General features: G+C 44.2%; 1 protein-coding gene across 2 annotated transcripts; it reads right to left on the bottom strand.

Moving 5' to 3' along the window:
• Positions 1-15,452: 15,452 nt before the first annotated feature.
• Positions 15,453-71,559, bottom strand: LOC118398203 (POU domain, class 2, transcription factor 2). Of its 2 annotated transcripts, none has more exons than XM_035793303.2 (15): positions 70,384-71,559; positions 36,389-36,454; positions 35,622-35,656; positions 34,772-34,828; positions 32,075-32,188; positions 29,074-29,307; positions 28,697-28,823; positions 28,406-28,503; positions 27,810-28,004; positions 27,229-27,519; positions 26,764-26,955; positions 26,273-26,321; positions 25,756-25,903; positions 23,342-23,415; positions 15,453-21,753 (listed from the first exon to the last, which is right to left on the bottom strand). In XM_035793303.2, exons 1-15 carry the CDS (start codon positions 70,481-70,483, stop codon positions 21,455-21,457), a joined length of 2,079 nt encoding a protein of 692 aa, XP_035649196.1. In that variant the 5' UTR covers positions 70,484-71,559; the 3' UTR covers positions 15,453-21,454. The 2 variants fall into 2 exon arrangements, with proteins under 2 accessions (XP_035649196.1, XP_035649198.1); XM_035793305.2 differs by having other exon boundaries at positions 28,715-28,823.
• Positions 71,560-72,089: the final 530 nt, after the last annotated feature.

Raw genomic sequence — 72,089 nt, 5'->3', positions numbered from 1 at the left:
TGCTCAAAGGGGTATTCCATTTTTTTTTACCCATCTACCAATTGGTGCCCTTCTTTGTGAGGCATTGGAAAACCTCCCTGGTCTTTGTGGTTGAATCTGTGTTTGAAATTCACTGCTCGACTGATAATTGTGTGGGGGTACAGAGATGAGGTAGTCATTCAAAAATCAAAAGTGTTGAATACTTATTGACTCAAGACATTTCAGCATTTCAGGTTTAATGTATTTGTAAATATTTTTGAAAAACATAATTCCACTTTGACATTATGGGGTATCGTGTGTAGGCCAGTGACAAAACAAATCTCAATTGAATCCATTTTAAATTCAGGCTGTAACATAACAAAATGTGGAAAAAGTCAAGTGGTGTGAATACTATACACTTTTCATCTTCTGTCTTAGTTGAATTAAAACACTGTTGCTTTGTCTGTGCTTACCAGTATTACAACTAGCCTAAATTCAGCCTTGGAATTGAACTATAGGCCTATATACAAAGTACAACTAATTATGACTAGTTCATTTATGGTACAGGGAAACTAGTTTCCACAACAGGGTCTTGAGATCAGGGTGTCAGGTGCATACCGTTGTGGGTGAAGCTTATTGCTTTTCAAAAGACATTTAACAAAAGCTAGATGGGGAACCTTGTTCTGTAGCCGTGAACTGTTTGTGATGGAGGTAATTGATGATAATGAGGCTTATGCAGGAATCAATCAATCAATCATGATGAATAGTTAGGCTAACATTGATTAACCATTATTATCTATATTGTGAGATCTGAAAGATAGGGTAAGCAACCTGATGATTGGCTAAGGTTTTATAATCTGACCAGAGGTTACATAAAATGTATTTGACTTGTCTCCCCTCTCCTCTCCTATTTTAAACCGCAGGATTGTAATGAGGAAATCTATTTTTCTTTCCTAAGTGGTGCTGAATGGCATAGGGAACCACACTGAACAACAGAACACACGAGCCGACACTGATATGGGGAGAGTCCAATTCACACCAACACATCTGCAATTATTTAAAAAAAACACATAGGCACACACTAAAGAGCTATTGAGTAGGGGATGAAGGAGGATGGCATTTGTCACTTACTACCATTGCGTGTCAATGATGTTATGATGAAGATATTTTCAAATTGACAGTCTTCTCAACACTCTATAGCTTTCTTCCCCCACAAGATGATAGGGGGCCCCATATCTTCAAGGCCTTTTAAAAGCCCAAAGACAATATCAACTGAGGCCCTCAAGTCATACAAGTGACAGGCACACAGTTGAGGCACAGCTACTGAGGAAAAGAGAGGTGAAATGGAGGGAAGAGAGGGAGGAAGGGTTTTTAAAGGAGGAAAGGGGATTAATAAAGAGAAGGGTCAGAGGGAGAGTGGAGATTTAATGGCCAGAGTAGCAAGGGTAAGTGGAGGGCTCAGAACGGAGGGGGAGGGGGAGACGGAGAGAGAGAATGAGACGGAGTGAATGGGGCCTTTGTGATCAAAAGGCTTGTTTATTTTCTTGGTGCTTGAACTCTTCAGGAAACACATTGGGTCTGTCTCTGCTGTCTAGCGTCCTCACCTTACAAACCCTCCCCGAGCTAACTTCAAATGTGCCTGCTTGTGCCCTTTCGCCTCTCAACAGCACTGAGATAGTTCCAACATTAGATTACATACTTTAGACTGAGGAAAGTGGAGACGTATACTATATAGACACACACGCACACACTGTTCATTTTCTCCTCTCTCCCCACTCCTTCCCTCTCCCAGCTGGTATTCACACGTGTGTAATGGGATTACTACGCTCTTGCACTGGGGAAAGGGGGCCGAAATGGAGGGAAGAAGAGGGGATGATGAGGCCATGGAAGATAAGAGCCGGGGGAGGAAGAGGGTGGGGAGGTTATAAAGGGGATGGTTGAGGAAAAGACGAAGTTACAGGGGGCGGAGATCGGAGTGCCTTGTGAGGATTCATCGGGGAGTGGGTAATCGGCCTCTACCATCAGTCCTATTGGCCAATGTACAAGCATTGGATGAAAAAATGGATCTCCGATCAAGACAAACCTACCAACGGGACATTAAACACTGTCATACAGTGCCTTGCGAAAGTATTCGGCCCCCTTGAACTTTGCGACCTTTTGCCACATTTCAGGCTTCCAACATAAAGATATAAAACTGTATTTTTTTGTGAAGAATCAACAACAAGTGGGACACAATCATGAAGTGGAATGACATTTATTGGATATTTCAAACTTTTTTTTAACAAATCAAAAACTGAAAAATTGGGCGTGCAAAATGTTTCACCAAATTGTGGCTGAACGAAGACATACAGCTGGCTGGGTTTTCTATGCATCTGCAAGATAGAACAGCTGCCTCTGGTAAGACAAGGGGTGGCGGTCTGTGTCTATTTGTAAATAACAGCTGGTGCACAAAATCTAATATTAAGGACGTCTCAAGGTTTTGCTCACCTGAAGTAGAGTATCTCATGATAAGCTGTAGACCACACTATTTACCAAGACAGTTTGCATTAAAAAAATGTCGTACCTGTCTCTTTACCACCACAAACCGATGCTGGCACTAAGACCGCACTCATCGAGCTATTTAAGGCCATAAGCAAACAAGAAAATGCTCATCCAGCGGTGGCACTCCTAGTGGCCGGGGAATTTAATGCAGGGCAATTTAAATACGTTTTACCTCATTTTTACCAGCATGTGCGACCACAGCATGTGCGACCAACATGTGTGACCAGAGGAAAAAACCTCTAGATCACCTTTACCCCACACACAGAGACACGAACAAAGCTCTCCCTCGCCCTCCATTTGGAAAATCTGACCATAACTCTATCCTCCTGATTCCTGCTTACAAGCAAAATCTAAAGCAAGAAGTACCAGTGACTCACTCAATACGGAAGTGGTCAGATGACGCAGATGCTATGCTACCGGACTGTTTTGCTAGCACAGACTGGAATATGTTCCGGGATTCTTCCGATAGCATTGAGGAGTACACCACATTAGTCACTGGCTTCATCAATAAGTGCATCAATGACGTCGTCCCCATAGTGACCGTACGTACATCAACACGATTTTCCCAGAAACCCTAGATCCACTCCAATTTGCATACCTCCACAACAGATCCACAGATGACGCTCTCTCTATTGCACTCCACACTGCCCTTTCCCACCTGGACAAAAGGAACACCTACATGAGAATGCTATTCATTGATTACAGCTCAGCGTTCAACACCATAGTGCCTTGAAAGCTCATCACTAAGCTAAGTACACTGGGACTCAACACCTCCCTCTGCAACTAGATCCTGGACTTCCTGATGGGCCACCCCCAGGTGGTAAGGGTAGGTAATAAAACATATGCCACGCTGGTCCTTAACACGGAGGCCCCTCAGGGTTGCGTGCTCAGTCCCTTCCTGTACTCCCTGTTCACCCATGACTGCATGGCCAAGCATGACTCCAACACCATTAAGTTTGCCGACAACACGACAGTGGTAGGCCTGATCACCGATGACGCAGCCTATAGGGAGGAGGTCAGAGATCTGGCAGTGTGTTGCCAGGATAACAACCTCTCCTGCAACGTGATCAAGACAGATGATTGTGGACTACAGGAAAAGGAGGGCCGAGCATGCCCCCATTCTCATCGACGGGGCTGTAGTGGAGCAGGTTGAGAGCTTCAAGTTCCTTGGTGTCCACATCACCAACGAAATACCATCGAGGGCATCCTGACTGTTTGCATCACTGCCTGATATGGCAACTGCTCGACCTCCGACCTCAAGGCATTACAGAGGGTAGTGTGTACGGCCCAGTACATCACTGGGGCCAAGCTTCCTGCCAACCAGGACCTCTATACCAGGCAGTGTCAGAGGAAGGCCCTAAAAGTTGCCGAAGACTCCAGCCACCCTAGGCATAGACTGTTCTCTCTGCTACCGCACGGCAAGTGGTAACAGAGTGCCAAGTCAAGGTCCAAAAGGCTTCTTAACAGCTTCTATCCCCAAGCCATAAGACTCCTGAACAGCTAATCAAATGGCTACCCGGACCAGTCAAAAGTTTGGACACACCTAGTCATTCAATTTTGTTTTTTCATTTGTACTAGTTTCTACATTGTAAAATAATACTGAAGACAAAACTATGAAATAACACATATGAAATCATGTAGTAACCAAAATATATGTTTTATATTTGAGATTCTTTAAAGTAGCTACCCTTTTCCTTGATGATAGCTTTGCACACTCGAAAAAACCCTTGAACGAGTAGATGTGTCCAAACTTGGGCTCAACTTTGAGTCTCAGAGCAAAGGGTCTGAATACTTATGTACAGTGGCTTGCGAAAGTATTCACCCCCTTGGTATTTTTCCTATTTTGTTGCCTTACAACCTGGAGTTAAAATATATGTTTTTTTGTTGGGGGGGGGTGTTGTATCATTTGATTTACACATCATGCCTACCGCTTTCAAGATGCAAAATATTTCATCGCGAGCACCCTGACAGGTTGCATCACTGCCTGGTACGGCAATTGCTCGGCCTCCGACCGCAAGGCACTTCAGAGGGTAGTGCGTACGGCCAAGTACATCACTGGGGCAAAGCTGCCTGCCATCCAGGACCTCTACACCAGGCGGTGTCAGAGGAAGGCCCTAAAAATTGTCAAAGACCCCAGCCACCCCAGTCATAGACTGTTCTCTCTACTACCGCATGGCAAGCGGTACCGGAGTGCCAAGTCTAGGACAAAAAGGCTTCTCAACAGTTTTTACCCCCAAGCCATAAGACTCCTGAACAGGTACTTGGACTATTTTCACTGTATGCACCCCCAAACGCCTCATATATATATATATATATATATATATATACTCAGTTGCCATACCAGACGGTGATACAGCCCAACAGGATGTTCTCAATGGTGCATCTGTAAACGTTTTTGAGGGTCTTAGGGGCCAAGCTGAATTTCTTCAGCCTCTTTGAGGTTGAAAAGGTGCTTTTGCAATTTCAGATTGTCAGTGATGTGTACACCAAGGAACTTGAAGCTTTTCACCTTCTCCACTGCGGCCCCAGTTGATATGGATGGGGTGTACTTCCTCTACTGTCTCCTGAAGTCCACAATCAGCTCCTTAGTGTTGTTGACGTTGAGGGAGAGGTTATTCTCCTGGCAGCACTCCCCCAGGGGCCTCACCTCCTCCCTGTAGGTAAGGTAAGTTGGCAAATCATTTTACAAACTGATGGCAAAGATAACTGAATTTACAGTCAGCATGAATTTGGTATGGTTTGTGTTATGGGGTTGCGGGTGGTTAGAGGTAGCCTGAGGACCACAAAGTACCTTCCAGACCATGTAATCAATTTAGTCCACCCCCCCCCCCTTTTTTAACCTTTTTTCTTTTTGTAAAACTCAGGTTATCTAGAGTCATTCCACAGTGCCCTGCTGAAAAATATCCCAAAGGTGTGGCATTTTGGGTACACATGCATGTGGGAGCAGACACACCTTGGAGCACAACACGATTGTGAGACAGAAACCAGCAATGGACACTGAAAAGTGTCAAATCAAGACTACAGCATTAATGACACAACCACCTCATTCCTCTCTCTGCAGATTCTCCAAACACAACACAAAGACATGTCTGCAAAGGGCTACGATTGACAAGAATGATCTGTCAACGTTAATGGGCTGGGGGAGGTTTACTGACAGTACTTTAAGATAAGGAAGGGGGTTTTGGTTGTGCTTAGACAGTAAATGTATTGTTGTGTATGAGCGATTGAGGTGCAATTTCTCTTCAATCTCCCATACACAACAATTCATACTGTGTAAGAACTGTCCCCCCCCCCCCCAGCCAATTCACGTTGTTGACTGATCTTTCCTCTCAAACGCAGCTCCCAATGTCCCCTCATTGTCCCTAAACAATACGTTAGCCGGTCCCATTCGGTTGATACCTTCACCAACAAAGGCCTGTTGCCCTATGTCCCTTCCACAAAAAGTGTAAAATGCTAACACCACAACCATGTCTTTCCAGGAGAAGTGCAGTACCAGCAAATCTTCTGCAAAAGAACCCTAAACAGTTGGTGGTTAAGAATCCCTACACCACTTTTGGCAGAGCCTTATCCAGCTGGCTGTTCACCGCAGACAGGACAAGCCCATTGCCATAAGCACAAAGAGTCTCCGCTTCCCCAGCCCACCATGCTGAACACAATTGCCAGTGTACCGAAGCCGGATAAAGGATTATGGCTGCGTTTACACAGGCAGCCCAATTCTGATCTTTTTTTCACTAATTGATCTTTTAGTTCTGAAAAAGATCCGATGTGATTAAGACCAGTGGAATTAGTGGAAATAAATATCAGAATTGGGCTGCCTGTGTAAATACAGCCAGTGTGGCTCAACATAAAACCATGTAGAACAAGGGTCTCCAACCCTGTTCCCTTCTGTAGATTTTAGCTCCAACCACAGTTGTAACTAACCTGTTTCAGGTTATCAACCAGCTAATTATTAGAATTGGATGTGCTAGATTAGGGTTGGAGCGAAAAAACCTACAGGACTGTAGCTCTCCAGGAACAGGGTTGGTGAGCCCTGATATAGAATCACCATAAAATAAATATGGATATTTTCTATCGATCTTTGACATTTGACTGCTCTTATGGATTCACCTAAGGTGTGTATATTAGTTGTACAGGGCTCTTTAGCATCAAGCAGATGCCAGACATTCAGATATCAAAATAATGTTGTCAAATTCCAAAATACAGGGGAGTGTCCGCTATGTAATGCTAACTCAAGAGAGCTGGGTATTCAACAAGAATGTTACTTTTAGTATGTAACACATTTTTATATGAACAGTGTAATACAGTTCAATGTGTCTCAGGTGTAGAGACACAAGTTGTGACATTGTGAGGTTGGACCCAGGTGCAGAGAAGAGACCAGCTCAGGAGTCAGCGGTGAATGATACACAAACCTAATACTTCACTGAGAACGGAAACGGAAGGATCACAGTAACACTGGGACAACAACCAACACGAAGTCTCACCAACTCACCCAGGAGACAAACGCACACAATTCAAGCGTGAGCGAAGGACAATAGAAAACACACCTCTTTTAACAGGGAAATCATAGCGAGTAAAAGGGACACACCTGAGTGTCGTTAACGTCTCCAGGAGAGTCTCTGCCGCCCCCTTCAGACAGGTGGAACCATGACACGAGGGCAGAGAACTGTAGCTACAGATTGTTACACCAGGTGAGGTGATTTTTGCGGACATCTTTTCTACTTCAAGTCTTCTCTCATTGATTGAGACAGGTGGATGTCCACCAGGAAGTGCTGCATGTCACGATGACCGATACCGGTCTCGATCAATGAGTGAGAAGACTTGAAATAGGCACGATAGCGGCACACATGTTGTTGGATTATTTTATGGAGCAAAATAAGTATTTATTTTAATAACGGAGCATTTTCTCAATTCAAACGAACCCGCTGCAACTGGGCACAGACTTTTTATGAGACTCATGTTTCCCCGAAACAAGGGTGAAGAATGCATCGCTAAGGTCTCTGTGCTACACCAAACTGTACATATCCTGTAACTCCCAGTAATGGATGCCAAAAATATTTTGTTAAATCACATTATCTGGTGTAACAATCTGTAGCTAAGCGAACTGGTGATCAGCAGATGATGGGAGAGGTGGTTATGATGAAATTGCCATTCCAAAGAAACATACAGTAAGTTCAGGGAATACTTGTAAAGATGTGGGAGGAGTTTTGTCCATACCTTTTTTTTAAGGTATCTGTGACCAACAGATGCATATCTGTATTCCCAGTCAGGGGAAATCCATAGATTAGATCATTTATTTATTTATTTCAATTAACAGATTTCCTAATGAACTGTAACTCAGTAAAATCTTTGAAATTGTTGCACGTTGCATTTATATTTTTGTTCAGTATAAATGGAGTATTTTGGATTTACGTATAGAATAATAAGAAATGCTCTGAGACCAGGTTGGAGAGGGAAAGTTTACAGGAGTAATGAGGGGAAAGAAGTGATGGGAAAGTGTGTGTGTGTGTGACAGTGTGAGAGGGTTGGAGAAAGGGGGAGGGAGAGAGAGAGGGGCAGCAGTCTGAGGTATGTGTGGAACGATGTCAGTCTATATTGAGCAAAGTATGTATGTGAGGACAGGGTCTCCTGTGTCTCAGCAAGGAACTTTCCCTTCCTATTCCTATTGGCACTATGCACTCCACTTCCCAGTACTCTCTCTCTCTCTCTCTCACGCTCTCTCTCTATGCCCTTCCTTTCTGCAAACTATGTCAGAAATCAACACACCCACTACTTAAAAACTTGGACTGGGTAACAGAAACTCCTGCCTCAACATTAAATTACAACTCTGGGAATTTTTGTCACTCTTTGGCTAGGCTCCCTTTGGGCACGTAAGGAAAAGGATCATGGCGGTGGGCACAGGTTGCCAGCGGTCCAGAGGCGAGCGCCAACTTCAACCATGTGAGGCCGAAAACTGAGCAGACAGGCATTTGCTTCACCAGGACTATGCGTCTGCAAGAGCTGACACATTGAGAGGGTGCCTGTTGTCAAAAGCAACGTGGCCTCAGAACATTTTGTATTATTCTGTACGTAAATCTGAGACACTAAATTTAGTATATGCTACAAATTTCAATTCGTACGATATGTTACCAATTGCAATTCGTATATTATATTTCGAATTTGCAAAACGTACAATATATTCCAAATTTGCTAAACACATTATATTATAATCGTAGAGAGAATGATTTATTCAGCTTTTATTTATTTCATCACATTCCCAGTGGGTCAGAAGTTTACATACACTCAATTAGTATTTGGTAGCATTGCCTTTAACTTGTTTAACTTGGGTCAAACATTTTGGGTAGCTTTCCACAAGCTTCCCACATTAAGTTGGGTTCATTTTGGCCCATTCCTTCTGACAGAGCTAGTGTAACTGAGTCAGGTTTGTAGGCCTCTAGCTTGCAGAGGCTTTTTCAGTTCTGCCCACATATTTTCTATAGGATTGAGGTCAGGGCTTTGTGATGGCCACTCCAATACCTTGACTTTGTTGTACTTAGGCCATTGTGCCACAACTTTGGAAGTATGCTTGGGGTCATTGTCCATTTGGAAGACCCATTTGCAACCAAGCTTTAACTTCCTGACTGATGTCTTGATGTTGCTTCAATATATCCACATAATTTCCCTACACCATGATGCCATCTATTTTGTGAAGTGCACCAGTCCCTCCTGCAGGAAAGCACCCCCACAACATGATGCTGCCACCCCCATGCTTCACGGTTGGGATGGTGTTCTTCGGCTTGCAAGCCCCCCCTTTTTCCTCCAAACATAACGATGGACATTATGGCCAAACAGTTCTATTTTTTTTATCAGACCACAGGACATTTCTCCAAAAAGTATGATCTTTGACCCCATGTGCAGCAAACCGTAGTCTGTCTTTTTTTTAATGGCGGTTTTGGAGCAGTGGCTTCTTCCTTGCTGAGCGGCCTTTCAGGTTATTGCGATTTAGGACTTGTTTTTACTGTGGATATAGATACTTTTGTACCTGTTTCCTCCAGCATCTTTACAAGGTCCTTTGCTGTTCTGGGATTGAGTTGCACTTTTCGCACCAAAGTACGTTCATCTCTAGGAGACAGAATGCATCTCCTTCTTGAGTGGTATGACGGCTGCGTGGTCCCATGGTGTTTATACTTGCGTACTATTGATTGTACAGATGAACGTGGTACCTTCATGCATTTTAGAAATTGCTCCCAAGGATTTTAATTTTCCCATGATGTCAAGCAAAGAGGCACTGAGTTTGAAATGCATCCACAGGTACACCTCCAATTGACTCAAATTATGTCAATTAGCCTATCAGAAGCTTCTAAAGCCATGACATAATTTTCAAACTGTTTAAAGGCACAGTCAACTTAGTGAATTTAATCTTTTGACCCCCTGGAACTGTGATACAGTGAATTATAAGTGAAATAATCTGTCACGTTCTGACCTTAGTTCCTTTGTTTTGTCCTTGTTTTAGTATGGTCAGGGCGTGAGTTGGGGTGGGCAGTCTGTTTGTTTTTCTATGTTGGTTTTTGAGTTTTGCCTGGTATGGTTCTCAATCAGAGGCAGGTGTAGTTCTCTCTGATTGAGAATCATACTTAGGTAGCCTTTTTCCACCTGTGTTTCGTGGGTGTTTATTTCCTGTTTAGTGTTTTTTCATTCACCTTACGGGACTGTTCATTTGTCATTTGTTGTTTTGTTCAGTGTTCAATTATTTTATTAAAAAATATGAACACTTACCACGCTGCGCTTTGGTCCTCACCTTCTTCCACCAACAACGACGGCCGTTACAGAACCACACACCACCAAAGGACCAAGCAGCGTGGTAACGGGCAGCAGCAGCGATCGCAGGACTCTTGGACATGGGAGGAGATTCTGGACGGCAAGGGACCCTGGGCACAGGCTGGAGAATATCGCCGCCCCAAGGCTGAGCTGGAGGCAGCGAAAGCGGAGAGGCGGCGGTATCAGGAGGCAGCACGGCAACGCGGCTGGAAGCCCGAGATGCAGCCCCAAAAATGTATTGGGGGGAGGCACACGGGGAGTGTGGCTAAGTCGGGTAGGAGACCTGAGCCAACTCCCAGTGCTTACCGTGGAGAGAGAGGGACCGGGCAGGCACCGTGTTATGCCGTGAGGCGCACGGTGTCCCTGGTGCGCAGGCTTAGCCCGGTGCGATACATAGCAGCGCCTCGTATCGGCCCGGGCTAGAGTGAGCATCGAGCCAGGTGCCATGAAGCCGGCTCAGCGCATCTGGTCTCCAGTGTGTCTCCTCGGGCCGGGGTACATGGCACCAGCCCTACGCATGGTGTCCCCGGTTCGCCGGCACAGCCCAGTGCGGGCTATTCCACCTCGCCGCACTGGCCTGGCTACAGGGAGCATTCAGCCAGGTAGGGTTGGGCAGGCTCGGTGATTGAGACCTCCAGTGCGCCTTCACGGTCGGGTCTATCCAGTGCCACCTTCACGCACCAGCCCTCCGGTGTCACTCCTGTGCTGCCGGAAGCTCCCGTCCATCTGGTGCTGCCGAAATCTCCCGTCCATTCGGGACCCGTGGCTTGGGTCTCCAGTCCAAGGCCTGTGTGTAGTTGCTATTTAGCTAAAATTCTTAAATTGTCTGTGATGAGATTCGAACACGCAAAGTTTTTGCCTTAAGTAACCTTCTACATGCCTAACATATCATACTAATTTGAGTGTCTTGAGTTATACATTTCCTATGTTACGTCTAGTCTAAGGAAGATAGTTATAACCGTGTTTTCTACTCTGGTCCTGGCCAGGTCATGTTAGCTACAGAGAGACTCACTCCCTAACTGACTCAACTGTGTAAATAAGTACAGTGCCTTTTCTGTGATAGTTAATGTGACAGGTGGAAATGAATTGGGCTACAGGTTAATACATGTCCACGTCTGCATGTGATTCATTCATTTTCACAATGACACTTCCTACACATAGACTTGTGATTCATTCATTAGCACAATGGAAATCCTCTGTTTGTTCACATCGGAATACACTTATACCCGTATACGGCATTCATCAGTGAAAAGTAAAGGGTCCCTTTCTTATTCCGGTCAGAATCCAAATCAATCCGTACAAATTTGCACATGTTTCGGGCATAACATCAACAAAAAAAACAAAAAAAAACTGAAAACCACTCGAATTGTTCCTCCTCAGTACACGGTGTTACCTGCACAACTACTTGTGTTTACCTGAAATTCAAATAGGTATTCAAAATAACTTAAACCGGCATGACGCGTCTGTACGGGTTATGACACTGCCAGGACAGTTTAACAGTGATTTTGGGGAATAGCGTAGCATCCTGCCTGTCATTCTCAAGTCAGGAATGCAAGGTACTCAACTTCCAGGACATTTGTGTTCTTTGTCATTCTCATGGATTCTTTTTTTGTACTCAGTTCTATATTGGTCTGAATAAAATACTCAGTAAGGTTGTCTTTGAATTAGGTCCCCTTCCAAAATTATACATGAAAAACACTTCCACGTTCAAACGGCAACATGGGAGAGATGATTGGCTGTCTGACAATTCTAAAATGTTGCCTACACACAGGCCAGCCAGGCGTTTCTCAAATTATGCTTTCGCATTCTAGTGTATGTGTCCATCTAGTGGTGGCTGTGGTTAGCAGCACCAATGTATCAGATGCCAAGGCATTGGCCAATGACAACAGAATGCGTTGGGCCATGCCACACTCTATTATAAATAGTCCAGTGTGGGCATGGATGTGGCCTTTCGCTAAGCCCACACCAGTCTGTGTGGTGTCTGGTTGGGAATTTTATACATACCGGCAATAAACATTAGAAGAAAATTGCCAATAACCTCAGCACAGTAATAAAAATGAGTATGAGCCAGTCAAATTTGCCACAAAATTTGTTGTTCTTGTAATATCAAAATGTTGTTTACATTATATTTCGCCCCTCCTTGTATTCAGCTCTGTGTGTCAGAATATGTTAAAGCGTGAACAGGGAGTGTTATTCATGGTCACTGAACATGAGGATGAAGTTAGGGTGTGTGTGTGTGTGTGTGTGTGTGAGAGAGGGAGGGAGGGGCGTGTGGGTATTTTTCTCACCACACCAGGCAGTGGAACGTGTGTTAATGGCCGACACACACAGACACTCTGTGAAACAGCCCAGCAGGCTCTCCAATCATTACTAGGCCTTGATGGATTCCTTGGTTAACACATGTAGGATAAACAAGAGTTCCCAGAAGAGAGGAGGAAGGACTGGGCTGGGACTGACTGGAAAGATCCCTCGTCACCCCCCCCCGTCCCCGTCCTCCTCCTGCTAGGCCACCCAGATCTACCACACCAGACCAAAAGCATCAGCAGTGTGTTACCCGCGGTAACGCTCAGACAGACACTACGCTGTCTTGTGAAAGGATGATTTAAGATGAGCATTGTCACTCGATTAAGATGACGCAAGTGTCCGTTTGGTTTTGGGTACTTGGTATCCAAGTAACCAAAACACACACACACACACACACACACAATCTCCCAGAGTGGCCTCTAGTCCTATTATTTGAATGTACCGAAGAGGATGATATTTTCTCATTCACGTCATGAGGGAGGCTCCATCTCTTTATGAGTTTCTCATATGAACTGTTTGCTTATCAGAGACACTAAACATGGGCGTCTTTGACACTGACCCCGTTTCCTTTTGTGATGACGTTTCCATTGGTTGAATGTGTGGCTGACGTACTAAATACGCTTTGACAGTAGATGTTTTACCGTGAGGCTTCTTCCAAGCAGCAAGTCGATTCTCAATGAATGAATGCAGCAATCATGTAGGATGAGTATTGTAAATCACTTCAAGAGAAGGATCCGTGGAATATCCTTTGATTTAAATCTTAACACAGTGTGGCCCACATTTGCCACCAACTCATTTGCTAGAAAGTCTGCACAAAGTCTGACCAAACTCCAAACCACAGTGTGGTTATAGCATACTATAGCTGAGTTTGGGTTCATCATGACGATATTATAAAATGATACTATAATATCCTACACCCATTAAAGTAACAGTAGCGTTTATGAATGAACAGTGGGAAGCAGTTGAAAGTGTCTAGAGACAATGGACCTCTAACTTACTTTTCTTTGTGTACCTACTGTGCTGATCCCTCTTATCAAGGTCTCTATTTTGCATATGGACAGATAGTCTTGAGTTTACCAACGTAGGGCTCTCTTGATCAAAACCGGTAATAGGGTTTCAGGGATAAGACATTCATGCATTGATAAGACAAAATACAATGCATTCAGAAATGATTCAAGGCCCCTTTACTTTTTCCACATTTTGTTATGTTACATCCTTATTCGTAAATGGATTCAGTTGTTTTTTCCTCATTCATCTACACACAATCCCCCATAATGACAAAGCAAAAATAGTTTTTTAGAAATGTATAAAAAAAATAAAAAAACAGAAATACCTTATTTACATGATTTGGAAAGGCACACGCCTGTCTATATAAGGTCCCACTGTTGACAGTGCATGTCAGAACTAAAACCAAGCCATGAGGTTGAAGGAATTGTCCGTAGAGCTCCGAGACAGGATTGTATCAAGGCACAGATCTGGGGAAGGGTACCAAAATATGTATGCAGCATTGAAGGTCCACAAGAACACATTGGCCTCCATCATTCTTAAATGCAAGAAGTTTGGAACCACCAATACTGTTCCTAGAGCTGGCCAAACTGAGCAATCGGGGAAGAAAGGAAGAACCCGATGGTGACTCTGACAGAGCTCCAAAGTTCCTCTGTGGAGATGGGAGAACCTTCCAGAAGGACAACCATCTCTGCAGCACTCCACTAATCAGGCCTTTATGGTAGAGTGGCCGGATGTAAGCCACTTCTCAGTAAAAAGCATATGGCAGCAACTTGGAGTTTGTCAAAAGGAACCTAAAGGACTCTCAGACCATGAGAAACTAGATTCTCTGGACTGATGAAACCGCGATTGAACTATTTTGCCTGAATGCCAAGCTTCACATCTGGAGGAAACCTGGCACCATCCCTACGGTGAAGCATGGTGGCAATGTACACCGAGATCCTTGATGAAAACCTGCTCCAGAGTGCTCATGATCTCGGACTTGGGCGAAGGTTCAACTTCCAACAGGACAACGACCCTAAGCACACAGCCAAGACAATGCCAAGGGGCTTCGGGACAGGTCTCTGGATGTCCTTGAGTGGCCCAGCCAGAGCCCAGACTTGAACCCGATAGTACATCTCTGGAGAGACCTGAAAATAGCTGTGCAGCAATGCTCCCCATTCAACCTGACACCGCTTGAGAGGATCTGCAGAGAAGAATGGGAGAAACTTCCCAAATACAGGTGTGCCAAGCTTATAGCGTCATACCCCGGGACCACCCATACGTAGAATGTATGCACACATGACTGTAAGTCGCTTTGGATAAAAGCGTCTGCTAAAATGGCATATATATACCCAAGACGACTCAAGGCTGTAATCGCTGCCAAAGTTGCATGAACAAAGTACTGAGTAAAGGGTCTGAATACTTATGTAAATGTGTATTTTTCAGTTTTTAATTTTTTATAAATTAGCAAAAATGTCTAAACCTGTTTTTGCTTTGTCATTATCGTATATTGTGTGTAAATTGATGAGGAAAAAAACAATTGAATCCATTTTAGAATAAGGCTGTAACGTAACAAAATGTGGAAATAGCCAAGGAGTCTGAATACTTTCCGAAGGCACTGTACTACATTCTTCCCTTGATGCAGAAATACCCATTTGTATCCTTTTTGGTCAATAAAACAATGTTAACCGTGAATTATGATCAAACTCAGCTTAAAATGGAGTTCAAAATACGGCTTTAAAATCTACATACTGGCACTGTAAATGTATCTCTTTAGCCAAATGCTTGATATTCAATAATTGGTTTTGATAGAATGAATACCTATTTGAAAACACAAAGAGGACGAATAAATAGAAGACATAGAGAGATTGGTCTAAATTTGCACTTTATTCCTAACACTTACTGTTTCATTTGTCCCCCTCCCCCCAAACAACAGGCACACCGATAGCGATGAGTAAGGGGCAGTTTAACAGTTGGGAACAAAATCAAAAAACGGGTTACTAACTCAGAGAGAGCCTTGAGGTAAAAGCAGGTTACTCACAAACAGAAAGGAAATGGGTCGTAACAGATACAAAGTCACAGAGCAGTGTTTTAGTTATCATCAGCATCATAGTTATCATCATCATCAAACGTCGTTGTATTAAAGAGAACTTTTGCCATTTTTATCGTCAAAAAGAAAAATGCAAAGTTTTTACTTGTAAAAGAAAGAATGTGTGGTGGAGCTCTTTGGTTTTCACTATTGAGGTTTTCATTAGTAAAATCTTTCTTTGCCATCCTCCATTAAATGACCTTTGGATTTAAGCTGTATTGTAGAAAAAAATGTTTCAAAAAAATAAACAAAGCATATGGGGAAAATGGACTTTTGTTCTCTCTCTTACTATATCCACTTGATTTGGGCAAATTGAGTATGTTTGTTCTCTCTTTTATTATATCTTGTCTGATTTGATGTGACGTTCAGACATTTTTGTGTTCTCAAGGCCAAAGAAATATCTTAGTTGATGGAGACCTATAAGTTGAAGACATTCTTAATAAGCACATAAAACAAACATTCATAGCCACTTGTAACTACTGTATAAAATGGTCACAATTCAAGGCGCATAGCTTCATAGCATTAAGTGCTCTTGACGACAGTATTATGTCTTTTGATATCAATGAAGGGTAAATAAATACCATTATGTAGCATTTAGTCTTCATGAAGACTCCTGAATGTTTATATACACATGGATTAACTGCGTGTGTGTGTGTGTGTGTGTGTTCTCCGTGTGTGTGTTGTGTGTGTCGGGTCTCACTGTGGGGGTTTAACTTTGGTATCATTCTCAGTCCACCACAGGAGAGCCCTTCACAGGCATACATACTGTACAGCATCATCATCACACTTAATACCCCACACACACCTTCTCAGAAGAGACGTTGCCATAAACACCTCCCGTACCCTCACAGCATTGTCAACAGAAATCAAAGACCCACTTGAAGGAGAGACGAGTGGTGCATCTAGTTCTGAGGAGTGAGGTCATAGCACGTGTTACCTATAAAACCCGAGGAAACTGCTTACAAACTGTTCTTTTAAAAAGTTTTGGAAAGTCTTTGCTCATCAAACTCAATAGCCAGGCTATTATATTATTGTATATTGTATCCCTCTGCTGAGCCAAGACGACCATGGTCACATTAAAGCTTCTGTCTATTTGGTTTTTCATCAAAGTACATGAGGTATATATGACGTCGCTCTCTTGAAATAAAAGACGGGATCAAGCAAGAGAGAGCTGGAGATCGTATGAACATATAGAGGCATTTAGACGTGTTTGAACTCCTATTGGCACACACAGGTGTAAGTAGAAAAGTGAAAGGAGAAATTTCAGGGGCCACTATTACTCTAAAATGGACCCATTTCATGAATCAGTTTGAATCTCTCTCTCTCTCTCGCTCCCTCTGTCAGGTTAGGGCTTTTATCAGTTGAGACGGGCTCTGAGATGACACCCATTACAAGAACAGTCTTTACATTTGGTTTCAGTTTTTGTTTTAAAGCTTGGCCTTTTGTCTTTGTGTTTTAAAGCATTTTGTCTTCTTGTCTTAATCCCAAGAACGCCTCTTTTCAAAATACAACCTCGCAATCCCCAAATATTACAAAGGTCTGAATCCAGAAATAGAAAAAAAAGAATTACATCATTGAATAAATCAATAAACAAACAAGTGAGAGTTCGTAACATACACATCTTTTGCAAAGAAACTCATCTTCCACCTCACATGAATAGATATACACCTTCAAAACAAAGATCCCAAGAGAGATAGTTTAAAGCTTTTGGTCTAAAATCAAGTCATCGTTATCATCAACATTTTTTTTGTTATCAAGGATCATTTCACAGCCTTTTATACATTAGCAGTAGAAGATATAGCTTTTTTTCCTACAAAATCTATTGAAGCACTAACAGATACATTCCCTATAAAGGGTAGGTCAACTGGTTTTCAGTTGATTTCCGCCCGCCCCTCCCCACAATATTATCATTGGTTGCCTTTAATATCTGCCTATATGTGCCTCATGTCTCATTTCACGTGTGAAGTTTCATGTGTATATCGATCAGTATTCTGTGGCACACTGGACAGAAGAGTGTGTACTGAATCTTTATGGTTTGGTTCATATGCGAGAGAATAGCTCTTTCTACACACTCATTCGGTCTCTCTTTTGCTCTCCTGTCACATACACGCCATCCATATCTCACACACAGGTATGTGCGCAATCATGTATGGTAGCATGCCTGAATGCGCACACACACACACACACACACACACACACACACACACACACACACACACACACACACACACACACACACACACACACACACACACACACACACACACACACACATACCTTTCTCTCGCAACCAGTCTCTCTACATATCTGTCCAGAAAACCCTAGCACAAACACAGTTATCCAACTATTCCTCTCCGACAATTGTGCATTGATTTGGTTGTTATTTGGTATGTCTGTGTGTCAAACAGTTTTGCTTTTGGTATTCAGTTTTGGCTTTTTCACAACATTCTTGCTCAAAGAAAAAATTTGGAAGCTACATTTTCACAGTATTATTTCCAACCACCGAATGGGGAAAAAAAAGCCAGAGCACGCCAATAATAGCCCAGACCAGATATGAAAATAGGCAATAAATGACCCCATCATCTCCATTACAAGTAGAAAGCAATGAGACAAAGTCATACAGCAATCGACAGACCGACCATAAAAAGCAAAAAAAGGAAAAATATATATTCTTAAATTCAGTTCCGTGAGGTCATTAGCTGTTCCTCCATCCAGGAAAAGGGTGAACAAAGTGAGGTCACAAATGGAGGAGGGAGGAAAGAGTGAGAGAGGGAGCCTCTCAGGCTGTGACAGACTCTAAAGCCTCCTCCTCTTCCTTATCTTCCTCCTCCACTTCTTTGTCCACAACGTGTTGTATTTGGTTTTTGGTTTCTCATCTGTTCAGTTAAGTCGCTCATACGTAGGTTTTGGTAAGGTTCTTTTTTGGTTTTGGTCCTTCGTTCCAGCTTTCTCCTCCGTTTTCCCCTGCAGTTTCCAACAGGTCCTCTTTTTGCCTTTTTGACTCCTCTGGGCAGTCTTTTTGTTTTCTTCTCATCTTCTTTTTTTTGGCTCTTTGACCCAATCTTTCGAGGCTAAGGAGAGGGGCAGAAGGGGTGGAGGGCAGGGGGTTGGGGGCTCGGAGGGATGCTGTCCTTTTTTTTGTTGGTGTGGAGTCGTCCTCTGTTATGGGGTGTTTGGTTTTTGACACGGCTGAGGTCTCTGTCTGAACACTTGTTTTCCCGGCTCTTCCGGCCGGGCGAAACAATGCTTTGGTATCCAAGAGTGACTGACTAGAAGTGACTGATATGATGTCAGTGGAATGATATGAAAATGAATTATATTGAGAGAGAAAAAAAAAACAGGCAAACAAATATAATGAAAGGCATTAAAGATTATTTAGCTTCAACATCTCGATACATTCTAGTGTAGTGTGTGTGTGTGTGTGTGTGTGTGTGTGTGTGTGTGTGTGTGTGTGTGTGTGTGTGTGTGTGTGTGTGTGTGTGTGTGTGTGTGTGTGTGTGTGTGTGTATGCATGCATGCTTGAAGCAACAGAACAGCCATTAGAGTACATTTTGGTGTTCATATATACATTGATAAATATTAGCAAAAAATACAGTATAAAATAAATTATACAAATACTTTTTGTTTGCAAAATAAGTGGGGAAATTATATTATTTTATACTAATACAATTTCTCAGAGAAAAAGAAAGAAAGAAAAGATAAGGATCAGAATGATTCACACCCCGGGTTTTTAATACTCTAGCACCCTCCCCTTGCAAGGATAACTACACTGAGCCTTCAAACAACAGGTAGCCATGGCAAAATTGAGATTTTGTGGTCAATTACCCATTTCTTTGTGGATTTTGATTTGTGTTTGGGGTTATTGTCTTGCTGGGAGATCCACTTGTGGCCAACTGTCAGCCTCCTGGCAGAGGCCACCAGGTTTTTGGTTAAAATGCCCGGTTGGGACTTGGTCAAGTTAATGACGCCGCTGACCTTAAGAAGGGCCCCGGGATCAGTGGAAGCAAAATAGCCCCATAATATCAAAGGTCCACCACCATATTTTAACATTGGCATGAGGTACTTTTATACATATTCTTCTGTTTTTCAAAACCAAACCCACCACTGGTGTGTGTGGCCAAAGAGCTCTATTTCCATGTCCTTTGACCATAGCACCCGGTTCCAATCCAAGTGCCAGTGCTGTTTATAAAACTCCAGACAGTGCTATGATCAGATGACATGAAAAAAAAAGATCTCTTTGACCATGCACACGAGTGGTGGGTTTGGCGTTGAAATACAGAAGAATATGCAGAAATGTACCTCATTACGGTAAAATATGGTGGTGGATCTTTGACATTATGGGGCTATTTTGCCACAAGTGGATCTTCCAACAAGACAATAACTCCCAAGCACTAATCCAAATCCACAAAGAAAAGTTTCATTGGCCACAGAAATCAACATTTTTCAGTCTCCGGACTTGAACCCTAATTGTCGTTTGAATTGAAGAGGGAAGTCCATAAGGGCAGACAAAGGATCTGGAAATATTCTGCGTGGAGGTACGGTCTAACATCCCTCCCAAGTGGGTTCTCCAATCTCATCGAACCTTTGAGAAAAAGGCCCAGTACCCTTATCTTCGCATTGGGGAGGGTGCTGTGCCCTTATCTTCACATTGGGGAGGATGCTAAGAGAATTGTACATAAGAAGTTATGAAACAAAGGAGGCAACAATATCTCATCATATTAAACAAATGTTGAAGTTAATAGCCCTAATGACGAGGGTGATTATTATGATGATCATGACAATGAGGATTCAATCAGCAAAATGTGAAATAAACAAAAGGAATTGAAAAATTGAAAATTGAATAGGAAAATATACCACAAAATAAGTTGTAAAGTTAATCATTCGAGGTGACTGCTAAATCCACAACACGGCTTTGTGCTGTAAATAAGTTGAAACTGTACAGCCACTAGAGGTAGGCAAAGATATGTGGGAGGACTGACACTACTAAGATATCTATATCAAATCATGCTCATTTGGTATGACATAACCCAATGCTCAAATCATATAAAATACAAAAATAAGTGTTGAAAACTTAATTTAAAAAAAATAATAATAATAATAATATTACGATGAAATCATACATGCTTTTGAGTGTGGGTGATGTGCTGATCCTGAACAGATCAGAATCAGAAGTCTTTTAAGTAAAGCTTTTCTCTCCGTTTTGTTTTTTTGGTTTCAGTTTTTGGTATTTCGGTTTTGGAGATTTTGGCATGTTTGTCATGGTTTATCTTTGTGTGTTTTTCCCTTCTAGGTTTTTTCAAATGTGAATTTCTTTCCATCCATCCACTGAAGCTTGTAGTCTTTCCTTCCTTTCCTGTCCTTGCCACCCATCTCTCACACAAAGTCTTAGTTCAGTTGTCATCCCTGCCCTCTTTTCAGCTGTTTGTTTTTAGCTCATTTGTTCTTTTCCATAGAAAGGAGTAAATGTACATCAGCATTCACTGCCGACAAAACGTTCCACAATGCCACCTCTCCAACTGTATAGATAGATCTTTTTTTTTGGTTTAAATCTCCACCGTTCTCCTGTTCTCTCCTCCTCTCCATTCTTCCTCGCTCTCGTCTTCCTCTTTCAATCTGTGTATTTTTTGGCTTTGAAAGACTCCGGGAGAGAGAGCGAAGGCGACAAATGGAGGGAGAGAGAGATGGCTTTGGTTGAAAGGCGAGGTGTTTCTGTAAAGCTCCTCTAAAACTCCTCCTCCTCCTCCTCCACCTTCCGACAGGAACCTTTGGGTTGTGTCGTCGTCACTCGGCCATGGCCCCGCCAAGAGGCGGCGGTGAGGCTTCGCTGAACGAGCAGAAGGAGGCAGGGCTGGAGCAGGGAGAGGCGGAGCAGGAGTCGACGTCCATGCCGCTGGCGCGGGGGGGCGGAGAGTCGCCTCTGGGACCGCCGACCAATCCCACACAGGCTTGTTGGGACGCCATAGGCAGGAGGGTGTGGCGGTTGAGGAATAGGGAGGGGCGAACCCCAGCCCCGCCCAGGATCATCTGACCTCCGGCCTCAAGACTGGAAATGGGCAGCTGCCCACCACTGGCAGCCAGAGCTGAACCATGATAGAGTTACAGGAGACGGGGTGAGAGAGGCAGGTGGAAGGGACGGGGTGAGAGAGACAGGGGGAAGGGACGGGGTGAGAGAGACAGGGGGAAGAGACGGGGTGAGAGAGGCAGGGGGAAGGGACGGGGTGAGAGAGGCAGTGGGAAGGGACGGGGTGAGAGAGGCAGGTGGAGGGGACGGGGTGAGAGAGGCAGGTGGAAGGGACGGGGTGAGAGAGGCAGGTGGAAGGGGCGGGGTGAGAGAGGCAGGTGGAAGGGACGGGGTGAGAGAGGCAGGTGGAAGGGGTGAGAGAGGCAGGTGGAAGGGACGGGGTGAGAGAGGCAGGTGGAAGGGACGGGGTGAGAGAGCCAGGTGGAGGGGACGGGGTGAGAGAGGCAGGTGGAAGGGGCGGGGTGAGAGAGGCATGTGGAAGGGACGCGGTGAGAGAGGCAGGTGGAAGGGGTGAGAGAGGCAGGTGGAAGGGACGGGGTGAGAGAGGCAGGGGGAAGGGACGGGGTGAGAGAGGCAGGTGGAAGGGACGGGGTGAGAGAGGCAGGTGGAAGGGGTGAGAGAGGCAGGTGGAAGGGGTGAGAGAGGCAGGTGGAAGGGACGGGGTGAGAGGCAGGTGGAAGGGACGGGGTGAGAGGCAGGTGGAAGGGACGGGGTGAGAGGCAGGTGGAAGGGGCGGGGGGAGAGAGGCAGGTGGAAGGGACGGGGTGAGAGGCAGGTGGAAGGGACGGGTGAGAGGCAGGTGGAAGGGGCGGGTTGAGAGAGGCAGGTGGAAGGGACGGGGTGAGAGAGGCAGGTGGAAGGGACGGGGTGAGAGAGGCAGGTGGAAGGGACGGGGTGAGAGAGGCAGGTGGAAGGGACGGCGTGAGAGAGGCAGGTGGAAGGGGTGAGAGAGGCAGGTGGAAGGGGTGAGAGAGGCAGGTGGAAGGGGTGAGAGAGGCAGGTGGAAGGGGTGAGAGAGGCAGGTGGACGGGGTGAGAGAGGCAGGTGGAAGGGACGAGGTGAGAGAGGCAGGTGGAAGGGACGGGGTGAGAGAGGCAGGGGGAAGGATTGGAAGGGGAAAATAAAGGTAGAGGAGAAAGAATATAAGTTAATACACCTACCAGAGATACGTGGGCATCGATTTGGGTGACACTGTAACTGATTACACGGTGAGATGAAGGATGGCGATGACGAAGGTGAGATGACGGATGGCGATGACGATGGTGAGATATTGCAACAGATGAGAGAAAGTAGTGTGACTAAAGCAGGGAGAGCTTAGTCAGCCAGAGCTTGCAGGAAAGCTAACTCGTACTTGGCACATACGCACAGACACACACACGACACTCACAGTATCTACTTGGCGGCGATACGGATGGGATGGTGTGAAGACATGCAATTTCAATTAATTTGAAATCCCATGTTGAAATGATAGCAAACTGAGGCACATATTCCTTTCTGCCTTGAGATTTGCACGGTTAACTCAACATTTTCTCCTCTTGGCATCAGAGCTTGATGTAGGTGAGAGTCAGAGTTGCGCGCGCTTATTACAAATCAGAATACTTATCCATCATCTGGATAGACACTGATTTTGTCAGACTAACACACACCTTGCATTGTGGCCAGGGGATTGCTGCTGATGAGAGCCTGGTTCAGCCCTGTGCTTACTCCCATCATTGTGTTCCTGGAATATGTATGGATCCATATTCATCCATGTGCACATACACACACATTAAAATACACACACATTCAAACAGACACACACATGCAGAGATGGAGAAAGGACCGAGAGGGTTAATCGAGAAAGCACCAAGAAGGTTCAGTGAAAGCTCATTAATCAAACGCCCTCATTTATGTCTGATATGGAAGCACAACATGATTTGATTGTATGCATTGGCCTGTTTCTGAGCCTGGGTTGACGAGCACGTCTATGCCTGCAGACAAACACTGCCGTTCAAAAGTTTGGGGTCACTTAGAAATGTCCTTGTTTTTCAAAGAAATGCACATTTTTTTGTCCATTAAAACAACATCAAATTGATCAAAAATACAGTGGAGACATTGTTAATGTTGTAAATTAATATTGTAGCTGGAAACGGCAGATTTTTTTATGGAATATCTACATAGGCGTACAGAGGCCCATTATCAGCAACCATCACGCCTGTGTTCCAATGGCACGTTGTGTTAGCTACTCCAAGTTTATCATTTTAAAAGGCTAATTGATCATTAGAAAACCCTTTTGCAATTATGTTAGCACAGCTGAAAAACTGTTGTCCTGATTAAAGAAGCAATAAAACTGGGCTTCTTTAGACTAGTTGAGTATCTGTGGCATCAGCATTGTTACCGGCTCAAAATGGCCAGAAACTTTCTTCTGAAACTCATCAGTCTATTCTTGTTCTGAGAAATGAAGGCTATTCCATGCAAGAAATTGCCAAGAAACTGAAGATCTCGTACAACACTGTGTACTACTCCCTTCACAGGACAGCGCAAACTGTCTCTAACCAGAATAGAAAGAGGAGTGGGAGGCCCCGGTGCACAACTGAGCAAGAGGACAAGTACATTACAGTGTCTAGTTTGAGAAACAGATGCCTCACAAGTCCTCAACTGACAGCTTCATTAAATAGTACCTGCAAAACACCCGTCTCAACGTCAACAGTGAAGAAGTGACTCCGGGATGCTGGCCTTCTAGGCAGAGTTGCAAAGAAAAAGCCATATCTCAGACTGGCCAATAAAAAGAAAATATGATGGCCAAAAGAACACAGACACTGGACAGAGGAACTCAGACAGTTTGTGCTGTTCTGTGAAGGGAGTAGTACATAGCGCTGTACAAGATGTTCAGTTTCTTGGCAATTTCTCACATGGAATAGCCTTCATTTCTCAGAACAAGAATAGACTGACAAGTTTCAGAAGAAAAGTCTTCGTTTCTGGCCATTTTGAGTCGGAAATCAAACCCACAAATGCAGACGCTCAGATACTCAACTAGTCTAAAGAAGGCCAGTTTTATTGCTTCTTTAATCAGGACAACAGCTTTCAGCTGTGCTGACATAATTGCAAAAGGGTTTTCTAATGATCAATTAGCCTTTTAAAATGATAAACTTGGATTAGCTAACACAACATACCATTGGAACACAGGAGTGATGGTTGCTGATAATGGGCCTCTGTACGCCAATGTAGATATTACATAACAAACCTGCCGTCCCCACACTGTATCTCTGATCAATTTGATGTTATTTTAATTGACAAAAAAATGTGGTTTTCTTTGAATAACAAGGACATTTCTAAGTGACCCCAAACTTTTGAACAGTCTTGTATGTGCATGTTTCTTCATATGTGTGAGAACTTGCAGATTTGCTGCAAAACGGGTGGGGTAGCTTGACATACCACATGTCGTCGTATACCATGAATTCCCAGCAAGTCAGTAAATATCACCAATTCCAGTTTATTGTTTGCGTTCACAGTTTAGCAGATAGCAGTTATAGCAGATGTTATAGCAGATGTTATAGCAGATGTTATAGCAGATGCAGCGAAATGCTTGTAAGTCTCAGAATGTCAGTTCCGCTAGGTACTGTAGCTTGTCATTGCGTGCATTCTGCTGTTTATTTAATCAATCTATTCAACCTGAATCTAACTAGGTACGTCCATTGGGAAATTATTCTAATTTGAAATGACAACCTGACAAAGTGGTGAAACACAGAAAAGTGTGTTGAGGATTCAGTGTTTAGGAGTCAGTGTTAGATTGAGCACATGTGCAGTAGTCGGTGACTGTGCAAAGGGTAGAGAGAGGATAGAGGAGATCACAGGTTTTGAGTTATATAATCAGGGGACACTAACTCAGCATCTACTATCAAAGTGTATTTGTTTGAGTATGTGCAATTGTTCAGTGTTAGATGCACTATTGTAAAGTGGCTGTTCCACTGGATGTCATAAGGTGAATGCACCAATTTGTAAGTCGCTCTGGATAAGAGCGTCTGCTAAATGACTTAAATGTAAATGTAAATGTAGAGTAGTAGGAGGGAGAGAGACTCACCCAGCGTTCAGGCTGTGGGCACTGAGGGTGGGAGGGGCGTTGCTGGCTGTGCTGTGTGGAGGCGGAGTCACAGAGGAGGCGGCGGAGCTCATAGTTGCAGAGCCACTGGGGGTCAGAGGGCAAGTTGCCAAGGGCGATGGGCTGGTCACTGAGAAAGAGAGAGAGAGAGAGAGAGAAACATCAGTAATATGAATGGTATACAGTACATTTGGTTACATTGATTACAGGATGGTTGGTGGTACCATTATTGGGGAGGACGGGCTTGTGTTAATGACTAGAGCGGAATCAGTGGAACGGTCTCAAATACAATCAAACACATGGTCTCCATTATTATGAGCTGTTCTTCCCTCAGCAGCCTACTGTGACATCGGTACGTTGTCCCAATGCCCATTGGTACTGGGTTTGAGAACCATCTGAACTCGCCTCTGTCTTAGTCCACTAAAGGGAATTTAGACCTCTGGCACTTGTGGCCTAGCTTCACAAAAACACAAATGTATCCAAAAATCAATTTCCTCACCGGTTGTGCTGAGGCTGGTGGCAGCCTGGTGCAGCCCCTGACTAGACATCTGGAGAGAGAAAGAAAGAAAGCAATATAGAGAGAGAAAGAAAGAGAGAAAAAAAGGCAGAAAGAGAGAGAAAGAGAAAGTGAGAGAGAGAGAGGTGGATAGGTTGTGAGCAGGAGAGAGACAGAAGAAACACGCTCTCGTGGCGTAACTGTGATGACGTGTGGGTCGGGTGTGTAACGTATCACACCTCATTCGACACTGTGTTTGCACGGCGCTGAGAGTGTAGCAGTGCTGGATGGGTTAGGCCACAGGGTCATACATGGGGTCGTGCAGAGGGAGGGGGGCATGTCCATAGATACAGAGAGTCAAAGATCTCACGATGACAGACTTGTATTTATGTCGAGTTTGTTTCCAAACTTAGGAACAGGGAGGCAAGGGACCAAAGGCCTGGTGAGGGTTGGTGGGGAGGGTGGGATGGGGTGAGGTGAGTGCGGGGTCATACCATGTGTGGGTTGTAGCAGGGGGGTTTGTGCGTCACAAGGGAGGACTGGCTGGGCAGGGGAGGGGTGGCACTGCAGGGGTTGATGCGTTTCTCTTTCTGGCGCCGGTTGCAGAACCAGACCCGGATCACCTCCTTCTCCATGTTGAGCTGCTTTCCCATCAGGAGGATCTCCTCTGAGTTAGGCTTCTGGTTCTGAAGGGAACACGGTCAGAAATCATGATCAAACATGTTGTCATGGGCCACAAACATTATATATCGCAAAAATCAGACATGTTGTCAATATTACTTTCAATAGTGGTATTTAGATAATGAAATGTTCATTAAAAAAAAGGGAAATAAACTTCATTAAACTGTTGTTGACAGAATCGTTGGTTTATGTACTCTACTGCGAGTGCAGTGTAGAGAGTACTATGTGATTTGAGTGGGTTCCCCAGGGGTCTGGTGTGGGACCTCTCTCTTTCTCACCGAGATGAAGTTGCGCTCTAAGGCCACACGGACGTTGGTCTCAATGCTGGTGCGTTTCTTCCTGCGGCGCCCCGTCATGCCCTCAAACCCCATCATGGGGGAGGAGAGAGAGCTGGGGCTGGGAAGCATGTTGTCTATCGCCATGGTCTCTGCATCGTTTAGCCACTTCTCAAGCAGAGGCTTGAGCTTGCACATGTTCTTAAAGCTCAGGTTGAGGGCCTCGAAGCGAGAGATGGTGGTCTGGCTGAAGTCATTCCCATACAGTTTCCCCATTGCCATGCCAACGTCACCCTGGGAGGGGGGGAGATAATTTGTGTTAAACATTCATCTTCATTCAGGCGTCCAGCGCCTCCTGACCCCCGTCACTGCAAACACACACACTCCGACACCATGTGAAACCTAGCTTGATCAAATTGCTCACGCTCCTCTTGACCTCTATCGCATTTCACATTTCATTACACACACACACACACACACACACACACACACACACACACACACACACACACACACACACACACACACACACACACACACACACACACACACACACACACACACACACACACACACACACGTACCTGTGTGAAGCCCAGTTTGATGCGTCTCTGTTTGAAGGTGCGGGCGAACTGCTCCAGCTCCTCCAGGTCACTTGGCTCCTCGCCGTGCGGGCCAGAGGTCACCGAGGTCATGGGGGCGGCCGAGGCCCCGGAGGTCACGCCGCCGTCCCCGCTCTTGTCCCTCTGTAACGACGTGAGGCCGTCACCGTGACGACGCTACAGTGCGTGAGACATAAACCTATATCATTGCTGTCGAATGGCAAAGGGTGGCTGGCACACCGACATTAGCTATTGAAGGCTGATGAAAGATCTATGACGAGGTTGTGAAGATTAATTTTCTTGACTTAATTTATTTACTTACAAGTGTGTAGTACAAGTATGTTATAATAATAATAATAATAATAATAATATATGCCATTTAGCTGACGCTTTTATCCAAAGCGACTTACAGTCATGTGTGCATACATTCTACGTATGGGTGGTCCCGGGAATCGAACCCACTACCCTGGCGTTACAAGCGCCATGCTCTACCAACTGAGCCACAGAAGGACCGTGTTATAAAGTGTAGTCTCAACACACACACACACACATTCGCGGTGGTTTCAATAATACTGTACCTGTGCTTGCAGTCCCAGCCTGGGTGGAGTAGTTAGAAGACTCCCCTGGCTTTGCTGATGCTGAGGTAGCGAAATTAAATTTGGTGTCGAGAGCAAACCTGAGGAACACAACGGACAAGGAGTTAACACTATTGGTATTGTAATTATATGAACACTATTGTATTTTAACTGTATTCTAACACTTTTATTCTAACTCGTTTTAGAACTAAGCAGTTAGATCATAATGCCAAGCTATACATTGTTTTGTGTGAAGAGTAAGTCACAGTGTTGATGATGGTGGTTCCCACTTACTTAGTAGGTCCCACTTACCCTGCTGCCCCTGTTGTCCCTGGGCCTGAGGCAGGAGGAACTGAGGAGACTGCAGGTGATGGCCGGGCATCAGGACTAACTGCTGCAGCTGCAACAGTTGCTGGATATCCTACGGGAAGGGAGGGAGAGGGAGAGAAGGGGAGGGAGGGAGGGTCAACAAGTCTTGTATGATTTCTGAAAAGAGCAACACACACACCCTTGGAGGAAATATAATGCAAAGAAATGAGCAAAGCCCCAGCCTTTAAAGTAACATCACCCAAGAGTATATGGAGAAACACTTCTGACATAGACAAGTGTTGGTTAGTGAGTTAAATTGGATTAAAGCTGGTCATATCTGATCCGTGACTGGCCGCTCCTACCTGGGCGGTGAGCTGGATAGGCTGAGAGAGCGTGAGCTGAGGCTGGGCATGCTCTTGTTTGGTCAGCTGCTGCTGCTGCTGTTGTTGTTGCTGCTGCTGCTGATTGGCTTGGGCTGCTGCGTGGGCGGCATGAGCAGCGTGAGCCGCGTTGGACTGCTGCACGGCAGCAGCCAGGAGTTGAGCCTGGGCCTGCTGAAGCAACAGCTGCTGCTGCGCAGGCAAGAGGGCAGCCAGCTGAGGAACAGGAGGAAGAGGAGGAGGGGGAGGAAAGGGTAGGGTTTGCCCAAAGAGAGGAGGGGGAAAAAGCAAAAGAGATAGAGAATAGTGTCACTCAGCGTTTGCGCAGGCAGGAAGAGGCAGAGGTGGGATCAATTCCATTTTAATTCAGTCAATTCAGGAATGAGGAAAATCTGAATCGACAGAATTGAGTTGAAATGGAATTCGCCCCAACCTTGGTAAGACGCAAGCAAGAGCGAAGCAGAAGAAGCCTACCCTAACCGCCGAAAAAAGGTGCTATCTAGAACCTTAAATGGTTCTTTGCCTGTCCCCATAGAAGAACCCTTTGAAGAACCATTTTTGGTTCCATGTAGAACCCTTTTTGGTTCCATGTTAAAGCCTTTCTTACTAGAGGTCGACCGATTAATCAGAATGGCCGATTAATTAGGGCCGATTTTCAAGTTTTCATAACAATCGGAAATCTGTAATTTTGGACACCGGTTTGGCAGATTAAAAAAAAAAAGTACTATTATTTTTTTTTTTTACACCATTATTTAACTAGGCAGGTCAGTTAAGAACACATTCTTATTTTCAATGACGGCCTAGGAACGGTGGGTTAACTGCCTTGTTCAGGGGCAGAACGACAGATTTTTAGCTTGTCAGCTCGGGGATTTAATCTTGCAACCTTACAGTTAACTAGTCCAACACTCTAACCACCTGCCTCTCATTGCACTCCACGAGGAGCCTGCCTGTTACGCGAATGCGTTAAGAAGCCAAGGTAAGTGGCTAGCTAGCATTATAACTTACTTATCTGGTCCTTCTGTAGCTCAGTTGGTAGAGCATGGCGCTTGTAACGCCAGGGTAGTGGGTTCGATTCCCGGGACCACCCATACGTAGAATGTATGCACACATGACTGTAAGTCGCTTTGGATAAAAGCGTCTGCTAAATGGCATATATATATATTATAAAAAAACAATCAATCAATCAATCATAATCACTAGTTAACTACACATGGTTGATGATATTACTAGTTTATCTAGCGTGTCCTGCGTTGCATATAATCGATGTGGTGCGAACAAGGACTGCCATTGCTCCAACGTGTACCTAACGATAAACATCAATGCCTTTCTTAAAATCAATACACAGTCCTGCATATTTAGTTAATATTGCCTGCTAACATGAATTTCTTTTAACTAGGGAAAATGTGTCACTTCTCTTGCAACAGAGTCAGGGTATATGCAGCAGTTTGGGCCGCCTGGCTCGTTGCGAACTGTGTGAAGACTATTTCTTCCTAACAAAGACAGCCAACTTCGCCAAACGGGGGAGGATTTAACAAAAGCGCATTTGCGAAAAAGCACAATTGTTGCACGACTGTACCTAACCATAAACATCAATGCCTTTCTTAAAATCAATACACAGAAGTATATATTTTTAAACCTGCATATTTAGCTAAAATAAATCCAGGTAAGCAGGTAATATTAACCAGGTGAAATTGTGTCACTTCTCTTGCGTTCATTGCACGCAGTCAGGGTATTTGCAACAGTTTGGGCCGCCTGGCTCGTTGCGAACTAATTTGCCAGAATTACATTGAAGGTTGTGCAATGTAACAGGAATATTTAGACTTATGGATGCCACCTGTTAGGTAAAATACGGAACAGTTCCGTATTTCACTGAAAGAATAAACGTTTTGTTTTCGAGATGATAGTTTCCGGATTCGACCGTATTAATGACCTACGGCTCGTATTTCTGTGTGTTATTAAGTTATAATTAAGTCTATGATTTGATAGAGCAGACTGACTGAGCGATGGTAGGCACCAGCCGGCTCGTAAGCATTCATTCAAACAGCACTTTAGTGCGTTATGCCAGCTGCTTGCTTCAAGCATTGCTCTGTTTATGACTTCAGCCCTATCAACTCCCGAGATGAGGCTGGTGTAACTGAAGTGAAATGGCTAGCTAGTTAGCGCGCGCTAATAGCGTTTCAAACATCACTCGCTCTGAGACTTGGAGTAGTTGTTCCCCTTGCTCTGCAAGGGCCACGGCTTTTGTGGAGCAATGGGTAACGCTGCTTCGAGGGTGACTGTTGTCGATGTGTTCCTGGTTCGAGTCCAGGTAGGAGCAAGGAGAGGTACGGAAGCTATACTGTTACACTGGCAATACTAAAGTGCCTATAATGACATCCAATAGTCAAAGGTATATGAAATACAAATCGTATAGAGAGAAATAGTCCTATAATTCCTATAATAACTATAACCTAAAACTTCTTACCTGGGAATATTGAAGACTCATGTTAAAAGAAACCACCTGCTTTCATATGCTCTCATGTTCTGAGCAAGGAACTTAAATGTTAGCTTTCTTACATGGCACATATTGCACTTTTACTTTCTTCTCCAACACTTTGTTTTTGCATTATTTAAACCAAGGCTAAATTGATTTTATCGATGTATTATATTAAGTTAAAATAAGTGTTCATTCAGTAGTGTTGTAATTGTCACTATTACAAATCAAATAAAAAAATTGTCCGACTAATCTGTATCGTTTTTTTTTTGGTCCTCCAATAATCGGTATCGGGTTTTTTTTTTGGTCCTCCAATAATCGGTATCGGTATCGGCGTTGAACAATCAAAATCGGTCGACCTCTACTTTCTACTGTGGGTTCTACATGGAACCCAAAAGTATTCTGCCTGGAACCAAAAAGGCTTCTCCTATGGGGATAGCCGAAAATCCCTTTAAGGAAAAAAATGTCTAAGTGTGTACATTCAGGTAGTGTGTCTGTGCCAGTGCTTACCCCTGCCAGCTGACTCCCTGCCAACATGAGTTGTGTGTGAGAGTGAGGTGTCTGCTGCTGGGAGGGAGGCGGCACATGGGTGGAGGTCATCTCAGGGCCAGCCTCACTTTTACTCTGCAGGGGGAATTATATCAAAACATTGAATAGGGTGAAAACTCTAAAAGTGCAAAAATAATAATCGTGAAGATATATGTTTTTTTGGCATCTGGTACACAGGCCTCAGTCTAGTTGCCAAAATGGGTCCCTCAAATGGACAGAAATATGGTGCAAATGACCTGATTAGAGCAAAATTATATTTTTTGCCTAAAACTAACGATTTGGGTGGTTTCATGAGATAAAACATGGATTCATATCAGAGGATCATCTATATACTGTATGAACCATACAACCAACATTCAAGAAGAAATATGACAAAGACAATTAGCAACTTCCACAATTGTTTACTGAATTACATACAGTTGAAGTCGGAAGTTTACATACACTTAGGTTGGAGTCATTAAAGCTTGTTTTTCAACCACTCCAAAAAATGTCTTGTTAACAAGACAAAACTATAGTTTTGGCAAGTCGGTTAGGCATCAACTTTCTGCAAGACACAAGTCATTTTTCCAACAATTGTTTACAGACAAATTATTTTCCTATAATTCACTGTATCACAATTCGAGTGGGTCAGAGGTTTACATACAGTACACTAAGTTGACTGTGCCTTTAAACAGCTCGGAAAATTCCAGAAAATTATGTCATGGCTTTAGAAGCTTCTGATAGGCTAATTGACATAATTTGAGTCAATTGGAGGTGTACCTGTGGATGTATTTCCAGGCCTACCTTCAAACTCAATGCCTTTGCTTGACATCATGGGAAAATCAAAAGAAATCAGCCAAGTCCTCAGAAAAAAATTGTAGACCTACACAAGTCTGGTTCATCCTTGGGAGCAATTTCCAAACGCGTGAAGGTAGGTACCACGTTCATCTGTACAAACAATAGTACGCAAGTATGAACACCATGGGACCACGCAGCCGTCATACCACTCAGGAAGGAGACGCATTCTGTCTCCCAGAGATGAACGTGCTTTGGTGCGAAAAGTGCAAATCAATCCCATAATAACAGCAAAGGACCTTATGAAGATGCTGGAGGAAACAGGTACAGAAGTATCTATATCAACAGTAAAACGAGTGCTAAATCGCCATAACCTGAAAGGCCGCTCAGCAAGGAAGAAGCCACTGCTCCAAAACTGCCTTAAAAAAGCCAGACTACGGTTTGGAACTGCACATGGGGACAAAAATCATACTTTTTGGAGAAATGTTCTCTGGTCTAATGAAACAAAAATAGAACTGTTTGGCCATAATGACCATTGTTATGTGTAGAGGAAAAAGGGGGCGGCTTGCAAGCCGAAGAACACCATCCCAGACGTGAAGCACGGGGGTGGCAGCATCATGATGTGGGGGTGCTTTGCTGCAGAAGGGACTGGTGCACTTCACCTAATAGAGGGCATCATGAGGCGGGAAAATGATGTGGATATATTGAAGCAACATCTCAAGACATCAGTCAGGAAGTTAAAGCTTGGTCGCAAATGGGTCTTCCAAATGGACGATGACCCCAAGCATACTTCCAAAGTTGTGGCACAATGGCCTAAGGACAACAAAGTCAAGGTATTGGAGTGGCCATCACAAAGTCCTGACCTCAATCCTATAGAAAATATGTGGGCAGAACTGAAAAAGTGTGTGCGAGCAAGGAGGCCTACAAACCTGACTCAGTTACACCAGCTCTGTTATGAGGAATGGGACAAAATTCACCAAACTTATTGTGGGAAGCTTATGGAAGGCTACCCAAAACGTTTGACCCAAGTTAAACAATTTAAAGGCAATGCTACCAAATACTAATTGAGTGTAGACCCACTGGGAATGTGACAAAATAAATAAAAGCTGAAATAAATCCTTCTCTCTACTATTATTCTGACATTTCACATTCTTAAAATATAGTGGTGATCCTAACTGACCTAAGACGGGGAATTTTTACTACGATTAAATGTCAGGAATTGTGGAAAAACTGAGGCTGAGGTGTATGTAAACTACCAACTTCAACTGTACATAACTGATTTTCTATGCATACTGTATCACCAGTCACGCAATACTATACAACTAAATCAATGTCAGTAAACGAGTCTTAACTCGTTTAACTCTAGATATATGAATTGGATCTCCATTTTAGGCCCTAATGGGGTCCCACAACATATAGTAAGAAATATATTACCATGCATGACATGTTGATCTCTGTTGTGTAAATCATTTTCAAATATTCCAAGTTGTCTGATGATTCCTGACCTGAGGAAGCTCCTAACCATCCATCTGCCCATAACTCTCTTTTTCCTCCATCTCCCTTCATTTCAATATATATTCATGTCTATCATCCCTCTTCTGCAGCATGTCTTTATAAAGTGAATTGTGCTCATTCTTACGCTCGAGTTCTCAGGAGTTGATGGGCGTGTCAGCAGTCGTAATTTCCCCAACATCCTCATTTGCATATTGGCCAACACCTGAGGTATGTCTGTGGCGTGTGTTCCATTTTGAGTTGCACCCTTCCTTTTGGTCTCCTTACCTCAATGGGACTAAATAGATAAGCCACTCACACAAACTCTCTCCCTCTCTCTCTCTCTCTCTCTCTCTCTCTCTCTCTCGCATGTGAGTGCACTAATTCACTCACCTTGGTGTTGCTCAAGGAAGGAGAAAGACTGAAGGGACTCGTTTTCATTGGCTGAACCTGCGAGGAGACGAACGGCAACAAACTCTTTAAACAGACAACGGACACAGACCTTTAAATCTACTCATGTGCAAAGCCATTAATACAGTTGCCATTCCAGGTTGATAGAACTCATCAATTTAATCCACGTGTCTCCTAATCATTTTCATTTTTCAAACCTATCCCAAAAAGAAGTACCATTCTAGGACCTAAGAGATAGGATAACTTGGGGAATTGAGGTGGTCCTGAACACTGGAATATCAGTAAACACTTTCAAATTCACAAACCTTTCACAAACCTTTTATAGAAAATTATTTTGCCAGATACTGTAAATATCGGATATGTTTTTAGCAAATCTAACCAGCATTTATGTTTCTCTGTAGACTACAGAAGTTTTTTTTGCATGTAATAGGCCTACATGTCACAGGTTTAATATTGCCCTTTTGATGACCGGTTGCCCGAACTCTGACCTTCGTGTCTTTCAGGTTCTATCGGGGCGGCAGGGTAGCTTAGTGGTTGGACTAGTAACCGGAAGGTTGCAAGTTCAAACCCCCGAGCTGACAAGGTACACATCTGTCGTTCTGCCCCTGAACAGGCAGTTAACCACTGTTCCTAGGCCGTCATTGAAAATAAGAATTTGTTCTTAACTGACTTGCCTAGATAAATAAAGATAAAATAAATCAAATACACTTATCCAAATAATCATATTACAACCTTAGAGCAAACAACAAGAATACATCAAAAACAAATCACAGTGAATAAACAACAACAAACATAATTTTACATTCGATGAAATTAAATTGAGATGACAAACCTGATCATTTGCATCGGGACTGTTCCTCTCTGAGTCTGGTGAGATAAAAAGAGAAAGACAGAGAGACATGGGGTGAGAAAAGAGAGAGAAGAGAAAATGAAAAGTGCAAGATTGAATTCTAATAACCCCGCAATGATCTACTGCAAATGCCTCAGGCTGTAGTTTGAAATAGGTTACTTCAAATGTCAATTACTAGCATTCTGCATTCCGCATCCTAGCTGTCAGCTAAATCTACTTAGAAACATAGGTGTGCCACGATATGACTCTGAGCAGTGACCTATATGGAGCTATAGTGTCATGTGCATAAGTCATACAAACAGGCTGACTAAAACATTCTCATTTTCTGTTCGGAAAATGTGAGAAACGTGATCAAAGTAGAAGATTTGCGGTCTGTTATTGTGGGTGTTTTCTGTCATAGGGTGGCAGGTACCCTATAGCGGTTAAGAGCATTAGGCCAGTAACCGAAAGGTTGCTGGTTCGAATCCCAAAGCTGACTATGTGAAAAATCTGTTGATGTGCCATTGAGCAAGGCACTTAACCTGTATTGCTGCTCTAAGTCGCTCTGGATAAGAGCATCCTCTAAATCCTCTCAATGACTTAAATATAAACACATCCAAAAACAATACATCAGATTAGCCCACTCGTACCAATCAATACGAGAACAGAGACATACGTAGGTACAAACAACATACTTTGATTCAAACATTTAAATAAAATGATGATAAATAATATCAAAGCAGCACATAATGCAGTCTCAAAATGGTTACCTGTGCTCTCCCCTGGAAAGTCTGTCCCAGGCTTCTCATCCTCTGCTGGTTTTGACATCCTGATATCTGCAGGGGAGAGAGGGAGGCAGGTCAAATATAACATGTTTCCAACAGACGAACATCCCCAGCCCAGCGTATACGGGGGAATGAAGATGAGAGAGTCACTAGGAGAAAATCTCCCTCATCCTTTTTTTCCCCTTTCCCTCCCTCCATCCATCTCCTCTTCTCCTTGGCTCACACAGTGGCTTCCCGAGTCAAGAGTGTCACAGGGCCATGTTCAGTCTTACGCAGTAACGCATGCTATGCACCCAAGACGAGAGAGCGATAGAGAGAGAGGCCAAAAACAACATTTCCATCCGACTGGATTAATGAACACAAATGAAATGGTTAGGAGACCTGGCACGAGGCTAGGTGGCACAGACAAGTCTATTCAAATCTTCCCACCATAAATCCAACTAATCTGTTTGTAATAAAAATCAGCGTTGGTAACGGAATGTGATTTTCTGGAAGGTAAATTGCAGCATGAATAACAGTTATATGTTTTTACAGCATCGGACAAATAAACGATTTCATGTCAAACATAAATGTGAAAGTGGTGTTCAAGATTTCCAAATACATTACACATAATAAAGGCACAATACAAATGATAATAATACTTGTTTCACATAATTGGAGATAGGAAAACTTGAACGCATTTCATATAGAATAGGTCTACATATGTGGGAATGTCTGTCAAAAACCTCGATCATTTAATTGTATGTCTAGGCAAATGATTACAACAAGTCATTTTTTGTAGAACATAAATACACGCTTTTAACAGAAATGTAGTATGCTCCAAAATTAGCCTTACACCTTTAAATACATTTTAATTTGTTTGAATCAAAACTATACTTCAAATTTGTCTTGAATAGATGAAAAAACAAAGGTTTAGTTTGACCTACAATGAATGACACAACACTTTTTCATGAATATTTGAATAATTATGTATGATGGAACGCATGCCATTTAACAAGCTAATAGGCTATGCTTTTTGCATGCATGTCTTCTAAGATTTAGTAATAGTCTATCTACACTTGTTTTAATTGCAGAATAGTCCTACCTATGTTATAACAGCTGCAGCAATTATGCTTCAAATAATCATTTATTTTAGACCTTATGAACCTGAAATGAACCTAGTTAGTGTCATGGAAAACAACTCTGAGATTTTCCATTCGATGTTTTTACCTATAATCTAAATATCTACATTTGAGTAGACACACGTTTAACCTAGCTGTTACGAAAGCATAAAAATTTTAACAACAATGATACAATTGAAGAGTTACCTGGGTTATCGACATTCATGAGAAAATACAAGTATTTATCGGAAGCTTTGGTATGGTAATGTCCTTCCTAACATCAAGTCATAGTTGTATATTTGCGCGACTCATTTTGCATACCTGCAGATACCCTCAAGCCAGTTGACTAATTTCTTGCCGTTTATTGGGCCAAACAAGGAGCCTAAATAGTTTTCACAAGGCTAAAGTGAACGTACTGTTTCATTACATTTTCGGGACCCCCAAAAAGCCGACTTAAAGAGGAGGTCAAATAGATTGTCTACAGTAATAAGCCTCTATGCATATAAACGAAACTTTGAGTATCATCCACCCACCCGTTCATTCTCTGTAGGCCTATCACTTCTCGGAGCTTTTTCTGGATGTCTACATTCTTCCACTCTCAACACTAACACCATGGTGAGTCACAGGTTTAGCCTTGTTACAATTCCAATGGCTCTAATTAAAATTATAATAGACGTATAATTAATTATATGAAGCAAAAGTCGAGCGTGCTGCTCTGAGTAAACACAATCAAACTGCAAAATAATTCCAGTAGCCTAGCCTGAAATCGATCTCGCTGATTCCTCCCCATGTTTAAGTGGAAACAATTTATGGCAGTTGGGCAAATTGAGCCTACTCTGAAATTTTTTATTTTACTGATAACAACCAAAATAAAATAAAAATCAGTAGGCCAACTTTCTGATTCCTCCCCTATCTGTAGGTGAAAGGCATGCAATAGGCATACTACTGTATATGGCTGCCTGTTAATAGCTAATTTACTTTTTTGAGAATGTGACCAAAGCATAGTCCTGACTTGTGCTTTTACCATAATGTCAAGCCCTGCCTCTGACCTGCTGTGATTCATTGTTATGGCATATCCTACTACTTGACATACTTGACTTTCCATCACTTTTCTTCATATCGTATTGCCTCAATCCCCAGAAAGAGAGGGGGTATTACAGAATATCACAAAGACATGCTAATACAGACTGCCAAATACACAACGCCTAACAATGGTTATACACATCTAGAAGTAGCTGTGAAATGTTACCCTGGTAGCCTGTACATACATGAGTCTATGCTTTACGTGTGTATACACACACACACACACACACACACACACACACACACACACACACACACACACACACACACACACACACACACACACACACACACACACACACACACACACACACACACACACACACACACTTTGGTCTTCCTCGGGAGAGACAAACTGACATTTCATTGCAACTATGAATGGCAGAGCTCGTTTTGATGTTCACTAATTAGCTGTGCTTGTTACTGACGGCAACGCTAATTAACTCCCAAAGCCTCCACCCCAGGAGAGACCATTAACCAGTAATTGGTACAAGATGAAGAGCGTAGTACTTACCTGGGAGTCAGACATTATTGTTCACCATAGCCACCATCTTACAGCACAAAAAGGATTCTTCTGTGCTGACCTCCCTGCTTTTTTTGGGTCTTTTTTCCACATTCACGTGAGGCCTAAGATGTAGCTCACACAAATCATGCAAATTGAACATTTAAATCTATGGATATGAATATAGCTATAGCTGAGCTTGAATATATTCAAATGGGAAAACAAATCAATCCTACATGTGAATATTAGGTCTCTTGGGGGGGGTCAGGTTTGAGCTCTATTCTACATGCTAATATGTGAGTTTAAAAAGATGGTGATGATGAGCAGTACCTTATCACCTCACTCTTAATCCTCGCTCCTCCCACTAGGACTGCCTCCACCCTTTCACCCTCCCCCTCTTACACCTCCTTCCTCCTCCCCCCACATCCTTTAACATAGGTAGTGCATGAGCGAAGGAAAGAACACTAGAAAGAGAGGGGGATATTGGAAGAAATATGACAATGCAGGTTGTGTTTTGAGGGGGGAGCGGAAGGGGAGGAGGAGGGCACATTGTTCGGATGTAAGTGGTATATTGCCAGAACTCGAATGACTGACAGCACTTGTAAATGCCCCCTATCTTATGTCCAGAACCTTTGATTGTGCATTCATGGAGGGTTTCACGCATCTTTCACCCGTGAGTCATTCATGGAGGGTTTCACACATCTTTCACCAGTGAGTCATTCATGGAGGGTTTCACACATCTTTCACCCGTGAGTCATTCATGGAGGGTTTCACACATCTTTCACCCGTGAGTCATTCATGGAGGGTTTCACACATCTTTCACCCGTGAGTCATTCATTGAGGGTTTCACACATCTTTCACCCGTGAGTCATTCATGGAGGGTTTCACACATCTTTCACCCGTGAGTCATTCATGGAGGGTTTCACACATCTTTCACCCGTGAGTCATTCATGGAGGGTTTCACACATCTTTCACCCGTGAGTCATTCATGGAGGGTTTCACACATCTTTCACCCATGAGTCATTCATGGAGGGTTTCACACATCTTTCACCCGTGAGTCATTCATGGAGGGTTTCACACATCTTTCACCCTTGAGTCATTCATGGAGGGTTTCACACATCTTTCACCCGTGAGTCATTCATGGAGGGTTTCACACATCTTTCACCCGTGAGTCATTCATGGAGGGTTTCACACATCATTCACCCGTGAGTCATTCATGGAGGGTTTCACACATCTTTCACCCGTGAGTCTTTCATGGAGGGTTTCACACATCTTTCACCCTTGAGTCATTCATGGAGGGTTTCACACATCTTTCACCCGTGAGTCATTCATGGAGGGTTTCACACATCTTTCACCCTTGAGTCATTCATGCAAAATCAGTTTTCTGTGAAATAGCATGAGCACACAGGCTCACCATTTAGTCATTTTTATACCATTTAAATGAGAAGAAACCTGCACACCGTTCTTGCTAGTTTCACTGCTCTTTATTAAGCTCTGAGAAAGTCTTTGAGGCCGATACGTAAAGCTTATTAAAGAGCAGTGATACTATCAAGAGCAGTGTAGTGGTTCCTTCTTTTTTCTCATCTTATTCAACTGTTACCATGCACCTGCAACAAAGATAGCTCAGATGTGCGAGTGCCTTTTGAATGGACCATTTAATCCAATAGCAAAAAACACAAGATACACATTTCAAAATTGTTCTTTTTGAATTGCAATAGAAAGAGTAGTAGATGGTAAATATAATTTTCCATACAGTTCTTGACTATAACTTGACATGAAAAAAAAACAACATTTCTATCCAAGGGCAGGTTGTAAGCATGTTGAGAAATCTGTCAGTCTAGCAGTTTCATTATCCTTCTACGGTACATACGTAGGGCAAATAATCAGAAATAGGGGTATTGTAAAAGCTACTGTAAAAATGTATCACGTCGTTGTATGCCATTTCTGCCCCGTGCAACATTTCACAAGATCAGCTTTTCTACCTGATTTTCTGATACAGTATCGCCTGTCTCTCTGCTTGAAATTCATCAGCTGACAATAATATATCAATGAAATTCAGGTAATGAAAATATTGTTATATACGAACCAGGTATTTCTGCAGTGCATTTTACACTACACTATAATTCCAAATTGTAGCATCATAGAGAGTGACTCTTTCCACTTTGTACTATTGAAGCACACTGGCTGACGGAGAATGAGGATGTCGTATTTACTGCCACATCCATACATGATTTGGTTGTACCTTCCAACATAAATTGATGTCAAATTGATACAGTGTTCAGCAGCTATCAAACTACACACTTTAACGAGGCACTACATCATTTGTGTTCAGCAGTAATCTATTTCGAGCAGTTTGATTAAGGGATAGTTCATTCCATAGTAAAGAAATGTCAAGAAAATTCTACGACAAATTTAAAGCAGGCGCCACAAAAAAAGATTGCCATTTTGAAACTGTAACTGTGGTATCGACTGTGGTATTTTCCGACGCAGTGATTGCAGAATAACTGCAGTGTACAGAATAACTGCACTTTAACTGCATGTATACTGAAATATTACTGCAGGGAAGAAGTGTGTTATTTTGGACACAGTATTTGCAGCCTACTGCAGTTATACTGTATTCTAACTACAGTTAGACTATAGTGTACTGCAGTTATACTGTATTCTAACTACAGTTACACTATAGTGTACTGCAGTTATACTGTATTCTAACTACAGTTAGACTATAGTGTACTGCAGTTATACTGTATTCTAACTACAGTTAGACTATAGTGTACTGCAGTTATACTGTATTCTAACTACAGTTAGACTATAGTGTACTGCAGTTATACTGAACTCTGACTGCAATCTTTTTCCGTATGAGGTTACTTACAGTGCATTCGGAAAGTATTCAGACCCCTTCCCCTTTTCCACATTTTGTTACATTACAGCCTTGTTCTAAAATGGATTCAATATTTTTTTGCGTCATCACTCTTACACACAATACCTCATAATGACAAAGCAAAAACAGGCACCCCAGCAAGCACAGTGGATCAGGACTGATTCCGGCTGAGAGTCAGACTCGGCCAACATCATGTGGCCCGAGTCCGGGCAGCCTTCTGCAGTGTTACTTATGGCTAGGATGCGGAGATTGAGCTCGAGCCGATTCCGGTGGGAGTTATCTGGCCCAAATGTATTACTTGGGGCTCGGGCCGATTCCGGTGGGAGTTATCTGGCCCAAATGTATTACTTGGGGATCGGGCCGATTCCGGTGTGAGTTATCTGGCCCAAATGTATTACTTGGGGCTCAGGTCGATTCCGGTGTGAGTTATCTGGCCCAAATGTATTACTTGGGGATCGGGCCGATTCCGGTGTGAGTTATCTGGCCCAAATGTATTACTTGGGGCTCAGGTCGATTCCGGTGTGAGTTATCTGGCCCAAATGTATTTCTTGGGGCTCAGGCCGATTCCGGCGGGAGTTATCTGGCCCAAATGTATTACTTGGGGCTCAGGCCGATTCCGGTTGGAGTTATCTGGCCCAAATGTATTACTTGGGGCTCGGCTGATTGGGGCTACTCTCTGCCAGATGATTTCACGGGCTGCTTTATATAATTAACATTTCATTTTTAAAAATCTCCAGATTTTCTCATTGTTTCTGTGATAAAAAAAAGTGCAATTGACATTTAAATGAAATTCTTTAAGAGTCCTGTGTAGTATTGTAGTATTTTGTTACCTTGTGCAAGGTAATTGATAAGCATTAAAACCTTTGTGGATGGAGCCTCCCGAGTGGCGCAGCGGTCTAAGATATTGCATCGCAGTGCAAACTGCGTTGCTCCATGTGCTGGTTCGAGACACGTGCCGGCCGCGACTGGGAGACCCATGAGGCGACGGACAATTGGCCCAGCGTCGTCCGAATTAGGGGAGGGTTTGGCCGGACGGGATGTACTTGTCCCATCGCGCCGTAGCGACTCCTGTGGCGGGCCAGGCGCATTCACACTGACATGGTCACCAGGTGTATGGTGTTTCCTACAACACAAACTGTTTTTTTTTGTGAATGCGTATAATTTGTATGTATAAAATGTATAATAGTAATATTTAAAATTACTAAATCGGGTCATTTTGTATACATTTATTTAAATTTGCATCGGGCCGCTTCTGGGGGATTCTGGTAAGATGCTGGCAAAGTCGGCTGAATTCCAGTAGACGATTCAATCAGTTCCGCTCCCTTGGAAGAGGGCCGCTTCGGCGCCAAATTCTCGTTACTAGCTGGGACAGATTTGGTGAAGGATGCAAAAATAATCTGCAGCATTGAAGGTCCCCAAGAACACAGTGGCCTCCATCATTCTTAAATGGTGCAGCACTCCACCAATCAGGCCTTTATGGTAGAGTGGCCAGAGGGAAGACACTCCTCAATAAAAGGCACATCACAGCCGGCTTGGAGTTTGCCAAAAGGCACCTAAAGGACTCTCAGACTATGAGAAACAAAATTCTCTGGTCTGATGAAACCAAGATTGAACTCTTTGGCCTGAATGCCAAGCATCACGTCTGTAGGAAACCTCGCACCATCCCTATTAACAGAAGGGACTGGGAGACTAGTCAGGATCGAGGGAAAGATGAACGGAGCAAAGTACAGAGAGATCCTTGATGAAAACCTGCTCCAGAGCACTCAGGACCTCAGACTGGGGACGAAGGTTCACCTTCCAACAGGACAACGACCCTGAGCACACAGCCAAGACAATGCAGGAGTGACTTCGGGACAAGTCTCTGAATGTCCTTGAGTGACCCAGCCAGAGCCCGGACTTGATCCTGATCGAAGATCTCTTGAGAGACCTGAAAATAGCGACGCTCTCCATCCAACCCGACAGGAGCTTGAGAGGATCTGCAGTGAAGAATGGGAGAAACTCCCCAAATACAGGTGTGCCAAGCTTGTAGCGTCATATCCAAGAAGACTCAAGGCTGTAATCGCTGCCAAAGGTGCTTCAACAAAGTAAAGGGTCTGAATACTTATGTAAATGTGATATTTCAGTTGTTTTATAACTTATTAGTTTTTTATTGAACCTTTATTTAACTAGGCAAGTCTATGTTTATTTTCTTAATACATTTGCAAAAAATCTTAAAACCTGTTTTTGCTTTGTCATTATGGGGTATTGTGTGTAGATTGATGAGGGGGAAAACAATTGAATCCATTTTAGAATAAAGCTGTAATGTAAGAAAATGTGGAAAACGTCAACAGGTCTGAATACTTTATGAAGGCACTGTTGATTAAATATGTATACAAATTAAAAGAGTGATTTGGTGCAGTGAACAATTGCCTTTGTGAATTAGTTTGTTGTACTCAGTCAATTGAAACGGCTTAGTTTTGAAACATGAGCCATTTTGATGATCTGTGTAGATTTTTGTGCTTAGAGTTGTGAAAATGTACCACAAACTGTATTAGCGCCAGTATCAAGTTCAAGGTCTCAGAAGGAGGAAGGAGGGAGAGGTGGTTTCAGAACGTACAGAGTGGGAGAACGAAATTGAGAGGCTGGGCAGAAGAAGAGAAAACAGCAAGGCGAAAGAGGAAAAGGAAAGAACGGGTGAAAGTGTCGCAGTTGGAAAGTGCTTGGGTGGCTGCTGGAAACTACTCGTCATACAACGAGAAATAGCCTGCTGCCCGCCTTCACTCACCATGCGCTCTTTCTCTCTAAGTTTCCAATTTCTTATTCTCACAGTCGCCTATGTAGGCAGATATGTGTGTGTGTTTGAAATTTGGACCAGAAATTCAGTTTCGTTTGAGAATCTGTTGGATAAGATTAACAGGGCTTGAGGAAATTGCAGTAGCTAAAGACCGCCACATGGTGGCAGCACTAACCTGCTGATTCTGAGGAGGGGCTGAGTGACTGTTGTAGGCCTGCTGTGGTGCTTCACTCATTACATTTACATTTACATTTAAGTCATTTAGCAGACGCTCTTATCCAGAGCGACTTACAAATTGGTGCATTCACCTTATGACATCCAGTAGAATAGTCACTTTACAACTCATCATCATCACACTATATTTTCTCAGAACAGCAGCACATAAGCTCTCACCTTTCAACTACCTTAGATTAAGTTGTATTACATATACTCAATATTGCCTGCTTCTAGCATGGTAAGATCCCGGACAGTCTGTAACTCTGAAACTCTCAAACACAGCAAGACACTGCTCACTGTTCAAAGTCTATGATGCCAAGCATATGGTTCAAGTTCATTGCATCTCCACAAGATTTATATAAAAAGAGGAGATGGAAATACTGGAAGATGACAGATATAAAACTGCTTTCATGCACACTCACCATTTGCATACACACCTCATCCACATAATACATGAAAAGAGTCCACGTAAACAGTGTTTTTAACAGTCATACCCCATCATCACTCCTCTTGCCAGGGGTCCTAGTCCCCCCCCCCCAGCCCATCTCTATATACCTCGGCCAGCAGGCTGTGAGGGTCCCCAGTCTATCAGTGCTAATGGGAGTGGGGGGCCTCTCGGCAGATGATGTATCTGTCTTTGGGCAGCGCGGGGCTCTGACAGGGGACGAGGCAGGGGAGGAGAGGGATGCTCAGGGTCACTGTCAGGGAATTAGGAGGAGAGGGGGAGGGGATAGGAGGGAGGGTGGCTGTAGGGGGTCTTGCTCCATCTCGCTCACGCCTGTCAGGGGACAGACGGCGCGTGGGTTTTGTGTGTGGGGGTGGAGGGGGTCAGTGTGAGGGGGTTCAGGGGCAACAGGGGGGCCTTTTTGGGGAGAGGAGGAGCCAGGCAGGCGTGTGGATGTCAAGAGGTCAGCCACATGGCCCCGACCAACAGCAAACACCCTATACCACCCGCGCCTCCTGCCTCGCTCGGCCCTGGCCCCAATCCCCCACCTCTCTCTCTCTCTCCCCGCACACACACACACACACACACACACACACACACACACACACACACACACACACACACACACACACACACACACACACACACACACACACACACACACACACAGGACTCATCTGGTGGACCCTCTGGGGGGCCCTGTGGTCTATGGGGCTCTAGAGACCACGCTCACTTGTGCCCTTCCCCCACAGGACCAAATGTTACTGCTAACTGCTATTCCCCATGTAGGCACTATCACTGTCCTGGGGACGTATAAAAAACTATAGGACCTGTGTGTGTTCTAAGAATTTCAACAGTCAGTGAGATCGGTAAAATCAGTGTAGAGGCTTACTGAGTTGCATCTGAGCAGAGGCCTAATGAGGAGATGGAGAAAAAGAAATGACCGTTGCATTATCCACCGACAAGAACCTATACCGCTACTGCTGCACTGCCAAGCTGCCTCACACTGACACACAAATGGCCAATGCAACTCGGTACATGCTTTTCTTTTCAAAGTCCCTCAAGGAGTTGGACCACTACCTGGTTATATGTTGACCTGGTTTACAGACAATGGAATGGAACAATGGCTGGTTTTACAGTGGGGCGCTAAAAGTTGCAAATGAGACCGTAGTCTCTTCTCAAGACATACGGTCAACCACACGGACATACAGGGGGGAGGGAGTTGACCGTAAGCGGTCAGGTTTGTGAAGAGGTGTTGTTGGTGGTTGATGACCAATTTCTACTACTGCTTTTCACATCTTCAGCTGTAAGCAATTGCGGATGTTTTATATTCATTTCTGTACAGATTACGAATTTCTGTAAATAGATGAATCTCTGGAGAAAAAAATATACGAATTTCTGAGGATATACTACTGGACAAAGATTGATGCTGCATTAAGGCCACTTTGTTGCAGACTTGATAAGGTTAATCCAATCAGCTTGGATTGTAAAAGCAACATTGACAGCTGCTCATCTTTCACTTTCTCCCCTCTCAATCTGCACCTATCACTGCTCTCCTCTGCTACGTTCTCTCGTTTATTATCTCTCGATCCCCATACCTCTTTCCTTCTCTCCTATTCATCCCCGGTACACATAACTAGAGGGTGCAGCATCTTTGGTCAGCAGCGGCGGTCATGACATCACTGGTCAGCAGCGGCGGTCATGACATCACTGGTCAGCAGCCGCGGTCCAATAGGACACATGGGCCCGTTGCCAGGCAACAGCAGTGAAAGATCACTGTGTATGCGCGCCGCGCGCCTGTGTGTGTGTGTGTTAATCATTAAGTATAAGTATGTTTTTCCACCCTATAGCCCAACTCATTGAAAGGCTTGAATAGGAAGAAAACATAGTGTTGAAAGGCATAAATGTTGTTTAGACTTTCTGAGACCTTTGTAAGGTGTCGGCACATACTTGAATGGCATTGAACACGTCCTTAAGGACCAATACAGTTTTATCTACAGTTAAATAACTGCGCCCTTCTTTTGTTTGCCTCTGACAGCAAAGTTGAATGTCTTTCAGAGTCTTTCAGTGGCCCTCAAGATTGAGTGTGTGCAGATAGGCAATTATTTGTGCAGATGTATGTTTGTATGTGTGTGTGTGTGTGTGTGTGTGTGTGTGTGTGTGTGTGTGTGTGTGTGTGTGTGTGTGTGTGTGTGTGTGTGTGTGTGTGTGTGTGTGTGTGTGTGTGTGTGTGTGTGTGTGTGTGTGTGTGTGTGTGTGTGCGTGTGCGTATACGAGTGTGTGTGTGCGAATGCTTCTCCGGAGTGTTTATTATATCCGATACAGTACCTCTTTCTCGCACCACATATGTCTGGGCCGATCGATCCCTCTGACTCCCGACAAGACAATAATCGCAGCTCCCTCCCTCACTCCGTCTCCACTGTTATTACTGATCTCCCCAGGGAGTGAGATGGAGGGATGCAGATAAACAAAGAAATGGAGGGAGAGGAGATGGGGGAAATAGCCACTGCGTGTGTTACTTTCCTCTCTTTATCCCTTCCTCCGTTGGGGTGGACGACTGGACGCAAAAAAAGAGGAAGATAGAGGAAGATAGAGCGAGGAAGGAAGGCTGGTGTTGGGGCAGTGGCGGGGACAGAATGGAATGAGGGATGACCAGAGTATTAGAGAGAGAGAGAGAGAGAGAGACAAAGAGAGAGACAAAGAAACAAATAAAGAGAAAGAGAGAGAGAGAGACAAAGAGACAAATAAAGAGAAAGAGAGAGACAAAGAGACAAAGAGACAAATAAAGAGAAAGAGAGAGAGAGAGACAAATAAAGAGAAAGAGAGTAGGGGACTTGGGATGAAGGGATAAAGGGACACATTCACAAGGATGGAGGGGTCTATGGAAAATGGAGGAGAGGAAGAGATGGAAAGGACAGTGGTGGAAGTAGTGCATTGGGCTTTTCCAATAAAAAGGTGGAATGGCAAAAGGAAGAGGGAGTGACAATGAGAGTAACAAAGACACAGTGCCTCTTCCGAATAGAGAGGGAACAGATAGGACTCAAGAGAAAGAAACGACAAGACAGACAGACCGACAGACATACAGTCCAGAGAGAGCGAGGGAGAAAAAGAGATCTGGATTTGGCCAAAATGAAAAAGCCTAAAGGCTTTAGGTACAAGAATGTCTCGTGAACTTGAACAACACGGAACATAAACTTAGACATAGAAGGGCCAGAATTAATAGAACAGATTCCATTTCTACGGACATAAACCGGGCTAAACGGCTGTGAATATCCGTCTGAATGAAAAGTGTGAATGAAAGCGCGGACAGACAGACAGCCATTCGACATGACAGCGACCCCTCACTAACCAAACAACGTTCTCTGCAGTATATGCGTTATGGTCGGCGTGAGATTGCTCGCTTTACAGGTCTATCGATTAGCCTAGACTTAAATTGGCTCTCAATTAAAGAGAGCGGTTATTTGACCTCTTTATCCCTCCTGTCTTCCTCTCTTCCTGTCCTGTTAAATATTCCCCCTTTCTGCCCTCCTTCCTCCCTCCATCCATCGGCACATCCATCTCTATCAGTGTAATACCAATTTCCTCCCTTCCCCCTTCCTCTACGACCATCACTCTATCCCCTCTCTTCTTTCTTCATACACCTCCCTTTAAAACCTCTCATCTCTCTTCGCTCTCTCTCCTTCCCTCCGTCCCTATTTTCCCTCTGCGTTTCGCCTTTCCTTTGGGCCCACACTTCCTCCGTTCCTCTCCTTCTTCCTCTTGATCAATCTCTTTAAAATAACAATGATGAATCGTTGAGTCTATTCATTCCAACGCCATTAATTATATAATACGGGATGTAAGGTGCACGTGAAGAGCCGTGGAAGAAAACAGAGGGGAAAGGAAGGGTCTGAAAGAAAAAGAGAGAGAGTGTGAGAGAGAGAAGAAGGTGGTGGTTTGTGGTTGGGGTTGAAGGGGAGAGGGGAGGGATGGGGGGTTAGGAAATTGGTCTGGCTAGCGGAACAGCTTTTCACCCCTCTCGCCCCCCCGTCCCCCCCCCGCCCCCCTCCCTCCCTCCCTCCCTTCCTTCCCCATTCTGCTTTGTATTCTGTGGAGATGACAGGGAGAAAGCTTTATTGCTCTGAGTTTGTATCGATCGGGGCCCCTCACAGGGGTTGCACCGACCCGCACGCTCCAGAGGCACTTTCGCAATGGCCGATGCCTCCGCTCTGCACACCCCCCCCCCTTTTCTTCCCCTCACCCCTCTCTCCTCTCCTCTCTCTTTGGCTCGGCTCGCTGGGGGATTCAAATTCGCATCTCCCTACTTTCAGAGGTTAAGAGGCAGAGCGCCCAGCTTTTTATTTACCTAACCGCACTCCAAACACTACGCCCGAGTCACACACATGAACCTCAGATGCCAGAGAATATAAATGTGAATGAAAACACGAGTATAAGTCTACCGATATTCCCCCCACTGGTCTCCCATATTCTCTCTGTTCCGTCCCTCCAGTCAGATTGTTGATAGTCTACCAAGTGCCAGTAAAAAAGAGCCCCAGCAAAAGCACCAAAAATATATAGAAAATAGAAAAGTTAGTTCTAACACTAAATACATATTTAAAATTTTTTTTTTTTTTTACACATGTGTAAACAGATACACATATTTCTGATGAAAGATGCTAGATTCGACCAGTCGCAACAACACAACACACAACTGGCATCCTGACGAGAAATTCAGCAGAAATCCCTGAGCTTGAAGCGTGACCGCTCACGGTTGGACAAGGGATAAGAGGAGCAGATTCTGAATTTGGGGATAAGAGGGGATTCAATCGGCGGTCCAACAAATTCCCCGGGGAGTGTGATTGGACGATTGGGCCTCTTGCAATGTCGCCGTGTGCCCTTGGGCCTGGGATTTGGACCCACGTTTCCCTGAGGCAGACTCTAGCCCGAGTTACGCAGACGACACCGTCTCGTCGTTCAGTTAACAAACTCCATTTTGTGGAAGGCGAGGGTGGGGGTTGGCGGGATGGCTGTTTCTGTGGGCCATACTTCCATTTGTGGCTGTGACAGTTGCTGGCCACAGCCACCCCCCCCCCCTCCCCCAGGCAAATATGGCTCTTATCTCTCTATTTATACCTTCTCTCCATCAGCGGACCCTCTGACCGTCTCGTGACCACTTATGTTCCCTCACCAAATGACACACGCAAAAAGGCCCTTCTCCCCTTAGACGGTGAATGTCGTGTTGCCATGTCGGCGCTGTATGGTCGTCAAGCACGGCAATTTTTAGCCAAGGACAAAAACAATGCGTCTGAGTGTGCGTGTGCGTGAGTGTGTGTCAGCTCGGATTCCAGATCCTATGGAAAATACACTGCTTTGTTCCATTTGGTCAAATCCTCAGACTGGCAAATTGTTTAGAGAGCAGGCTTGTGTACTTCTTAAGTTTTGACCATATTAATACTTACGAGGTCAAATGCAAATGTATCAGACAAACAAAAGAAAATCTGTTTGAATCATCAAACATAATTGATTAAATTATTTCTGTCGATTCAGGCTCTTACAGAGCCACCTAATAAGCATGATTATATAGTTACAGATGTAGGATCTTAATTGGATCACTCTGTGGAGGAGAATATTCCTGCAATTCCAGGAAATGTTCTCAACTTGTCGTGTATTTGAGGTTTAAAAAGGCTTCTGAAGTTTGTCATTTCCACTTGATTTTCTGTTTCAAAAACTGTATCAACTCCTGCAAAAATGTCCATGAATTATAATCCACATAATAATTCCAATATCCTGTTGCTTCAGGATTATTTTTCTGCTGTAGCAAACTGTCTCAAATTAACATCCTATATCTGTAATGACTAATGCAATAGGAGAGGATGTAGGAATAATCTAGCTAAATTCTCAGATGATGTAAACAATTACTAGCTTGAAACAACGACAAAAATATGTTTGAAGCATTACTATAAAGGCGTCAACACGCTTTCGAGATATAAACATGCCCGCAGGCTAAGGTAAGGTAAGTAAAGTGTTACCATGGTTTTTCAAACATATCGATGCATGTATTTTCATCTCTTCAATTCACATCCCTGGAAATCCATTTTGTCAGGAAGAGAAATTGTCAAAGTGGAACATAATTGTGTAAGAATGCAGCAACTGCCAAATTTGAGCAATCATACAATCGTACAATTACCGATTGTACGACTCAAAAAAGGTTTCCTTACATACCAGTAGTCTGTGTAATGCTGCAGCAATTGTGTGTGTGTGTGTGTTCGTCTTTTGTACTAGTTGAAACCGCAGGGGAGACTATAACAGTGATAACGTTGATGGAAAAAAGAAAAACAATATTTCATATATAAGACAGAGGATTGCACTTTTTATAAAACAACAGGGGGGACCATATACAATACAGGAGTATAGAGGATTGAAAGATCTGTGTGTGTGTGTGTGTGTGTGTGTGTGTGTGTGTGTGTGTGTGTGTGTGTGTGTGTGTGTGTGTGTGTGTGTGTGTGTGTGTGTGTGTGTGTGTGTGTGTGTGTGTGTGTGTGTGTGTGTGTGTGTGTGTGTGTGCGTGCGTGCGTGCGTGTGTGTGTGTGTGTGTGCGTGTGTGCGTGCGTGCGTGTGTGTGTGCGTGTGTGTGTACACACACGCTTGTGCTTGCGTTCATGTGTGTCTCCTGCCCATGTGCCGCGGCTCTAGGCATGCTGGACCAGCACAGTGTCATGTTCATCTAGGACCATTTAAACACCGCTGCAATGAGGCCCGAGTGGCTGGAGAGTCCTTCGCGTCCCTGCCTGACCGCCATTTCACACCACTGACCAGTATAAATTGGATCAGGGTTCCGTTCACATCGCAAGGCGGCAAAACAAGAGAAACAAAATGGCCGACAGTCGTTCTCCATCGGGTCTCTCTGTTTCTCTGTCGCACTCAAGTTGTTGAGCGGAGTGAGAAGAAGCAGAGATCATAACAGCTGGGGGAGAGAGAACAGGATAGGCTTTGGATTTGAAATGGTGTACAGGAAGTACAACCTGCAAGAATGCGTGTGCAGACATATCTACAGTACGTAAATAGATTCCACTTTATAATGTTCCCTGAGGTAGTTCTTTTCCATTCATGCATTTGTGGATATAGCTGCATAGTTGTAGTTCCATATGACATTTCTATAGGCCTATTCAAACCAAATATGCTAATAGGTTGGCGCGTACATTTTCCACTTTGTGCATTCATATGTGCTCTTGCTCTGTATATTTTGGTCTTGCATGCCATACCTAATGTATGTTTGGAATGTCCATAGCCTTTCACATTCTGTACAGACGCCCCATTGCATGCTATTGGTTTCAGGGTTTTGTGCTGGATCACATCACTGCCCAGTGTGGAGTCTAGCTCTTTTGACATGATTTGAGGCGCTTTGTGTAGAAACCATGTAATTACAGTGTGGCCTTGCCCCTACTGTATAAAGCCAGCTAGGTAATCCTTCTAGTGCATGATCGGGCCCACGCTAGTCGGTGTATTATGTGCATTTAGTTGGACTTGCAACACAGCAAGTGTCTTGCCTTTGTCAATGTGAGCAAAGAGTACATCAATTCAATCTTATTTTTTAGGACTTAAAAAATATAAGATATTATTGAATTGTAATGCAACTTGTTCAGTGAATATGTGTGTGACTGACAGGGAAACGTTTATCGAAGGGCACAATTCCGAGCCAAGTCCGATGAAAGAAAAGTCAACAGTACACATGCGAATCACAGCAGAGTCCATTGACACGTACCAAAGCAGTCACGTAGTCTATTAACATGTTCTAGGCTTGCCGGGGGGCAAGTGTGCAGAGTAACGGCCGGGGCCGCGTCATGGGTGTGTGTGTGTGTGTGTCCACGTGTGTGTTTGTACTCACAAAAGCCACGTGTTCGTTGTGTTTACATTCGTAGAAGGGGCACACGGGGCAATATCTCACGCCGATCAATGAACGAGGGAGCCGGGGGGAGAAAATCGGTAAGGAAAGCAGGTTATCTCCTGTCATTAATGGAGGGATTCCCAGGCGAAGGGAGGGGGAGGGAGGGGTGCGGAGGGGAAAGACCTGGATTCATTGAGAAAAAACACAGACTGTTTGGCATCGGGAGAAAGCAGACAATTATCTGTATTGATTAAAGCCAGCCAGCCAGCACAGTGAAGACGGAAAACTATGACTAGATCAATAGAGAGAGGGGGGAGGGAGAGAGGAGAGAGAGAGGGGGTAGGAAGGGAGGGAGAGAGGAGAGAGAGGGGGGGTAGGAAGGGAGGGAGAGAGGAGAGAGAGGGGGAGGAGAGAGAGGGGGAGGGATGGAGGGAGAGAGGAGAGAGAGAGGAGAGAGAGAGAGAGAGAGAGAGAGGGGGAGGGAGAGAGGAGAGAGAGAGATGGGGAGGGAGGGAGGGAGAGAGGAGAGAGAGGGGGTGGGGGGGAGAGAGGAGAGAGAGACAGGACAGGACAGGGGAGTCGGAAACAGGGAAGGTTGAGGGTTTGAGGCGCAACAGTTGCGGCGGCAGAGGGAGAAAAAGTTTAAATGGGAGCAAAAGAGGGGAGGGCACCGGGGGAACAGTGTCAGAGTTTGTAAAGCTGATCCAACACGGATAATGTTGTCCTATTTCCACTCCTCGACTCCACCCCTGTTGATGGTAAATATACAAGACCCATCCCAACACAGTGAATCAGAAAGCAGTGAACTTAACACATTGAGGTCTTTTTTTCGGGTAGTAAGAGGAAAAAGAACATGGCAACGGCCCGGGGTGAGGGGTCAAGCTGATGTACTACAGTACCCATAATGCTCTGACAACGTATCCGTTGTTATCGTAGTAAAGATGAAGCTGGAATGAACGGAGTCCTGTCTGCTAAGAGGTGGGATGATCTTCCTACCAATATGCAGTGAAATGCCTACTGAGGACCCTGGAAATGAAGTGCAAAACAAACACTATCGTAGTAAAATAAATAGGAATAAACACATTGATAATGGAGTACGTGACCAAAATGAATCCTCTTTATACTTAAAAATATTTAGCACTCAGAAAACAATTATTTTGTGCTGAGTTGATGTTCGGGGGTTATGTGGTTATGGAACGGACTACTGTAAGCTGGAAAGCAGGCTGAGCACCGAAGCAGAGGGATACAGGTTGGTAGGGATGAAGTGTCAGTAACTACAGGTGTATAGTTATGCATGCCTGAAATCACAAGTCTCCTCCTCTGGCAGTCACTAAGGCAACAGACGGGCCTGAGAGCAAGTTGTAAGAGTATGTGTGTGTGTGTGTGTGTGTGTGTGTGTGGGGTGGGGGGCTTGTGGGGGTGTTATCGAGGATGAAATTAAAAGACACATAGAAACCTCATGAGTGTGTGGGGTGTGTGACGTGATTGTGTGTTCTCGTAAACTACAGATTAACACACAGTACGTATATATTATTTTGCATAACGAGACAGTTCTATCCACGCAATTCATGACTTGCATTCACACCCACACACACACACACACACACACACACACACACACACACACACACACACACACAGAGCCATCCCCTGCAGTATAGTGTTAAGACAGGCCATGCTGTACCACCTCCATGGTTCTAATTGGGCGGTGTGTCATAGCGGGTCCAGGGAAGTGCTGTAGGGCCTGAGAGAAATGGACCTTATATGGCTCTCACTGGCTCTCAAACTTCAGTTGGCTTTACTGATGCCTTAGCCCGCTGCCAACCAGACACATTTCCACTTCAAACGGTCCCCCCCGCCCCCAATCACCGACATGCATCCTGCACCTGCGTGGATTGGACGTCTACTTATTGGCTTAGTGCACTCTGCATTCTCAGGGACGTATGTGGACCCTACTCTGCTATTGACATTATCTAGCTGTGGATACCGTCCTCCCAATGTGGTGAACACACAGCTGCGCACCACATGCACAGTTGCAGTCCCACCACATACATACTATATGGCATTACACTCGCTCCAACTCCCAAGTGTCCTAGAGATTCATACGTCCGACCTTCACTCAAATATTCCTCTCTTACGATGTTCAAAAAGTGTACGCACAACAACTCTCTCTCTCTCACACACACACACACACACACACACACACACACACACACACACACACACACACACACACACACACACACACACACACACACACACACACACACACACACACACACACACACACACACACACACACACACAAACACACGGTCATATTGAGTTAGCTGGCTCATCCATATTCTGACTGAATATCCGGTTCATTTCTTCAGTTGATGTTGGCACCTGAGTGTGAAGAGAGAGGGGCTATACATGAACCCAACCCAGAACACACCACCACATGTACAAAAATATCTAAATAACGATCAATTATTGATTCAAAATGTATAAATACTGTTACTGTAAGTTAATCATTAAAGAAAAAAATTAAGATATAAAAATATATATATATTTTCCAGCTTTTGTATGAAATGTTCCAACGAGTAAATATTTTACATTTTCTAAATATTATGCATATGCCCTTCCAGTTGCTTTGGGATCCAATTCATAAGTGACTGAACATAATAAACCCTTATCTACTCTCGTTGACTTGTTGAGGAAATTTCGAATGCAAACGTATGTAAATGCAAAACACACGTGTGTGTGCAGAGAAGATCCTTATGAAAAATACATTTTCAAAAAAGCCAATATTACCCAACATGCCAGAGGTGCACCCGTTGCATTTCAATGTGGATCGGCTCCCTCCATTATTTATGACGGTTTACGCCTCAAAACCACTGGCCCTAGCTCACACCTATCGCCATAGTAACCACCGATCCTCATCCTATATATATATATATATATATATACGCAGCGGAGATCTTCCCTCGAGCTCACCACTACCACCACTACAGTACAGCAAGGAATGCATATTTACGCTCCTCTGTCAGGGTTGCGGGTTCCAATGGAGGGTGGCTGGATTTTTTTCCAGTGTGTGTGGGTGCTATTTTGGTGTGTGTGTGTGGGTCCCCTGATGCTTGGACAATAGGGCCCGCTGTGCATCCAACACTGTTGGTCAGACTTAATGAACCCTTGGTCTCCCTCCCCCACCATTGTCCAGCCCTATTTTTACCTTGGCCTGCAGTGGCTGTGTCACTGGTAATATTGACGACCCCACCCTCCCCCCTCCCTCCACCCCTCTCTCCCTCCCTCCCTGGCCCGCAACCACTGTTGTCCACTGTTCACCTCATCCATAGTAGACAGTATTGATTTTCAGCACAGAAAATAAAAAAGGCTATGAATTTCAATGCCTTCTGTCTGTCCCCCCTCATCCGACCCATCCCTCCACCTCTCTCTTCTCTCCCCTCTCTACTTCTCTCTTTCTTTCCTGGGGGAAGGATAAAGGAGAGGAGTGTTGGAGAGGGGGGGATTTCTCATTTCCTAGCCTGGTCTCCTACCTACACCCCCTGTTAACTACAGTGTGTGGCAAGAGAAATGAGAGACAGGGCGTGCCAAATAAGAAAGCTCTCTTTTGATTGAGTTAATTGGATGCAGAACCAAAATTCTATTGAATAAATCTACTTTAAAAAAAATTGGGTTCATTAGTAATGTTTTCTTGGAAGGAGCGAAGTGGTGTATCCAGATATAAACACATCATACAAAACTTTATGAACGTATTACTCCCTTTGACATTTACTGCCACAATCATTATTTGTTGCCCAATCATTTGTTAACTTACAGTAGAAATCAATTCAAACAAATGTACAATTTGTCTACGGAAAATGTATGATAATAATTATGTACATGCATGTGAAAAACCTCATTCTCCGTAGTCAATAAATATATAGTGACAAGATGGAAGAGTAAAGGCAAACTGCATACTATTAGTCTTAGTGAAAGACTATTAGTCTATTACAGTCATTTCAGCACCCTGTCTATCTAGTTATTTCAGCACCCTGTCTCTCGAGTCATTTCAGCACCCTGTATATCTCGTCATTTCAGCACCCTGTCTATCTAGTTATTTCAGCACCCTGTCTCTCGAGTCATTTCAGCACCCTGTATATCTCGTCATTTCAATTACCCTGCCTCTCGAGTCATTTCAGCACCCTGTATATCTCGTCATTTCAGCACCCTGTCTATCTAGTTATTTCAGCACCCTGTCTCTCGAGTCATTTCAGCACCCTGTATATCTCGTCATTTCAATTACCCTGCCTCTCGAGTCATTTCAGCACCCTGTCTATCTAGTCATTTCAGCACCTTGTCTCTCTAGTCATTTCAGCACCTTGTCTCTCTAGTCATTTCAGCACCTTGTCTCTCTAGTCATTTCAGCACCTTGTCTATCTAGTCATTTCAGCACCTTGTCTCTCTGGTCATTTCAGCACCCTGTCTCTCTGGTCATTTCAGCACCCTGTCTCTCTAGTCATTTCAGCACCCTGTCTCTCTGGTAATTTCAGCACAGTCTCTCGAGTCATTTCAGCACCCCGTCTATCTCGTCATTTCAGCACCCTGTCTATCTAGTCATTTCAGCACCCTGTCTATCTAGTCATTTCAGAAAAATGTCTATCTAGTCATTTCAGCACCCTGTCTATCTAGTCATTTCAGAAACATGTCTATCAGCACCCTGTCTATCTAGTCATTTTCAGCACCCTGTCTATCTAGTCATTTCAGCACTTTGTCTCTCTAGTCATTTCAGCACCTTGTCTATCTAGTCATTTCAGCACCCTGTCTCTCTGGTCATTTCAGCACCCTGTCTCTCTGGTCATTTCAGCACAGTCTCTCGAGTCATTTCAGCACCCTGTCTATCTCGTCATTTCAGCACCCTGTCTATCTAGTCATTTCAGCACCCTGTCTATCTAGTCATTTCAGCACCCTGTCTATCTAGTCATTTCAGCACCCTGTCTATCTAGTCATTTCAGAAAAATGTTTCTCTAGTCATTTCAGCACCCTGTCTCTCTAATCCTTTCAGCACCCTGTCTATCTAGTCATTTCAGAAACATGTCTATCTAGACATTTCAGCACCCTGTCTCTCTAGTCATTTCAGCACCCTGTCTATCTAGTCATTTCAATACCCTGTCTATCTAGTCATTTCAATACCGTGTCTATCTTGTCATTTCAGCACCCTGTCTATCTAGTAATTTCAGCACCCTGTCTCTCTAGTAATTTCAGCACCCTGTCTATCTAGTCATTTCAGCACCCCGTCTCTCTAGTCATTTCAGCACCCTGTCTATCTAGTCATTTCAGCACCCTGTCTCTCTAGTCATTTCAGCACCCTGTCTATCTAGTCATTTCAGCACCCTGTTTCTCTAGTCATTTCAGAACCCTGTCTATCTAGTTATATCAGCACCATGTCTCTCTAATCATTTCAGTACTGTGGCGAAGATCTTTGTGGGCTATACTCGGCCTTGTCTCAGGATGGTAGGTTGGTGGTTGAAGATATCCCTCTAGTGGTGTGGGGGCTGTGCTTTGGCAAAGTGGGTGGGGTTAAATCCTGCCTGTTTGGCTCTGTCCGGGGGTATCATCGGATGGGGCCACAGTGTCTCCTGACCCCTCCTGTCTCAGCCTCCAGTATTTATGCTGCAGTAGTTTATGTGTCGGAGGGCTATGGTTAGTCTGTTATATCTGAAGTATTTCTCCTGTCTTATCCGGTGTCCTGTGTGAATTTAAGCATGCTCTCTCTAATTCTCTTTCTTTCTTTCTTTCTTTCTTTCTTTCTTTCTTTCTTTCTTTCTTTCTTTCTTTCTTTCTCTCTCTCTCTCTCTCTCTCTCTCGGAGGACCTGAGACCTAGGACCATGCCTCAGGATTACCTGGCATGATGACTCCTAATTGTCCCCAGTCCACCTTGCCGTGCTGCTGCTCCAGTTTCAACTGTTCTGCCTGCAGCTATGGAACCCTGACCTGCTCACTGTGATTACTATTATTTGACCATGCTGGTAATTTATGAACATTTGAACATCTTGGCCATGTTCTGTTATAATCTCCACCCGGCACAGCCAGAAGAGGACTGGCCACCCCTCATAGCCTGGTTCCTCTCTGGGTTTCTTCCTAAGATTTGGCCTTTCTAGGGAGTTTTTCCTAGCCACCATGCTTCTACACCTGCATTGATTGCTGTTTGGGGTTTTAGGCTGGGTTTCTGTACAGCACTTTGATATATCAGCTGAGTTAAGAAGGGCTACATAAATAAATGTGATTTGATTTGATTTGATTCAGTACCCTGTCACGAGTAATTTCAGCACCCTGTCTATCTAGTCATTTCAGTACCCTGTCACGAGTAATTTCAGCATCCTGTCTCTCAGCACCCTGTCTCTCTAGTCATTTCAGCACCCCGTCTATCTAGTAATTTCAGCACCCTGTCTCTCTAGTCATTTCAGCACACTGTCTATCTAGTCATTTCAGCACACTGTCTATCTAGTCATTTCAGCACCCTGTCTCTCTAGTCATTTCAGCACCCTGTCTATCTTGTAATTTCAGCACCCTGTCTATCTAGTCATTTCAGCACCCTGTCTCTCTAGTCATTTCAGCACCCTGTCTATCTAGTCATTTCAGCACCCTGTCTCTCTAGTCATTTCAGCACCCTGTCTCTCTAGTCATTTCAGCACCCTGTCTCTCTAGTAATTTCAGCGCCTTGTCTCTCTAGTCATTTCAGCCCCCTGTCTATCTAGTCATTTCAGCACCCTGTCTCTCTAGTCATTTCAGCGCCCTGTCTATCTAGTCATTTCAGCACACAGTCTTTCTAGTCATTTCATGCAACCCAGTGGTAGTAGTTTGATCCCCGCTTACACCTTCTCTCTCTACTGTAGTCTATCACCCCCCTTTAGTAATTCACAATAAAGCATCTAAAAGATGTGTAATAAATATATATATATATAAAATACAGTCGTATTGTCCGCCCGAGACGTTGCGGACACCAGGCTTTGTGGGATTTGTAGGATACGGTGCAATACTTCCACCACGAATGGAAGCTCTTGAACACGGACCGACGACAGTCATACAGCAGGAGCACAACCTCGAGGTTACCTTAATAATCATTCAATTATGTCGCTTCTAAAAGAAAATGGCGCTCAGCGCTCCATTATGACCAGGAATGCCATGAACACAGTCATTCGCTGACGCTCGGAGGGGCCACAAATTGCTTCCCGCAGTGCATTCAGACGGGCATCCTTGGGAGTTGTGCGGCTGAAATGTCTGCAAAGAATGCACAATGTGGTTTTACACAATGTGAAGCTTTTAACCAATGGCCATTTCCTTGGACTTATTTTACCTGCGTGGGTATAACGGTGTGGTTCCACAATAGAGGCGTTTCCTTAGATTGGTTTTTATGTTTGGGCCTCACGTTATGTTCAATGACAATGAGAGCTACCTTTCATAGAAGCACTTGCGTTGGCAATGGGGTGTGCGTGATGCGTGTGTGTGCGGGCGTGTGTGCGTTTGTGTACGCATGCATGTACACGAGTGTGTGTGTGCACAAGCGCTTGTATGAGTTTGTATGAGCTTGTATGAGTTTGTATGAGCTTGTATGAGCTTGTATGAGCTTGTATGATCTTGCATGTAAAACATTGTCAAATCGAATAAAGAAATGACCAAACTAACCATTTGACTGAGAATTGTATCCCAAGACAGACAAAACAGCCTGAGTGGGTATCCAACCGATCTTGATCATATCTGATCCATCTGTTCAGAAAGCATTTTCAACATCTAGTACATTTTTATTTCATTTTAGGGGAAGCAGGTAGCCTAAAGGTTAAGCCCGTTGGGCCATTAAGTGAAAGGTTGCTGGCTCGAATCCCCGAGGAGACTAGGTGAAACAAATCTGACGATGTGCCCTTGAGCAAGGTACTTAACACCGAATTGCTCCTGCAAGTCGCTCTGGATACGAGTGTCTACTAAAATGTAAATAACAAAAATTGAATTTTAAGGCCCCCTTACACAAAGATCACAGCTTTTAACCCCACTGTCTAAATATCTTTGTCAGGGTCTTTAATATACAGAGTAACCAGGTAATCCACTTAATGTCATGGCCAGTCTGGCCCAGCTACCCCAGAGCTCCGGGCCTTGAACTTGAGACGTGACACAACAGATAGGCCAGGCCATGGACAGATGAAAGAGAAGAATAGAATGGGGTTGATGGGCCGGCTGCATATGAATTAGCAGAAGGGGGAACAACAGAGGGAGGGCAGTGAGGAAGGATAAAGGTCAGGGGTCAACCCCCCCTTGCACACCTCACGGCGAGACAAAGGAGAGCAGAGGGGTAAGGGCCACGCATTGTGCTCCAAGAGGGGGGCTGGTAAAAGCCCATTTCATCCGAACACATACTCACACCTCAGCTCACATAAATGAGGCACATAACATTTGAGGATATTGGCATTAATATTTTAGCATAGCTGCATTTAAATACTGACATTTGTGCATATTTAACATGGTGAAGTGGGTGGGTATTGAAGCATATTTAGGGGACATCTATATGGACACAATTGATTTCTCCATTAAACATTTAGCATGTTTAGCACAATCAAATATGAATTCAGATATATCATGTATATAGACTCATTATATATTGTAGGGAGACATTTTCAAATAGACCCACCTATAAAATGTAAAGTGTGAGTGGTCAATCATTTGATACTCAAATCTAATTCCAGCGGATATGTTGAGAATGCAAAAGATCTCTTTAAAATCAAGGCTGACCGCAGTCTTTGGCCTTTACAAGGATGGGTCGTAAAAACCTCGGAGCTACACAACCACACATGGTTCATCACAGATCATTTACTGCCTTAGGGCCAAGCGGCTAAACGTACCTTGCTACAGCTAGCTATCTACACAGAGGCGTAGGGAGGGGGAACGACGGCTGACAGAAAGCCATGCATGGACTGAAGAAGATAGCACTTCTGGGTAGTAGGTGAACACTGGGCCATCCAACATCAGCCTTAGCTTTTGAGTGCTCGGCTCTGTGTTCTATTCTGTGTTCTATTCTGTGTGCAACAGACAGACAGACAGACAGACAGACAGACAGACAGACAGACAGACAGACAGACAGACAGACAGACAGACAGATACAGATAGATAGATAGATAGATAGATAGATAGATAGATAGATAGATAGATAGATAGATAGATAGATAGACAGACAGACAGACAGACAGATAGCTGGAGCTAGGCTTTTAAAAGCCCCCAGAAAAAAAGGAGAAGGGAGAGCTAGCCTAAATATCAGATTCTCCTTCGGAAATCCCCCTTAGGAATACCGGTATACTAGGACCCATTTTCTATACAGAATTATGCCACTGAGCGGACTGGATTTACCATATTCATACAGTGGATGAATGGTGGGGGAGGATTCAGCTTCACCTGTCCTACCTCAGCACTATGTGTGCAGGCTTGCACTCCTAAATCCCTGAGGGGTGCCATTAGGGAGAAGGGAGAAGTAGCTCTCTCCCGCTTCTTTATGTAATGCAGGCTCCTCGCCATTCAATACACTCCTCTTAATAAGGGCTAGGTTCAACAAAGGACACAGCCCAAATAGGCAACAACAAAAAGAAGTGTGGAGGAAAAAGGGCCTCTAAATATCTCCATGCTAGGGGCCTTCAACACGATGCAGCTTTTAAAACGTGTTGCTGGTGCATTGGTGAGGCACACAGATTCATAATAATGTGTTTGATTGACGCCCCCAGAGAAAGCGACAGAGGACGGTTTGTTGGTGTGTCAAATGTGTCTGTCTGTGTGTGTGTGTGTGTGTGTGTGTGTGTGTGTGTGTGTGTGTGTGTGTGTGTGTGTGTGTGTGTGTGTGTGTGTGTGTGTGTGTGTGTGTGTGTGTGTGTGTGTGTGTGTGTGTGTGTGTGTGTGTGTGTGTCTGTCTGTGTGACAGGGCAGGGGAGTGTTGCTGCGAGAGTGAGGCTGGCTAACAGATTCACATCCAATATGGAGAGGTTAAAGTGACGACTTCAATTCTCCCCATAGTGCAAAGAGAGAATGAGATTGAGCTTGGGGGGTAAGGGGGAGAGGAGGAGGGGGGTGTACTACAACAGATTAATTTCATTTTAGGACGGAGCACTCCTCTCCTGGAACAAAACGAGAGGATGAAAAAGAACAGAGGGAGACGGTGATAAGGAGGTGAGCATGGAAAATAAAAATATATTCTCCCCCTCTGATAGGCAAATGTTAAAGGGGGGATACCCTTGTAATGTGTGTCTATTTTGAGCACACACAGCAGGGTTTAAAACTCCTCAGTGGTCCATGGAGATGTGTACTGGTATCTGATTATTCATACACTTGGGTTTGGTGAATCTGTACCATCTGTGTGTCTGTACTCTTGTCTATAGCCTGCAGGCACTTTGGTTCAACCCAATGTTAATAAATCCCTGTGTACGTACATACATACATACTGAATGTGTGAATGCAAATGTTTGAGTGTGTGTAAAGTGCATGTATGTACTTTAAGGGGGGGGGGGGATTGGATAGGGGGCAGGTGGGGGTTGAAGCGCCCGGGCACTCAGATATATTAAAAGCCGGACCCCGAGCCGCTCCATTGTTGTCACGTTACTTCTGTCTGCTGCACGCACGCATTTGTGGGTGCATGATATTACATTTTTCACTCAAACCCCTGGCAGTCACCCCTTGCACTCACAACGGCAGGAGGGAGGAAGGAGGGAGGAAGGACAGAGTGTCCCTGAAGTATATATAAGGCCCCCCCCACACACACACCTCCCATCTCATCCTTTCATTATCATAACTCCCATCCGCTAAATTAAATTGGAGGGGAGGGGGGGGCTAAATCTCTCCCAAATCTGCACTAGCCTACAACCAGTTGAGGGAGATGGGAGAGGGGGGCAAAATTCAACCAAACAGGACCAAGTTGTATTATACCCCTTTATTGCTTAAATGTATAAACAGCCACAACATTATGCCTGCCAAGGCACACACACACACACACACACACACACACACACAAACATGTGAAATGGCCACACAAAGGACACGTTTCTGGTGTCTAGTTAATCCAACTACATGGCTTGTTGTTGCCAACACATCTCTATGTGTGTAGGGGAGTGGGATTACATTGCACACACACAAATGCACACACACACACACACACACACACACACACACAATGTGCATCGTTCTCTTTCCCTTTAATCTCACCCCGACTAAAGTTACATTCAACAGCAAGGGGCTTTAGCCCATCGCTACTATCTTACTAAAATAGAAAAAAAGTCACACATTCTTCCTCGTTATGATAAGCCCCCCCCCGAAATCAAAAGAGCGGGTCCTTTTTTCTCCAGGGCGCTTTCCCCTTCTTTTCCCTCGTTTCATACCAGGCCTCATTGAGAAGCACACAAAAGAGGGGATGGGATAACAGCCTGGCGTGTGTCACAAAAGGCCAAAGCGCCGCCGCTCCTTTCCTCCCCTTGCTCCCTGTGTTATGTTGCTGTACAGTGTGAAATCAAATTATTCTGCTTAATTAAGAGGTGGCTAACCTTGACCCCAGATCAGCAGCTAATCAGCAGAGAAGCCTGCAGGCTTTCCACTACTGGCGTAGCAGGCGGGGCTAGCTCGCTATAGGCTATTCATCTCCGTGTGCTATTGCAGGGCCAAGGTAATGTATTGTGGGAGGAAGTGGGGAATGTAGTAGGAGCTGTATGTATAGACATTGCTTGCTCCCCCTACGACGTGCCTGCTTGTACGCTATTTGTTTGTTCATTTGAGAAAAGGGGCCCGTGGCTAAGTGCATTCGATTAGGGGTTGAGAATGAGTTCCATTCCAGGGGTGTGCAGACACTGCCCATTGAGCACTGAGAGGTTTGTGCATTGGAAAAGGAGGCCCTGCTGTGCTTGGAGTCATCATTTGGGTGATGTGCGATGGACACTGGCACATGCACACTCACACGCTCACAAAGATTCCACACACACTTGCGCGCGCAAAGATGTACAAAGACACACGCACAGACACATACAGAGACACACAAAGATGTACAAGGGCATGCATACACACACACACACCAATACACACACTCACTCAGGCCAGTCAAATAGAGCATTGTGTCCTGAATACGGCCAATTTGGCTCCTAATGGTCTTTGTGACCATCAAGGCTCCGAAGGTAAGCTGAGTGGAGGACAGAGAGAGAGAAGAGAGAAAGTGTTTACCTGTATAACTATATGTGTCTAATGGCCTATGGATGTCTCCATGGTAACATGGGCAGTAGGTGGCGAGCTCGGGAGCAGGCGGGCGGTGAGGCCGAGCCGAACTCTGCCCTCCATATTTAGTTCTATTCGAGAGGACCATTTATAGTTCTCATCGCTACAGCTCGGCTACATCAGTGGTCTGCAATGAGTTCATTATCGCCGGACCAGAAAAAAGAAGCAGCTGTGTTTAAGTGTCCAAGAGAGAAGGGAGCGAGAGAGGCAGAGAGAGGCAGAGAGAGGCAGAGAGAGGCAGAGAGAGTGGGTCGGTGTTAGGGGCAGGGATGGGAGAGGTGGCTTAATGCAATAAAGCATGTTGTATTGACACCTCTGTTGTGTCTATTGATTCCTCATTATGTCCCTAACAAACCTTGGTGGACATATTGTCATTCGCAATCATGTTAGCACTGGGACTCGCTAACGCTCCCCCTTAAATCCGATCTATACACACACTCACACACACACACACACACACACATTCCCTCACAAACACACGCTACGTACATACTGCACACACATACACACACACTAGACACACAGGCGGAGAGTATTCAATGAAACCTGATCAATATCAGAGCGAGGTTGAAACCACTCTGACAGTATGTACCTGTGAATTCATACTGGTTCAGATAACATACATACACAGACCTATAATTGACCTCAATGTGCAATTATCGAGTATACAACCTGTCCGCCCTCTCTCGCAGACCTGAGCTGTCACACACACACACACACACACACACACACACACACACACACACACACACACACACACACACACACACACACACACACACACACACACACACACACACACACACACACACACACACACACACACACACACACACACACACACACACACACACACACATAACTGCTAGCCAATTAATCCAGGCCTCCAAGCCTTCACCCATCTACCCCCACCTCACTCCCCTCGCCAAGCACAGGTACACAGCCTCATCCTGGGCAGAGAGAGGTGAGGAGTTGGGGTGTGGGCTGGAGGCAGTTATCAAGCAGCGTGGAGGCAACAGTGTGTGGTGGTGGAGTGGTTAGGGAGCTGGACCAGAAAACTGCCTGTTAGATACTGTACCGCTGCCATTGAAACGTTGAACTAACGTGGAATAGACGTTGAAATGATGTCAGTGCCCAGTCGGTAGTCCATAGATTTTTGTCTAGTATGTCATTGTTGAGCACTTTATCAGAGTTATCTTACCATGCTGTAACGAAAGTAAATACCAACCTTTGGTTGTGTTAAAATACAATGAGGAATCTGAATCTGGTGAAATAAAAAACTCTTACGTTTTGCCTGGATAGTCAAAACATGCAGTATACCTGGTAGCATGACCGCAAGTACCAACACAGCTGCAAACATTCACAGTCCCTCACCAGACAGAGTGCCGACTCACTCTGAATTTGATAGCTTTTTATGTGCAAAAAGAACTCTGGAGATTTTAAAGCCAAATAAAAGATATATTTTTGAAAAGATTTGTTCTGGCTGTGACCAATGTCAAAGCCTAAGGCGCTAACGGGGTAATGGCAGGTCCCAAGACACTCAAGTACCTGAGTAAAGAAACGTTTTGCAGACTTATTCCTGACGAAACCATCCATTTCAACGGGGCTTCAGTAACATACCTTTCCCTCACCTTTCTATGGAGGTAACAACATATGTTATTACTATTAATATGGTATTACTCGCTTCTACTATTAATACTGCAGATATACCTCTAATACTATGCTTCACCTTCTTTTCTCAACTTGGAAACGGACCCTGAAAACCATTTCCAAATGCATCTCAAACCATGTCTGAACCCTTGAGCCAATCCCATTTAGCCTAATGCCGTGTTTGCTGACTGGCCATGCACATCCAGACAAAAAATCCAAGGTAATTTTACAAACTGCCATCAAAATGGTGGCCGGAAAAACCTCTTCATGGGGTTAGTGGGTTTGCCACAACACCATGGTCAACCTAACACATAAGCTCTTAGCTTAGATCCACTTGGTAGCCCAATAGCCCATCTTTGCTAACGTATGCTGTTTGTACTCTCTCTCTCTCTCTCTCTCTCTCTCTCCCTCCTTCTCTCGTTCTTTCCCTCCTTAAACACCCTCACTTTAGCTTCTATCTCTCTCTCCCTCTAAGCATGCTGGGATTGAACCCCCCAGCAGCCCCCTCTCTCTCTCTCTCTCTGTCCATCATCTGGACCTTAGATCAGAAGGGGAAGTGTGGGTAACAGACTTAGCTAAACAGGCTTATGGGCCAGACCAAAACACCAGGAAAATCCAATTGAAAACCCACCCGGACCCAAAGGGAACACAAGAAAGACAGACAGAATGAGAAAGAGAGAGAGAGAGAGAGATACTTCTATGTTAGATGCTCTTTATTGGCTGACCGACCATCTGTATGACCGACCATCTTTATGTTGTTACCCAATTCCTCAAGGGACATGGAGGAATGAAAGTAGAGAGAAGAAAAGAAGGGGGTATATTCACTTTTCTGCCATTAGATGTTTCATACCAATATTGACTTAATACCCTTCTATTCAAGCCTGCATATGGGAGTATGTTCACTTTATAGGCTACTCACTCACACCTCTATACTGGCATAAGCTAGTAGGTGTGTTACCCTGGGATATAGGTGTGTTACCCTGGGATGTAGGTGTGTTACCCTGGGATATAGGTGTGTTACCCTGTGATATAGGTGTGTTACCCTGGGATGTAGGTGTGTTACCCTGGGATATAGGTGTGTTACCCTGGGATGTAGGTGTGTTACCCTGGGATGTAGGCGTGTTACCCTGTGATATAGGTGTGTTACCCTGGGATATAGGTGTGTTACCCTGTGATGTAGGTGTGTTACCCTGGGATGTAGGTGTGTTACCCTGGGATATAGGTGTGTTACCCTGGGATATAGGTGTGTTACCCTGGGATATAGGTGTGTTACCCTGGGATGTAGGTGTGTTACCCTGGGATATAGGTGTGTTACCCTGGGATATAGGTGTGTTACCCTGGGATGTAGGTGTGTTACCCTGGGATATAGGTGTGTTACCCTGGGATGTAGGTGTGTTACCCTGGGATGTAGGCGTGTTACCCTGTGATATAGGTGTGTTACCCTGGGATATAGGTGTGTTACCCTGTGATGTAGGTGTGTTACCCTGGGATGTAGGTGTGTTACACTGGGATATAGGTGTGTTACCCTGGGATATAGGTGTGTTACCCTGGGATATAGGTGTGTTACCCTGGGATGTAGGTGTGTTACCCTGGGATATAGGTGTGTTACCCTGGGATATAGGTGTGTTACCCTGGGATGTAGGTGTGTTACCCTGGGATATAGGTGTGTTACCCTGGGATATAGGTGTGTTACCCTGGGATATAGGTGTGTTACCCTGGGATGTAGGTGTGTTACCCTGGGATATAGGTGTGTTACCCTGGGATATAGGTGTGTTACCCTGGGATGTAGGTGTGTTACCCTGGGATATAGGTGTGTTACCCTGTGATATAGGTGTGTTACCCTGGGATGTAGGTGTGTTACCCTGGGATATAGGTGTGTTACCCTGGGATGTAGGTGTGTTACCCTGGGATATAGGTGTGTTACCCTGGGATGTAGGTGTGTTACCCTGGGATATAGGTGTGTTACCCTGGGATATAGGTGTGTTACCCTGGGATGTAGGTGTGTTACCCAGGGATGTAGGTGGGTCAACCTTGAACATTAGGGGTAAATAGGTGGGTAAACCCGTATGCAAATAAATTATTATCTGGCATTATAAGTGGATAACCCCTTTTCACAAAATAAAAAGGTGTAAACTGAGTTTACTTTAGTTAACCCTCAACTACATCACGAATGTTATACTTTGTTTATCCCATTTTAAACATTTTCCAAAATGTGTTCATTATCATTCACTCATAACCTATACTTTACCTTCATTTCATTCAGTCACCTACCTATAACGGTTGTCCCCTCTTCCTACCCCTCTCTGTCACAACAAAAGCAATGGGCATACGTGCCCTGTCAAGACGTCCTCCTGCATGGCTACCACAACCAGCGCTCATTAAAAATTTCAACCGTTCTTCTCCTGGTGACATGTAGTTAAGTAGATAGCCTGCATTATCATCACAGGCCTGGAGAGGAGCATATATTCGGCCCCATCTGTCATTTGAATTTTCCACTTGGATGGAGACAGGGACAGCATCATCTTCCCGCCCCCTTCCCTCTCTCCTCGTTGTTCGATAAAACCACCTCCACCAAAAAGTGACAAAGATCGTAAAAGACAAGATAGTTCATAAACTCCACAGGTTGTTGCAACACTACAATCACCAATCATTTCTCATTTAATTAATTGATAATTACTTAACCTGACCAGGCCTATCAACTTTACGCATCAACACTTTGACTGAGAATATGACAAAAGTAGAATGGCCTGTAATTCCAATCTTTTCCACTCCCCACTCCCAGCCTTGTCGCAAGGTTTCTCACTCTCTATCCCTCTTTTTTTTCCGCGGCCCCGGGATCGATCTCCGCTGGGTCGATAAATTACCATGAATATTCCCTTAACCGTCCATGAGACGAAAGCGGGAGAGACGGGTGCATAGACAGAGGCAGACGGAGCGGAGAAGACAGATGGGGATGGAAGTGAGGAGAGAAAACGGTCTGGGAACAGCATGGGATACAGCACATAGGCAAATGTTTAAAGGATGTAAATAATGAACCACATTTTCTTGACAACATTTTGGGGATAAGAAGTTGTTTTTTTTACACTCTGGATTTTTATACAAATATTCTAATGTCTTTTGGGGGAAAGTTTTTTTTTCATGTATGTGAAATGTAGAGGAGCATGGCCAATGAAACAGCTATGGCGGGATAAGTAAAGGTCTTACCGGAGCTGGAGCGTAGAGCCAGCGGGGACTTGAGACGCCAGGCGCTGAAGTCGGAAGCAGTTCTCTGAAAGACGAACGGCACCGGCAAGGGAACAAACATGATCCGCTGTCGTTCTTGGTTTTTATTTGCAGTTTTCTTCGAATTGCGCTTGTCTTCTCTTCTTTTTTTGCCTTTCTTCGTATGCTTTCCAGGTAGACGTTTCAAAATATGTTTGGTAGTAAGAATATTTGGTTGAGTTTGTGTCTAGCCTATGCTACGTTCACATTTTTGGTTTTGTGCCTCTATCTATGTCATATCGATGTGGATATATGGTCCCTTAGTCGTTCAGTGAACGGTGCTCACTTGAGACTAACACACAGACGGATAGTCGGGATACGGGATACACAACGCCAGCTATGTAGGCTAAATAGGCTTCTGTTGATATGAGTCATTAACAGAATGAATAGACTGACGAACTCTCTAACGCTGGTATTCTCTCATTGGTAAAAGTTAGGCCTGTATGTGGCTACAAAATAGCCTAGATATGAACTGTATGGAATATTATTTTTTATATATTATTGAAGGTATTCCCATATGTTTTGCTTATCACGACAGGTGTGCGACTCTTCCCGTCACTGTGGCTTTTTTTTTTTTTTTTTTTTTTACCTCGATCGGTTTTGCTTTGGTTTACACTTGTAAATAAATATCTCTCCAGTTTTACTTCGATGAAAAACTATTCTTTCTCGCTGTCTGTTGTAGCAGGTGTATGGTCGGATCAGAAAAGGTTAGCAGCTGCTGGTGTTATGTTGTTATTTTTGGTTCTCTATATTTGGTTATAAGCAGAAATGGCTATGGTCAGCTCACGAATACATGCACACAAGAAGCATTATGATAAAATATACAATTCAATTATTTGAAACATTTAAATAATCAAATAATAAGTAAGGCTACACAGGGACGCCTCTGGTTTTCGCTCCTCCCCCTCTCTGTCACAGGCCGGTAATTAAAACGCAATCAATCGATAAACAAAAGATAAATAAATAAACCAGCTTTTTTTTTTACTAAATGAAAGATAAACGATAAACATAAACACGGTACCCGTTATGCGGTATCTTTTCTTTGGCTCTGTCCCGCCATCCGTCTGTGTGTCTGTCTCTATGTTCCCGTTATTTGGGAACCCCAGTTCGTTCGGTCCGACTCCCTCCAGTCTGAAAGCGCTCTGACAACGCTGCTCGCAACATTGAGGCGAGAGAGCACCCGCCGTATAGCCTACAGTCCCCCACCCCCTTTCTCCCCCTCTTTCTTTTCCTCCCCCGCTTCCTTCCACCCCTGCTCTCTCCCCTTTTCTTACTAATCCCATATAAAATGACCTATACTCTGCATTGATCTCTTGATTAAACTTAATTCACAACGATGCCAATAATCGTGGTGGTCTCCTAATCGATTGGTTTACACAATAGACACGTATTCAGTGTTGGTGTTTGGTATATTTTTGTGCAGGTGATTTTTCGCATCGCTCCCTCTACATTTACCTTGGCTAAATCTATGCATTGCAAGGTCATAGGCAGCATTGCCAGCGTAGTAATACAGTAGTATTATGGTATGAGTAATTGAGCTAGTTATATAGATACTAAATTGGTGTATTTGGGGCATTTGGGCATCATTGTGTTGTGTGCGTAAAAAGCCCCTAACTGCAGGTGTTTTGGTCCGTTTGTGAGCTTCTACA

This window comes from Oncorhynchus keta, chromosome 19 (genome assembly GCF_023373465.1).
Source record: "Oncorhynchus keta strain PuntledgeMale-10-30-2019 chromosome 19, Oket_V2, whole genome shotgun sequence".
Lineage (NCBI taxonomy): Eukaryota > Metazoa > Chordata > Actinopteri > Salmoniformes > Salmonidae > Oncorhynchus > Oncorhynchus keta.
Note: the sequence above shows the minus strand (reverse complement) of the source record. Positions and strands in the feature narration are given on the sequence as shown.

What these genes read in the sequence shown, in the direction of transcription:
- LOC118398203 (XM_035793303.2), bottom strand. Translation starts at nt 70,483, where the DNA reads ATGTTTGTTCCCTTGCCGGTGCCGTTCGTCTTTCAGAGAACTGCTTCC. An exon ending in GGCTCTACGCTCCAGCTCCG is followed by an intron (nt 36,455 to 70,383) that starts GTAAGACCTTTA and finishes TCTCCCCTGCAG; the next exon opens with ATATCAGGATGTCAAAACCA. An exon ending in TAGAGCGCAACTTCATCTCG is followed by an intron (nt 26,956 to 27,228) that starts GTGAGAAAGAGA and finishes TGTTCCCTTCAG; the next exon opens with AACCAGAAGCCTAACTCAGA.